The sequence below is a fragment of the Amborella trichopoda genome, chromosome 1 (assembly GCF_054954075.1).
Source record: "Amborella trichopoda isolate Santa Cruz 75 chromosome 1, AtrichopodaSantaCruz75HAP2 v2.0, whole genome shotgun sequence".
NCBI classification, from domain to species: Eukaryota; Viridiplantae; Streptophyta; class Magnoliopsida; order Amborellales; family Amborellaceae; genus Amborella; species Amborella trichopoda.
Window position 1 is genome coordinate 39,186,098 of NC_142336.1, and position 72,089 is coordinate 39,258,186.

At 34.9% G+C, this 72,089-nt stretch overlaps 2 protein-coding genes and 1 long non-coding RNA gene across 6 annotated transcripts; 1 reads left to right on the plus strand and 2 right to left on the minus strand.

The window, feature by feature from the left end:
- Positions 1 to 6,557: 6,557 nt before the first annotated feature.
- Positions 6,558 to 33,012, minus strand: LACS4 (AMP-dependent synthetase and ligase family protein). 3 transcript variants are annotated; one of them, XM_088864673.1, is made up of 20 exons: positions 32,899 to 33,012; positions 32,383 to 32,503; positions 30,804 to 30,867; positions 30,610 to 30,699; positions 29,476 to 29,532; positions 29,235 to 29,283; positions 26,243 to 26,319; positions 19,245 to 19,284; positions 19,031 to 19,125; positions 15,743 to 15,910; positions 15,474 to 15,584; positions 15,300 to 15,387; positions 14,686 to 14,752; positions 13,968 to 14,043; positions 13,746 to 13,863; positions 11,320 to 11,565; positions 10,813 to 10,952; positions 8,345 to 8,527; positions 8,102 to 8,221; positions 6,558 to 6,810 (listed from the first exon to the last, which is right to left on the minus strand). In XM_088864673.1, the coding sequence occupies exons 3-20, from the start codon at positions 30,834 to 30,836 to the stop codon at positions 6,775 to 6,777; spliced, it is 1,794 nt and encodes a 597-aa protein (XP_088720799.1). In that variant the 5' UTR covers positions 30,837 to 30,867; positions 32,383 to 32,503; positions 32,899 to 33,012; the 3' UTR covers positions 6,558 to 6,774. The 3 variants fall into 3 exon arrangements, with proteins under 3 accessions (XP_088720799.1, XP_006850521.1, XP_088720802.1); XM_006850458.4 differs by lacking the exon at positions 32,899 to 33,012 and having other exon boundaries at positions 32,383 to 32,581; XM_088864676.1 differs by lacking the exon at positions 32,899 to 33,012 and having other exon boundaries at positions 30,804 to 30,922; positions 32,383 to 32,581.
- A 24,090-nt stretch (positions 33,013 to 57,102) lies between these two features.
- LOC148783825 (non-specific lipid-transfer protein 1-like) lies at positions 57,103 to 59,970 on the plus strand. Its single transcript, XM_088864694.1, has 2 exons — positions 57,103 to 57,466; positions 59,819 to 59,970. The coding sequence occupies exons 1-2, from the start codon at positions 57,117 to 57,119 to the stop codon at positions 59,826 to 59,828; spliced, it is 360 nt and encodes a 119-aa protein (XP_088720820.1). The 5' UTR covers positions 57,103 to 57,116; the 3' UTR covers positions 59,829 to 59,970.
- A 2,934-nt stretch (positions 59,971 to 62,904) lies between these two features.
- LOC110006490 (uncharacterized) lies at positions 62,905 to 66,723 on the minus strand. Of its 2 annotated transcripts, XR_016054013.1 has the most exons (5): positions 66,605 to 66,723; positions 64,778 to 64,836; positions 64,244 to 64,362; positions 63,960 to 64,012; positions 62,905 to 63,872 (listed from the first exon to the last, which is right to left on the minus strand). It is a non-coding gene; the product is annotated as an uncharacterized LOC110006490 (long non-coding RNA). The 2 variants fall into 2 exon arrangements; XR_002279495.2 differs by lacking the exons at positions 64,778 to 64,836; positions 66,605 to 66,723 and having other exon boundaries at positions 64,244 to 64,385.
- Between the last annotated feature and the right edge of the window lie 5,366 nt (positions 66,724 to 72,089).

The following is a 72,089-nucleotide window of genomic DNA, read 5'->3' on the forward strand; positions in this document are numbered from 1 at the left end:
GCCCACCTAAGGCCCCTATAGTATTCATACCCTCAAATTTAACTGCCCCATGACCCCAAATATCCTTAACCAAAGCAAAATTTGAAACAACAGACTTAGTTTCTTGCAAGATTACAATATCAAGTTTATATTTCCTTACTAACAATTTAATATCACTTTTTCGACTGGTATCTCTCAGACCTCTAACATTCCATGAAAGAACTATCAATAAGAGTGAGAAGTAGAACCTGACCCTTCTTCGAAGGGACCGGAGTCGTCACCAGCAACATGATGAGGAAATTCATCCTGGTCGTCGTTTAAAGACTCGTTGTTAACTTTGATCACATGGTCCTCCTGAATTCTGATTCCTTGCACATGCTTGGTCCTTAGGCCCCTAGCAGCTAGACGTGTTGAGAACCTTACAACACGGTTCTCCTTTTTGGTGCAAACATTCTTGATAGGCGTCGTTGGCTGAGCTTTCCTTACCTCTAGTTTGGCCTCCTTCTCCAACTTCATTCTCTCCTTAAGAGTTTTCAGCACAGCAACAAGAGGGGCTTCAAAGGAGAGCCCGCAATCATCAATTAAGGCTGCCAAAAGATCATCCTCAACACCATCATTAACCAAACCAACAGATGGAATAGGGACCTCTTGTGGATCTTCAGCTACTAGGACCGGGATTTCGACAGCAATGGCCGTAGAAGAGTCCCTTACTCCGCCAGTCATCATCTCCAAGCCTACAGATTCCCCAGCACTAACAAAGTGGAGGAGCAAGGGCTTGGGCTGAGGGAGCATCCCAATCAGCTTCTCCCAACCTACTTCAACCATTGCCAAGCTATCCCCTTCCTGCAAACTATCTTCAACATTCGCAACAACATTCGTAGCATTGAAATGATCATCCGTGGCTATCTCTTGCTCCTGATTCACATAAGTCACATCCTCGAACATAATCACAGCCAATGGATCTACAGGCGCCCTATCCCTTGCATGTTGTGATATGTTCTTCTTGGCAGCCAAATGGAACAGGAGATACCTCATGTTTAAGGCACAACTCCACTAAATCAGCAACACAACAGCGAAGAGGTTTTCCTGAGGCTTTGCCGGCTTTAGCGACGAGGCAGTGGAGCTTTTCAGAGACCAACCTGTCAGTAGAGCTTCCCCATGAAGTAGCCTTTTAATGGAAGGTCCTGAGGGGCGGTCTTCCAGCACCGCCACTGGGTCACATGGATGAGGGAAGAGGCCCAAACTGAAGAAGATAGGAGACACCGGCATAATCTTTGATGTCTCTTTCGCACCACCAGGCGCTTCCTATTCCCGAGGGACGAAGATAACTCCCCTCTTTCAACCCTCAACAACTTCGGTGAATCCTTAGGAAGAAATGCACATGTAGATGATTGCTTTCCTTCCATCAAGATAGAAGATGAATAGAGATAGTTAAAAAAATTGCTAGGAAAGCGCCCTACCGGAATCCATCTCGTTTTGAATTTCAAACGCTTGGCTCCTAAAAGCCTCTACGTACGTTCTTCAACCGTGGAACCGGGTACTGACTCTGGTTCTGAATAGACGGGCCATCACCAATGATCGCCTCCTTTTTCTTTTTATGATCAACCACCGTCCACCCCTCATAGTATAAGCTAGGGGTTGGGGTTATCTTTTCAGAGGTTGGGCATTTTTCTTTTATCACAGAGTCGTTCAAAAAAATGTCAGTGTCAATCATCAGGTGAATCCTAGAATGAAAGGGATTCTTCACCACACGCCACACCTTGACACGAACAAAATCCATTGGGCCCACCTTCAACAAATTCCAATCAACCTCCCAGTAAACCCCACACATATTAGCCAGTTTTTGGATGATACAAGTTTCTAGGCATGTAGTGGGATACCCCAAAACCGTACCCAAACACATTCCTTTTCAGCAAACGAGCCATGAATTGATGGCCTCCAAACATCTAGAGACAGAAGTTTACCTTGGATCCTAGTGAATCTAGAGAGAGAGAGGACAAAATTAACTTCATCCACAGATTTAAGAAAGAATAACACTTTGTTGTCTCCCAGCGATTGAACTTCACACTGATAAGAGAGATCCCATGCCCTTTTTGCCCAATCTCCCAAAGTAAAAACATCATTTGATGGTGGAGAGAATGAGCCCACCACCACTGCACCAATTCTACACCTAGTATCTTCCACAAAGTTACTGTCTACAAACAACGATGGCACAAGAACTACCATATCTCACGATCGTCTCCTATCTCCCGCAAATAGCTATCTCTCTCCCTGTATTTAGATTTTTTTAGAGAGAATAATACAAGAGAAATGAATGGGAAATTAATAACATGGAAAGTGAGAGCGTAAATCCATTAAACTCTTTCTCTCCATCAAAAAACCCCTCCATTAAAGAACCTTGAGCTTATCTCTGAATCTCCCCTCTTCTCCCTTTTCACCTAAACTCCCATGCAACTCTCTCTCCCTCTATCAAAATGGAACCTTAGATCTACTGCTGCAAGTGAACCAAGAAACAACTCATCTATCTACAATAAAAAAGCACATACCCTACCGTTGTCCTAGTGGCAGACCCCTTTCAATCTAGAGGCTACCATGTTTACTTTCCAAATTTGAAGGTTTATACGCTGAAGGCTCGTTGCAGTGCTCCGGAGGCCGTGCATCAATCACTGTTGCTGAGAGATATGAGCCAAGATGCTCTAAGGTTTTTTCTTTTTCTCAAAGATGCTCTAGGCCTTATTTATGACTCTCTTTCAAGAAAGCCATGTGCAATCTCTCACGGTCAAAATATTTTTCAATCTTTACCAAAATGATAGAAAAAAAAAGAAAAAATACTACAAATAGATTTCTTATTTTTTGTGATTTTTATATTTTTAAAATTTTGTTTAATGTCCTTGAGTAGCTTCTCGATCACATGAACAAAAAAAAGGTCACTTCTTTGCTCTCTAAAGAAATGAGCCAGCAGTAGTCATAAAATAATGAAATAAAATTTGTTTTTTTTCATTGTTTGCCATAATATTTAATAAAACTGTGGATAAAACCCACTGACCAAGTACTTAATTTATAATTGGCCCCATGCATACATACTAGTTTTTTCTTTTTCTGTTGTTATAATGCATGTTGTGCTTTCATGAAATCAAACAAAATATGTTCATTTTTATGTCGTATAATATTTATCGACATCAATGGAATTTGCCCATGAATGCATGCTTTTTTTAAAAAAATTATTATTGTCACACATGTTGCACTTCCATGAAATCGAATAACGTATGTTCATTGTTATGTAGTGCAATATTATTTGTGATAATAACTGTTTTGATCTATAGTCCAAAAATCTTAAAAGATTGTATTAATGTAGAAAATCACTATTATGAGAACTATGTTTATATTCATGTAAATACCTGGCAAAATTATGTTAAGCTTCAAGCATACTTGTTGCGTACATTCAACATATGTTCAAAATTTGTGATGATTTATGTAATAGGAAATAGATCATAACTCTACAAGTCACTCATATCTTATTTGTTGTATGATTTACTGAAATAGTGTTTGATACAATTCAAAATTTGTGGGGACTATGTAATAACATGAAATGGGTTAACAAAGCTCAACATAGTGATGCACATTAACACTACGTATTTATATAAATAATAGTCATTATGTTCTACGTGCAACACATGTAATCCAACTAGTATATATATACCCATGATTTTCTCCCCGTTCTAGCCCATTTACTTAGATACCCCACGCATGCAAGGCCTCATATGGACTGTCCAAACACATTTAGGTTACGTTTGGTACAAGTGAAATAGTTTTCTTGTAGTAAATTAATTTCTTAGGAAATAGATTTGTTAGAATTAGATTTCATATTTATTTTTTTTCTCATGTTTGGTGATAATGTCATATTTCATATGAAATTGTTTTCTTTCGTTTGGTAAACTATTTGGAAATCTACCATCCTGGAATTTGGAATATAAGCTATTTTTAACTTTTAATTGTTATTATATATATAATTGAGAAGGCACTGATAATTAACTAATGAATACGATCTATTAAAAAGGGTGTGGTTTTCATAAGGTTGCAATCCATTTAAGGCGCACCTTCAAATTTTATCATAACATATCATTTTGATGTAAAATATTCTTAAGATTATCTCAAAATCTATTTTCAATTCTAATTATAAAATTTTAAACTCAAAAAATGATTAAAATCAAGTAGATTTATAAACGTGTCAAAATCTTGAAATGGATGGTACAGATAATGTGTTATAAGATGCACTATTTCTAGGACTCAAAATCCTTTTTTTTCATAATCATATATCTGATGTCAAGACGATCAATTAGAGGGCTTTTCAAAATTTAAAGAACTTTTACAGATGGATTTTTGGGGTGCATCCATAATTCTACATTTTAAGGTTGCAGCCTTATATACACTTTTCCCTATTAAAAATTACCCATTATAAGATGACTACTAGAAATCCAATCATGCAAAGAATCCAATCACTCTCTCTCTAAAACTCATTGTCTCTTTTTCTCTATCTAAAAACTTATTCATTATCTTTTTTTCTTTTTAAAAACCCATTCCCTCTCTAAAAATCCAATATCTCTTTCTCTTTCTAAAAACTTATTATCTTATTATCTCTCTAAAAACCTATTCTCTATCTCTCTATCTACAAATCCAATATCTCTTTCTCTCTCTCTAAAAACTCATTCTCTCTCTAGAAATCCAATATATCTTTCTCTCTATAGAAACCCAGTATCTCTTTCTCTCTTTGAATACTCATTCTCTCTCTAAAAATCCAACATCTCTCTCTGAAAACCAATTCTCTCTTTCCCTCTCTAAAACCAAGTCTCTTTCTAGAAACCCAATATCTCTTCCTCTTTCTAAAAAAGCCATTCTCTTTTTCTTTCTAAAAACCTATTCTCTATAAAATCCCAATCTCTTTCTCTCTTTAAAACCCGGTTGTCTGTCACTCTAGAAACTCAATCACTTTCTCTAAAAACCTATTCTCTTGCTCTAAAAATCCAGTCTCTCATTCTCTCTCTAAGAATCCATTATCCTTCTAAAAATACAATATCTTTTTTTCTATCTAAAAACCTATTTTCTCCCTAGAAACTCGATCTCTCTCTTTAAAAACTCATTCTCTCTCTAGAAACCCAATATCTATTTCTTTTACTAAGAACCCATTATCTCTTTCTCTCTAAAAATCCACTCTCTCTAATTACCCAATTTCTCTTTCTATCTCTCAAAACCCATCCTCTCTATCTAGAAACCCAATCTCTCTCTTTATAAACTCATTCTCTCTAAAAACCCAATCTAACTTTTTCTCTCTTAAAAACGTATATCTCTTTCTCTCTGAAGACACATTCACTCACTCTCTAAAAACCCAATTTCTCTTTCTAAAAATCCATTCTCTTTCTCTCGAAAAACCCATTTTCTTTCTCTAAACCCAATCTCTCTCTCTAAAAAACCCATTTTTCTCTAAAAATTCAATTTCTCTCTCTCTAAAAACTCATATTGTCTATTTAAAAACCCGATCTCTCTCTCTAAAAATTCAATCTCTCTCGAAAAACCCACTTTCCCTAGAAACCCACTCTCTCTTTTTTAAAAAAACTCATTCTCTAAAAACCCGATCTCTCTTTCTCTCTTAAAAACCCATTGTCTCTAAAACTCCAATCTCTTTCTCTTTCTAAAAACATTCTCTCTAAAAATCTGACCTCTCTAAAAGTCCACCATCTAGAAATCCAATTTCTCTTGCTCTCTCTTAACTTATTCTCTGTGGAAACCCAATCTCTCTCTCCCTAAAAATTCATTCTCTAAAAACTTTACCTTTCGCCTTCTAAAAACACATTCTTTCTAGAAACCTAATCTCTCTTACTCTATCTAAAACCTATTCTCTCTCTAAAAATCTAATTTCTTTTACTCTCTCTAAAAATCTAATCTATTTTTCTTTCTAAAAACCCAATCACTCTCTCTTTAGAAACTTAATCTTTCTTTCTCGCTCTAAAAATCCAAACTCTATTTATCTATAGAAACGCAAGCTCTCTCTCTAAAAATCAATCTTTTTTTGTCTAAAAATACATTCTCCCTAGAAATCCAACTCTCTCTCTCTCTAAAAATCCAATCTCTCTTTCTCTATAGGCCCAATATTTTTTAAATTTTCTAAAATAAAATTTACTATCTTATATTTTCTTAATGGGCCACAGGCCAGGCTTTAATATTATATATTCGGATGGGGCAGACTTTTCGGGTACATTTTTTGGCCGGGCCTTATAGGGCCAAGCCAAAGTAATTTTAGGCTTTACTGGGCTTTGGTCCAGCCCGGTCGGATTGCAGCCCCCCACCCCCCATTATTTTCATAGAAATTGGAATCATACATACATAAGTATGATTCCAATTTCTTAGATTTTCGATATTTTTTATGGAAATTAATTTCCAAGGTAAAAATATTTCTACTTCTATTACAAACCAAATGTGAGAAATTAGTTATTTTCTAATAAAATCATTTCTAAGAAATCATTTTCATGCAAACCAAACGTGCCCTTAAATAAGCCTCTCATGGAAAAGGAATACATGCATCCTTCAAATCCAAGCTCATTTCAGTTGCATTGCAAGCACGTCAAAAGAATCGGAATTATACACAGTCCAGCATTCAATGTAAACCTTATATACAGTCTAAATCAATCAAAATGATATTTTTGTGATATTTAAATAAAAGGTCAAGCTAATTCCGGAATTAATACACGTTCATATTTTTATAAATCAAATATTCACAGGCCACAAGAAACTCAACGCTTCTCATTTTGCATTCTTGTACATCTCATCGATAACACCCTGAGGAAAGGAAGAAACATTCAATACTCGATAAGTGCAAACAAAAAATACCTAGAATTTTCATACATGAAAAAAAAAAAAAAAAGATTAACTACAATAATAACTACTACGAATTTCAGCTTGGAGTTGGTTTAAGTTGTTGGCAAGTGCAATACTATATGGCAAGTTCACCACTGAACTACCAGGATAAAAGAAATGATTAGAAGATGAAGCTAATTTGAAGGTTCAAGGCACCATTTCATAAATGGTTCACGGATAAATCACAAAACATAAAATGACATTGAGAGCTAGTAGTTCTAGAAAGTCAGAATCTCTGATTTCACAAAAGTGAGTGTTCACAAAGAGAAATTCAGGACGACTTTTTTTTCTTATTGCTCTTACAGCATTGTCAGAATATCAGAGAGAACCCACAAATTGGGCCTGATAAATGAGTGTTCCTTGGTTTTGATCTAAAAGGTAAACATCTATTCACAATTTAATAATACTAAATGAGATAGGAAATAAAATTATTATAAAATGTAGAGATCAATGGCAATAGTGTTATACAATAGGAAGCATTTGGCTTTAGCAAGGTGAAGAAAAATAACTAAGGATCAGTCTGTAATTTGCAGGATTTAACTAGCATATATACACCCATACTGATTTTTTCAACCTTTTTTTTATTTTTAGGGGTAGTTGCCCCTATTATAAGAGATTGTCTATACACCCATATCGATTTTTCAACTTTTGTTTTTTTAGGGGTCGTTGCCCCTGTTATAAGGGATTGCATACTATGAGACAATTTACCATTCTTACAAAGAGGTCACAATTACTCCTAGCCATTAGATATCAAATTGGATGGATTGGAGTGTGTCACAAACTTTGAGAATTTATTTTTGGGGAACTGAATCTAGTCAACGATACGTTCAGAATCACTTAATTTGAAATTTGACGGACAAGAGTGATTGTGACCTCCTTCTGCTAAAAGTAAATGGTCTCTTTATATACTTATCCATATTAAAATGGGTTAGATATTTTCTTTTGAATGTTCATTCTATTTTAAAACAATGGCATATCTATATCGCATGTATAGGAAAAATGTTTTTTAATATAATGCATACAACATGATTTTTAGAGGTGTAGAAGTGTTGCTTGTAATTTTGAAACCCAAAAATCTGCCTCTACACCATCAGCTCAAAATATTTTAGAACAATTACGAATAATTGACAAACACATGTATGCTGATCAACACCCACGTGAACACAGATCTTATCACCAAATTGCCAATGAAAAAGTAAGGAGCATGTCTAACCTGGTAGTACTTGAGCAACTGAGGTCGCTTCTTCTTGTATGTTGGGGTAAGCAAGTCCCGTTCCATGTCAAAAGGAACAGGATCAAGGTGAATTGCTTTCAGATACTCAAAACCTTTCAACTGCCAACAAAAGTAAAGGAAGAGCTCATTCCAGGTACAGAGGACCTTGGTCATAGAAGCCATGAGAAGTAAATAAAGGAAAACACACATATATTTGCAGCATGGTGTACTTCTTTATAATACCTTTTTAGCTTTAGCTATCTGATATAGCTGCTCAAGTATGTGCTCTTTTGCTTTTGGGTTCTGACAAAGAGCTGTAAAATCTCCACTTTGGCCATTAGCTTCGGCCCACTGCTCAAGTGCAACTTGGTTGGGATTCACTATGGCCACGAGAAACGACTCAAAGCTATTTCCATAAACCCAGATCTGAGAAAAAATGTGTAAATGCCTTGTGATGAACATGTTCATGGTTTATTTTGTAATTAATATAGTTTAAATAATGCATATTAAAGAAATGCATAAAGAAACTTACAGTAATATGATAATTACAAAGGTCTAAATTATCAATGCAGGTGCACAGCTTGAGAAAATATGTGATTATTTTTGTATTTTGCTATTCATGCTTTGTAAATATATAACACATGCAAGCTTATTGCTGTTATCTTCATCCATATGGGATATTTAACTACCCAAAAAGATAAGGTATATTGTCCTCTTTTTACCCAATAATGTATTATAAACATATTGAGAGAAAAAAAGAGTGCATATTGATCAGACAAGCACCAAGGATCTTTGGGATGTTTCCATGCAATAAGCGGCCAAACGAATAAACAGCGACATTAAGATTCTCATATGCATCCGCTTGGTTTTCCTGGGACCAAGTATAGAAAATAACCTATTCACTTCTTAAGTTTAACCCAAATTCAAAGTGACCTAGTGATCAAGGTGTCCCAGCCCTATGAGTAAAAAGTTTGTTCTCAATGGTGGGCACTAACCTTATCACATGCAAATCTGAGACACCTCAACCACCAAGTCACTCCAGGCAGGTTTGCGTTAAACTTAAAAAAGAGATAGAGAAGGGGTATACCTATATTGGATCTGCCTCGTGAACAAGGAATTTTGGGGAATTAGAGAAGCAGGGACAAGCAAAACTAGGTTTTAGAGCACATATATAATTACCTCCCCTTTAAACCTAGAAGCTAGGCCCTGATCTCAATTTTAAATCCATATGCAACTGCCTATAAAACTAGAAAGATACACTATATGAATCAAAATGTGAGATTTCTATTAATATGATGTTTCAAACAAAGAAAGCAAGCAAAGATAGCAAGGAAGCAAACTGATGCTAAGAACCAAGGAGGGAAGAAAGTGCATAGCTGGGAAGTTAGGTGCCTCGCAGCAATGCAGAACCGAATCAGACTCTGAAGCAAATTGTTAAGGCTCACTTACTATGCTAAAAGTAAGCCTCAGATCTCGGCAACTGAGTGTAAAGGGCTTGAGCTCAGATTGGTTTAGACCAGCATACATTCTATTGACCCAGTATCTAGAGGCTGTGGAGAGTTTCTAGAAGAAACTTAGGGTTTCTTGAAGATGATTTAGGGAATTTGGAAAGGCTTTGGCATGTTGGAGTGCTTCGGAATTCATTGAATCTTCATGAGCAAAGAGGATGTTTCCTTATAAATTTTGGTAGTTTCTTAATGTAAGGGTGCAAAGTTTCCCTTAAAATGCAACAAATGTGGGGAAGAAGTTTTGAAGATGCTTTGTTGGGTTTCTAGAAGATTTGGGTGGAGTTTGGTGATCTAGGGGTATGGTGAGAGCCATTCCATGATGTTCCTGCTCCACATGGAGTAGTGCTCTAGGGACTGCAAAGTCATTTTGTAGGTCGTTTAGTAACTTTGGCATATCTTTCCAACCATGAGTCAGCCTGGCTTCTTCTTCGACTGTTGAAGGCAAAGAGGATTTCCTTTACTGCAGATACTTTTGGGTCAAGTTTAAACGTGCAGTAGAGTCGATCAAAATGTGGGTGTCTGCATCTTCCTTATCGCAAGTGTCTTGGATTCTTATTATCAACTGTGGATCTTTTTTATTTAATTTATTGTTGGGTGACGGATCTTCAAATCAAGGAGATTGCTAGAAGGCATCAATTTGGATACATCTACAATGAGGATGGAACATACTTTGCTATGATCAACTTCTGTTTAGCAGAAGAAAAATGATGAAGCAATAGCTTGGCATCATCACAATGGCGACCACATAATTTTTTCTCTTAAACTGCTGTATAGCTTGCAGTGTTTATGGCAAAGTTGACAGTGTCTAACAACTTTCTTTCAAGTCATCTCCCCTCTGGGGCTTCCAGTATTGGAGTATAGGACAGCCAGCAAGTCCAAGGAAAACACATTTCCACCAAGGTTTCATCTAAACCGAGATCATTCCATAGGCAAAGACAGCTACACATATAGGTTTAAAATTGTCAAAAGAGAAGTTGCCCCAGGGCATGCACATAACCATCTAATATAAAAAAACTCAAAACCAAGCATTAAGCGATTTTTCCTTTCATCTTTATTTTTTATTTTTTTTCATATTACACAAAGTTATACACCAAGGAGTAAACCAATTTTTCGTTTCACATTTACATCAGTCATTGACAAATTAGACAACACAACAGGATGTATTAGTGCACCTATGATCCAGATATAAGAGCAGCAACATACCGAGTCAATGTCTGAGCAAAGACCATAGATATTTTCCAGGTTTTCAACTGCAACATATTCACCTTGGGATAGTTTGAAAATGTTCTTTTTCCTGTCAATGATTTTCAAGCACCCATCTGGCTGCCATTCACCAATATCTCCTGTATGCAATATAACTTCCAATTCAATGAATTCTATGTTGAAACATGAAACACCTTTTTCTTCAGAAAATGACCATGACAGCATTAATTTTGAAGTACTACAAACAAGATACCAGTTGCAAACGTGTAAGGCATGTCAGTGGTCTAATAAAATTATAGAATTGCTGGGGTAAAAGACTAAAATAAACTTCGCTGTTGAAAATCAGTCCTCTGTGAGGAGAGGGTGGTGTCAGGTTTTAGTTGCTCCAACCAAAAATATTGCTGGATTTTAAAAGGTTATTATGGTTGCTTCTGGATTTTACTTGCCAAATTTTCCACCAGTGATATCAAATGGTAAACTTCGATATGAACACTTGCATGGACAAACCTGTGTGAAACCATCCATCAATCATAACCTCCCTAGTCAGATCTTCACGTTTGTAGTATCCAGAAAACAGGGTTTTCCCCCTTACACAGACTTCCCCACGAGGTGTGCTTGCAAGAGCATCATAATTCATTTCAGGAACAGACTCCAAGCACACGTCCACATTTGGTACTGGTGGTCCAACTGTCCCAAGCATAGAGAGCTCATTTGGTAGCGAGACAAAAGTACCGGCACAAGTTTCAGTCAGACCTGGGACAACAGTAAATTGTATTAGCGCTAGCTCCTAAAACTCAGATGGAATCTTATTCTAGATAAAATCAGTTACAACGAGCCCTCCGGAAGAAATTATAGTTGCATTGCATATTTTATAACAAAGGAAGAAATCTTTTAAAAACCTGCAAACTAAAGTCAACCACCAGAGGATTATCTCATTACACTGTCAGACTTTTCTTATTAACCAATAGAAGCCATCAACAATCTGAAGAAGTTGCAGTTGAAAAAGAAAAATCTGATGGGGTTGAAAAAAATCTCATTACACTGTCAAACTTTGCTTGTGGTAAAGTTTCTTCACATATGTGACGTGTGATCGTATTTGGGCTGGAACTTTTAAGCCATTTACTCAGCATTTGAGTACAAGTGTAATGAAATCATAAAACTGTAAATTTTTTTTCTTTTTCTTTTTTTAACTTTTTCTTTTGATAATTGAGTCAAATCTGGTATTTGTATTGGAATATATTGAAATTTAGGTTTGCAGATAATCAGGGCTCCATATTTGTCAACAATCATATAGATATGGATCATCTGGTATTTATAAACCTCTACTAGTTTTTGAGAGAGCATGCATAAGCTTTGAAAGACAGCTTTTGATCTATATGCAAAGGCTTTTGTTGTTTCAGACCCACCGATAGTTCTAATGGATTTTTATTCATTAGCACATAAAATATTTTTAAATGCATGATCCAATATTGAGATTTATCAGATTAGTCCTGTTCTAAGTTCCATTCAGTATAAGAATTTCAGGGATTTCTTTAATTTTTTTGGCAAACTGTGAGTAGGCAGGTCAGATTCTCTTGGTACTTCCAGGCCATTTTTTGAGAATTCAGAATCAGCCCTTCTTAGTGCGATGGGCAACCAGAAGTTGTTTGAAATTCTTGATATGCTGTATCTTCATATTGGCAGCTTTTTTGTGAAGCTATGAAATAAAATTAATGCCTAAAGCTCCAGAAATCTTCATTTTTATCTCTCTCAATTCTCATCAAATTTTAAGGCAATTGTACTCATGTTTCATTATACCTCCTTTACCTTCAACTCAATAGGTGCTGTTTGCAGATCAAAATTGTTCCTTAAAAAAAAAAGCACTGAAACATATTCCTCTCATAACCCAGATTGGAGCCATATAGTTACTTCCAATGAAGAATCTCCCAAGGTTGAATGTGTTTCATCACTGCCACAGGCATTCAGTGTTTAGAATCTTTTTCGCTCTGCACTCCCCTAACAGACACTAGCTACAACTTTCTACTTCAACAAAAGCCAGTGCCCTCCTAGGGAAGAGGGCAGCTAAGTTTGTTAGGATGCCATACCCAGCTCAGTAAGCCCCTGCTACATCATTAAGAACTCATTTGCAGTATATATCCGCTTACAAATATATCTAACATTTATCAAAGATTTGTGTCTAGCAGGTTTTTAATTATTCACAAGAGATACTTATGGGTTCTGTGTTTACGTTAATCAAGCCTAGAGCCCTGTTTAGTAAAAGGGATATATTTGTCCTAATGGAACATCCACAGATGTTATTTAAGTGCACTATGATTCATCATAGGGTATGTCACACGTTAGTGAGATAACATCTACCCGAGCAGCCATCACATCCATCTACCATATAGGCTGGATTTCACACATTAATATGAGGGTGCATTGGCCTTACGTGGGGTTCTTAGATTAGGAAGTGATTGTAAGACGCATGAGGATACATTTCCACTTGATCATTCCGCTTTGATATAAAATATAAACGAAGCTTCAATAAATAAAATTTCTGCACATTGAGAAAGAGAAGTTGAGCACAGAACCTGGTTGGATTTAGAGCAGTTATCATGTTGCACGCATTACCATGCCAATGGGATTGATCAATTTGAGAGTTTTTTCCTGCATGATGAGAGGACTATGTCCCAGTTTTTCTTTCCTTAGAAATCTTTCAAGTATGTTTGCACCCAATCCAATGTTAATACATGACACGATTTCTTAGAAGTACTTTCTGAGTCTTTTCCTTGGTATCATAATAGTTTTAGCTTCATTGGAAGACACTTTATATTAATATAATAGCACTCTGCTGTCGCTATGGTAAAAGGAGAAGCCAGTATGACTCTACAATTACATCATTTCAGAAATTCAAGCAAAGATATCACAAATAGAAATCTCAAAGCGATAAATACCATAGCCTTGTAGAACATGAGCGCAAGTCACCACTCGTAGAAAAGCTTCCACATGGGAGGCAAGGGGAGCTGCTCCAGATAGAATTAGTCGTACACGCCCTCCTAATCCTTGCTTCACCTGCAAGCATTAGAATAATCAAGACAGAGAAAGTATAAATTATCCTAAAAAAAAGGAACAAGCATAAACAAAATAAGAGTAATTTGATACTGCCATCACACCACCTTGTTGAAAACTATCTTATCAAAAATTGGCGCTGCCTGATCATGATTGTATCCCTTCTTCATGTAATTAAATTTGCTGTGATTATTCATAGTAAACATCAGAAACTATGATTAGAAGAACAATAACAGTAACAGAATCTCTAGGCATTGCATACATAATGTACATGCCAAGTTTTCTGAGGCAACACAAGAAAGCAAATCAATTGTGGCAAAAACATGAAAAGCAGAACATGACACTAAGATATGTGTTAGCAACAGAAATAAAAAATTACGACCATGAGAGTTTCCTTATCAGAAAAGGTTTATATCTAACCCCATAAAAGATCAAGGGAAAAGAATCACTGATAAAAAAAGTCCAATATAAAGGAACATTTAACAGATGCCAACAAGAAAATTATGACGAGAAGGAAAAACTCTCGGCAAGAAAAGAATCACTAAGAAAAAAACTCCAATATAAAGGAACATTCAACAGATGCCAACAAGAAAATCATGACGAGAAGGATATACGCCAACTCTTCATAGCAATACAAAAGTTACCTTTCTCTCAAAAAAAAAATCATGACACGAAGGAAAAACCCTAATGCTGAGCAATATGGTACTCATATTTTCCTTGCATATCATTCTCTAAAGCAAAGCTGATTAAATTACAAGCTCAAAAATAATATCTTCAGTGGAGAACTCATCAAAAAAAATAAGAAATTTTCAGTTGGGATCTTACTATGTATGTGCAACATCAAACAAAATCTTCTTGAATCTACCCCCGGCAGAAATCTTCTGATTCAAACCTGAAACCCATGCAGAATATCCATAAGCCCAAAGCCCTGAAGATTGAACTATACATATAAAACAGATTTCCAAGCCACAACTGTCCTCTGAAACATGATGTTTTCTACTTAATAAAGTCTGCCTATATATCATCATCACAATAATAATTAGAATTTGCCTATGCTCTTTTTTTACCCGGATGTTAACTGTTTTCATTCAATTAAAAAAATGTGTTTACAAGTATAATGTTCATATACAATGAATTCTATGCATATGAGACTCAGCTGAAAAAAAAAAGTAATTTAGACACAAAGGACTATGATATATGAACTTGACTCCCTAATTCATCACTACATACTCAGCCAAAATATGCTACCAAATGTGAAGGTTTTAATTCAATGGACTCAAAATTTCATAAGGAAATGAACTTTAAGGACTACTATATAATATGCCTATATATTTGTGAATGTGGATGTTTTACCATGTAGACCCAATATTTATACAGTTAAATAAGGTCACAAATACTTTATATCTAAAATACATCTACATCTTTGTTTCACACCTCACCTGTATATATGCGATCCAAGACACGTGGAACAGCACAGAAAATGGTTGGTTTTAGTTCTGCAATGTCCTCGGTCAATAGTTTGACATCCTGCAGATTGTATAACAAGGTCAACTCATTGAAATGATAATTTTGTTAGATGTGAGGAAATGACAGAACAAGCTCTGAGTGCTCACCCCACGCCAAAATCCTATTGAGGCACCTGTTTGAATGAACAGTTCCTCTATAACTCGATCGAATATATGGGCCAGAGGGAGGAAGGACAAATACACGTCTTTGTTACTCAACTGTTACATTTTTCATGAACAATAATCCAGATATATTAAAGACAAAATCCAAGTGCAATATGATTTATATAAACAAAATCCTTAGTTTAGAAGCAAAAGCATAGAATGAAAAATGGAAAATGGTACAAATACTTCAAGTTGCAGCTGAACAACATTACATCTTCATTCATAAAGCGAAGTAGCTGTTCTACACCAGCAATAAGAGTAACAATGCTTTCATTGCTAATCATCACACCCTTGGGATCTCCAGTCGTTCCACTGGTATACATAATTGTACAGATGTCACCTTTCTTTGGTGGACACACATCAAATTGTTTGTCATTTCCCTGCAGGGAAAGGGAATATGTGCAACACAAACCAGAAACATAAGCAAGACCCAAACAAAGAGCCAATAACAATTGGAACATAATGAAACAGTAAGAAATTTCAACTGACATATTATGCACTGTCCATGAGCAACTTTATGTACTATATCACTACAGTTTATGTAGTACATCACAACAGCAGGAAGTAAGATATAAGGAAAGATAATAAGTACCTCAAAACCATATTCAGCTACAAAGTAAAAGCTATCGTAAATTCATGGGGAAATTTGCAAAATGCACCTAAGAGATTAACGATTTAGTATTTTGCCTGCATATTTTCATTTTATTTCAAAGAGCCCATCAAAATATGCATGATCATGAGTTGGAATAGTTGAAAATGGGGAACATAGTAAAAAAAAAAAAAAATTGAAACTGTTAACAATATTTGTTAAGTTAGGAGTATTTTGACAAATTTCCCTAAATTCATTTTCATAGTCTTTCAAAGTGTCTAACCATAAAACTAGGGTAGAGGAAAATTCTAGGGAGCGATTGAGTCGAGGGGAGTCCATAGACATCAAAGGCACAACCTCTGGACCTCCAGGAATTTGGAGCATAAAGGTTAAGTAGAGGGAATAGCAGATCGAATTGGGTAAGAGCTTGCATAAACCTAAACAAGACACTTTTCTGGTGAAGGATGTCGATAGGATTTCAATTTTTCCATTTAAAATTGACTTATTTCAATGTGAAAGGAAGATCACAAGAATTTAATGGTTAAAATTAAACATAAGAAATTCTTCTGATATCTGACTCTCCAGTGTTGAGCTCCCCAATCTGTGTATGCAGTGAAATTTGATTCACCGAATTGGTGATGGATGGAGGGATTTCATCTCAACTCCTACACCCCTTCAAGGAAACAATGTTGGAGCCATATCCGTACTTCTAATGATCTGTTCCTTGACATGACACAACAATGCACATCATGGTGGCCTATAATATTATTGAGGTCGACAATTTTATGGGGCCCTCAGTCTTCGGTACATCTCACCATCGAGCAGATTGTAGACTTCTTTACATAGGCTTTGACAAAGAAAAATGGGGCAGAAGCTATTGGCAGACAAACTCTCTCATTTTTATAGATGACCTTGTCTGAGGCAGGTTGCTCACTATTGTGCACGTGTAGCTGATAATGCAATGTAATTAGGAAATTTATTTTAACCACTGTGACAATAGCTATTCAAAATGTCCTGGATGGGATTGTTTTTTCCTCTTACGCGAAATAATAACAACAACAACAACTAAAACAATAGCAATAATAGTAATTTTTGTACAAAAAAAACTTTTTGAATGATAATAATAGTAATACTATACAAGCATTCAAGTCCTAGTTCTTGATTAACAATAACCGGTTTCATCAAAATCCTTACAGTTCGATAATGATCATAATAGAAAATAAAAGTACCATGTTCCTACAAAACTTGTATATTGGATGAGCTGTGGCTCAGATTTTTTGCTAGCAAAACCTCGTTCTTTGGTTGAGTACTACCCACACTGCTTAACTAAATCTCTCATGGTGCTCCATAAGTTATTAGAAACTCCTTGCTTCTCCCACAACAACCACACACACACACACACCCGGGCTTCTTTTTCCCCTGGGGGTTGCCACCCTTCTCCTATAGATGATCCAAGGCCTTTTTATATTGTTTTTCTTTTTGATAATTATATGCCCTTGAGGAACTTAGGGGTGGCCCCAGTAGGAGATAAGATGAGGGAAAGTAGATAGGTGGCTTAAACATGTGCAGCATAGACCTAATCCATAACCGGTTAGGAACTAAAAGGGCGAGGGGAAAGCCCAAAAGAACATGAATGGAAGTAGTGAGAAGAGATATGGTTACTTATAGTCTGACTGAGGGTATAGCCCTTGATAGAGTAGAATGACAAAACATGATTCATGTAGCCGACCCCGAATAGTTGGGATAAGGCTCGAATGAGGATGAGGCTGAGGATGATGTCTTTAAGGAACTATGAACCAACAACCAAAGAACTACACTAAATTTCTTAGTTATTCAAATGAAAAGCCATCCATTGTATTAGCATTAATGCTTGCTTCATGGACACCATAGATTAGAATATAAAAGAAAAAAGTATGTAGGGGCATCACCACAAAATGTATAAAAGTAGCGCCATCTGAACAACAAATGGGTCACCATCCACAGTAAGTGATAAGCTAAATGAAAGAAAATGTTATATTAGAAAACCCTTATGGGTGGCTAGTTATGTAACAATGACACACTCATCATGCATGTTTCAGAGAATCTAGTACGCCAATGCACTAGACATATTTGTTGACTGTAAAACATGCATAGAGACCCAGGAAATCCGTGTCAACATGTGTGTCTAGAGATTTCCATTTTTTGGATTCGCATACATGGGTGTATCTGCCATGTGGACACACAAGGCCATAAGATTGGACAAACAAGACAAGTGTGTCATTTCACAAGACGTGTGTCCATTATGTAAGACATGCAGGGACCCACATGCCATAGACGCATCTTTATTTGGATCACTTTTGTTTTTTTTATCAATTTCATTAGTAGAAAGTCACAAATTAATTTTAAAATAAATATATATAGACACGTATGCATTGTACAGACTTGTAAAACATGTAGTGGACTTGGCAAAATATAGAGGGATGTGCTATATTCTTCACATCCGAGTCAGACATGGATTCCTCTATTTGTGTCCTGTAATACAAGTGGCTAGACTCCACCAACATGTAAGAGGTGTTTCTACACTGCAACTTATAAAACTTCCCACAGACCTTTGGGGAAAGCATTTTCTGATAAATAACTTAAATAGAGGTCAAGAAAGATTTCTTTCAACCTCCAACAGAATGATACACAGATATGAATAAGGTCATGAATACAAATTCCACCCACCACAATGACCAGCTAATCAATCCAAAACAAAAGAAAATAAACAAGATTTTCCCTGCAAGAATCATGTATAATTGTTGGATCAACTCATGGATCAGTTAGCTTCTCACAAGATCTCTAACAAGGATCAAAACTAGCATAAAAAAAACCTCTCTTAGATATAAGAAAGTTATTGTCCAATCAATTGATATGGGAGGGACTGACTTACCAGCTGGATAAATTCATCCCATGAATAGAATCCCACCCCAAAATTTTCAGCTTCCTCTCTTTGTTCAGGCGTAACCTTGCCAAAGCTTACAAGTTCTGTAGTAAAAAGTCAACAATATCACTTTTTGAGAATACTTGCTCAATGAAAAACAGAATTGGATATATCCTCATCAAAAAAAAAAAAAAGAATTGGATATAGCATTGAAAACACTTACTCTTCAAGAATTCATTCGTATTTGGAAGAGTTTTCAGTACCTGGAACAGAAAACAGACTTTGGTAGTATATAGATCAAAGCCACAGTTAAATTAATAACAGATTCTTGAAGTCTATAATATTCCACAACAGATGTTAAATAAATATCACCATTTCTAACCCTAGTCCATCATTAGAATACAAATTACTACCACGAGATATTCCATATCCGGTACAGATGTTGCCTATGAGTTTAGGTGCTGGATAAACCTGTTCAATGGGACATCTACATGTACTGTTTCCCTTAAGAGTCCCTCTGTTACCTCATTATGTAAATGCACATCAGGAATGCTAGCTCAAGGTTTACTCAGTGATGGACAAGCAGAGAAGTGAAATGGAAATAGAATTTTGTATATTCTCTAAAATTTTGACAACCATCTAAGTAAAACATGCATATTTACTTTCATTTTTGCCACTCTTATCAGAAAACAAAGTTCAATGATTAAAGAGCAACTGAATTCAAAGATTAACAACTCAGAAACGAAATGGACAGGTGAGATTTGATGCAATAAATCTAAAACACAAGAGACAATACGAACATAAGAAACCAAAGGATATGTAATATGAATATAGCACCCCAAAAGGTTCAGCCCGACACACTCCTAGGACAACACGAAAAGAAGACAGTGCTTAAATTGGACATCATTATATTAAATTTATTGTCGTTTGTTGAAGAGTTAAATTTTGGATTCTTAATTTTATAACAACTAAGTACTCAGTTCTTGGAAAAGCAGACAACCTTCATTGTCAAATATAAAACTAGAAGCAAGGAGGACCTATTTGTTAACTGTCCCATGTTCCTTGTGCTATAGAACTGGAAACTAATGAATAAGGTCAGATTTTTTCAAATTTCTTTTTTTGTGAATAGTAAGAGAGGTCATGCCTGCAATCATGTGCACCCAGTCCCCTTCAACTTCCCAAACCAAATTACCTCCATTAAAATGAACAATGAGACAAGCTCTCATGTCAGATTTTTTTCAAATTTCTTTTTTGGTGAATAATAAGAGAGGTCATAGCCCGCAATCATGTGCACCCTGTCCCATTCAACTTCCCAAACCAAATTACCTCCATTAAAATGAACAATGAGACAAGCTCTCATGATCTAATCATTTGATCCTGCCAAACAAGATCCCCACCACTACTCAGACATTACGTTCCTTCGCAATTCCAAAATATTTCCGGAGCTCAAAATACCAAAAGAGAATACCACTGTGAGCACTGACTTAAACACACAACATAGACAGCACAATGACCCACGAACAAATCCTCTGGTCAAAAACGGATCAGTGGATATGGTCACCAATTGTTCTACTTTTGCCTGCGTCCCCGTATAAGAAAGAATAGTTAGGAAACTGAGGGCAGAGAAAAATCGTAATTACCAAAACCAGGCCACAGCCTATGCCTGCCTTGAGATAACGGGTCATATATGCAAGGGAATATAAATTTCTATAAGAATTACGAAAGCCCTCAAGTGCATCATTCAGGCTTCACAATTCAGCAAATTATCAGTTTATCACCTGTTTGATAGCTCCTCGTGAGCTCAATATGACAACATCGCTAGATATTCACCAGTGCCCAACTGCCTACTGCACCAATCAAAAGCTAGCCGGAAAAATCCCATACAATACACTCTTATTACCTTCAGTAGTCCTGCACGGCTAAACTGTGGCCTTGAGTGCTGTCCCGCATCATCCAGATCCAATTTGTGATCATGACAGGTAACCCAGCTATGATGCATGGATATTTGTAAATGATTAAAGTGCTGTGTGTCATACCTCCTCGACAGTGATACTTATACGAAATACTGCTAGGACACTTCTATGCAGAGAGAGATTACACGGAATTTGCATCCTGGGCAAGTAGAGTGACTGGGGGAGTCCAATTTGATTCGCTGAAGTCTGAGTCGAGCAGTACAAAGGCACCAAAAATGGGAAAAAACAGTAAAAATTATGAAAATCCGAAAATGGGAAAACAAAAAATACCGTATAAACTAAAAAAGTATATAAAATATGGAATAGGAAAACCAAATGATGTTATCAGCTTAAAAGAAAAGGAAAACCCAAAGAAAATATAAAAATTATAATTAGTTCTTACAAAATTAATTATAAATCAATTGGAATTAATTAAGTCAACAATAAATCAACTTTAAGGATTTAAATTAAAGAAAAATAACATCCCCAAAATTTCAAGACCAATCCTTCGATCATCACATTCGGTATGAATTGATGCCTCAAATCCTTGTAAAAGCTTCCCATAGAGCCCAATCAAAACCCCCAAACTGCATTTGGATTTCGAGTTTCAGTATAGGAGATCCAAGTTCTTGAAAAATTCAAATGAATAGCAAATCCAAATCTGAAACTTCAAATCCTAATTTTATTGTGTTCTTTGTGAAAAACCAGCCTATGGTTAGATGAAGATCCCTATTATAATTACATGTTTGTGTTTTTTTCTGGAAAGAAAACCTATTGTCAGATGAAGAACCCAAAAATACGCTTTAAGCACAATTTTCGTCTAAAATCAACCAGCAGTTGCAAAGAAATCACAAATTCTCAAAATTGGGGAAAACCTTAGCCAAATCTTAGATTTTTCAAATCTGTCAAATTTATTTATTTTTCTCAAATCTGATCTACGAAGTGGATAAGGCAAAAATCAGTCTACAAACCAACTTTGGACTGGTTTATGAGGTTGAGAATCTACTAAATAAAGAAAATTGGTTTTTTTTTTTTTTGTGGGTGGCGGGAAGAGGTTTCCACCTCCCCCCTTTTAAACTGGTTCGTGCATAATACTTGGGTAAGTACTGTAAAAAGTAGTCAAGTACTATAAAACTCGGGCTAGTCAACTCAAGTTTCACAACACCAGGGCAAGTCTCTATAGTACTCACTCGAGTACTTTATCGGGCGTACATGCACCCTGTTCCAGGCTCGGGAAGCCATCCACCTCCGAGTGACTCTAGAGTCTGAGTCGACTCTGTAAAATTTCTTACCCTGCTTGTATGTATAAAATGATACTATTGTAAAATATATCTTATAAATAAAGTATAAAAATATGCACAATATTGGGGTGTGCGTGTTGTGTCTAGTAATCTCTCGAGTACTTTACCGCGTATATATGTGTATCTGGGCTTGGCAAGCTAACAAGCCCGAGTGACTCTCCAGAGTCCATGTCAACTCAGCCAAATTTTCTTAAACTAATATAGTATGAATAAAGTATTACGATATGGTTGTGTGCAGTGTTTTAAAATGCAGTCGCATAGCGCTTCATGTGGCAGCATCATGCACCATGGGCCAGAGGTGCATTGCCTCTAGCTGCATATGCACTTTTTAGGATGCTCCCACATATGCAGCCCATGGCACTATGGGCCTGCATATGCAGCCCATGGCACTATGCGCCTGCATACACTGCCCAGGCTCGTGAGCAAAAATAATGGCCATGAGCATGGGCAGGAAGTTACAAAATAAAGGTTGAGAATCTAAAAAATAAAGAAAATTGGGGTTTTTTTTTTTTTTTTTTTTGTGGGTGGGGGGAAGACGTTTCCACCTCCCCCCTTTTAATCTGGTTCGTGCATAATACTTGGGTGAGTACTGTAAAAAGTAGTCAAGTACTATAAAACTCGGGCTAGTCAACTCAAGTTTCACAACACCAGGGCAAGTCTCTATAGTACTCACTCGACTACTTTATCGGGCGTACATGCACCCTGTTCCAGGCTCGGGAAGCCATCCACCTCCGAGTGACTCTCTAGAGTCTGAGTCGACTCCGTCAAATTTTCTTACCCTGCTTGTATGTATGAAATGATACTATTGTAAAATATATCTTATAAATAAAGTATAAAAATATGCACAATATTGGGGTGTGTGTGTTGTGTATAGTAATCTCTCGAGTACTTTACCGCGTATATATGTGTATCTGGGCTTGGCAAGCTAACAAGCCCGAGTGACTCTCCAGAGTCCGTGTCAACTCAGCCAAATTTTCTTAAACTATTTGTATGCATATAAAAAATATAGTATGAATAAAGTATTACGATATGGTTGTGTGCAGTGTTTTAAAATGCAGCCGCATAGCGCTATATGTGGCAGCATCATGCACCATGGGCCAGAGGTGCAATGCCTCTAGCTGCATATGCACTTTTTAGGATGCTCCCACATATGCAGCCCATGTCACTATGGGCCTGCATATGCAGCCCATGGCACTATGCGCCTGCATACACTGCCCAGGCTCGTGAGCAAAAATAATGGCCATGAGCATGGGCAGGAAGTTAACCCCCTACAAAGTAAAAAACGGCCATGGTAGTGGCTGTTTCAACATCAAAAAAAGTAAAAAAGGAATTTGGAGACGCCCTAGATCCTCGCATTCAGATGTTAGAGATGCACATGCTCATGGAGACTCCCTAGATGACTTGTCAAATTGAGATTTGAGATTGGGACTTGAGAGCTGATTAGATTATCTTTTGATTTCTATTGTCTTCTATGTTTTGTCTTGACTCTTGAACTCTTTATCGACTTCTAGTGGTTGTATGTATAGTTTGAGTTTGTAACATTAAAGTTTGCAATTGCAATAATGGTTTTTAGATGTTTATGATAATATTATGTCTTTTATAAAGAAGTAACTTTCAAGTTTTTAGTTTCTATTTTCTAATGTCTTCTATTAGGGGTCCAACAGCTGATAATATTGGAGCTAATGAATAAATTAATACACTATTACATAAATGACCTCGAAATTTGTTTCCATGCATTAACCTATTTTTTAAGATATTTTTAGAATTTTTTATATTTATTGGTCACATCGGGGTGATGCGCCCGCATCTAGACCACATTAAGCCGCATCGCCGCGTCAGGGCCCCAACCACATCGGGTCCACATCCTGCATTTTAAAAAACTGGTTGTGTGTGTGTGTATAAATGTGTTGGATGCATGTATTTTTTATATTATATAAGCTATAATAGGTATTTATAGATGCATAAGTTAGGACTTTACTGTATCCTAGATTTTGAGAAATGCCGAGTCCTATAATCATTTTCCATATCCATCTCTACATCCCTATATCTGGTCATCTTAGCATCCAAGATTTTTTTCTATTGCTGACCCATGACCACCTCACTCTCAATGCGGTAACATTCAACAACAAATCATGCCACCACCTGCCCTGACAACTTTTATGAAGTTGATTGCTTTTATACTTGTACTTGACATTTCAAGACCGCAATCCAATATTGAAACTTTAACAATTAAAAGAAGAATGCTAGAGCTCCTCACCTCTAGCAGGGGAAATACCAGTAAACTTGTTGAACATACATTTCAAACCAACAACTATGATTTAAACAAATATCATGGCTTAGATATGCCATACAAAGAGAAGATGAGCATCAAGCCACCTTATCAAGTTCTGCATGTCAGGCACTTTTTGATTATTTTGTAGTACTAAAACAACTCAGTAAAAAAAAAAAGACATAACACCAACATATATAATTAAAACTCTAGTAAGGAATAATTCATTAGGAAAAGCAATTGCCAACATCGTTACCAGGAGCACCCCAACAGGGTGGCGCTCCAGCTCCGGAATCCAACTCCAACGTTCCATAACTGGGATCTTGCTAGGAATGCAATTTTTTTATTCCGGGATCTCGCTCCCATTTTATAGGGTACTCACTCCGATGAACAAAAGGATTTCGACCCCATGGTGCACGTTCATGAAGATTGTAGATCCCGTTCCCACATAAATAAGGTCCTCGAACCTGGAAATTTGGGAACACGATCCCTGTGTATACGGAACTCCATCCTTATCCAGCACGAGATCCCATTTATATGGGAAGGGGTGCAGTGCTTAGTGGGAACATGAATCCACGTGTAATGGGGTTGAGTTCTTAATACAAGTGGAGTTATGTGATGGGATCACAGACCAATCATGCAGGGAATGCGATCCGTCCTTGAATGGAGTTCGATCCTTTCAAAATAGGAACGCGATTCAACTCCAAATGGGTCTCATTCCTATTCCAGATGGGAGCGTGATCCTATTGCATATGGGAACACGATCCCATTGTATATTGATCGCGTCCCCATTTAATAAGGATCTAGATCTTGTTGCATTGGAACTCACTCCGCCTTCATATGGATCTCATTCCGCTACTTTTACCCTCACCGGAACTTGCTCCCCGAAAGCCATAGCTTTGGGCAGCCATCGATCCAACGCTCCCGTTACCGACCCCAGAGCCGTCCCCGCTCCGGCTCCCGGTAACTAAGGTTGCCAACATATAAGAAATATGTAGTTGCTACCACGTAGCCCATAAGTAACTGCAACGTAAGCCCAATCAGAAATTGAACTGACTTGTTCGAAAGTGGAGAAGAAATATTTCTCAAAGAAATAATATACACACTAGAAATCATTAGTATTTCTCGAAGAAACTAAATATATACCAGAAATCATTAAAATAGTCCAAATATTGATCTTCCCATAGCTTGAAGCCATTCAAGATTTGCATGACATGCTTACCGATAAAACACAAGAGCCAGTTTAGTAATGAAAATTCCTTTCTTTTGTTCATACGAATAGCTTGAAGAAGTTCAAGATTTGCATGCAATCATTACCGATAAAATTAAAAGTCAGCTTAGCAATGAAAATCCTGAATCCTTTGTTTTGTTCATATGATATAAGTATGATGAGAAAGTCAGAGATAGAAAATAAGATACACTAGTTCTAACACTTGAAATGAAGTGTTTTGCTCTTCCTCTAAGCTTCATACCCAATATTTACAATGAAGCAGCTTATCCAAATAATAATTTTAACTTTAATATCACCAATAAAAAACAACTTATCCTTGTAATAATGTAATTAGCACATAGACTTCAAGGTAATAGGTGTAACTCATTTATGTAGAGTGAGCATTGTGAGGAGTAATGTTTCAGGCAAAACCTCCCAAAGAAATAAAGATCACATGTATTTTTCTATATGCAAGTGAAAGGCAGATACCTCCACAATCTTTTTCTCTTCGACAAATGCAATCGAAATTTCCGCATGACGAAGAACAAATTCTACTGCATCAGCACCTACAAATGAAAATATTACAAAGTAAATGGAAAGTTTAATAAAATATCTACCAAAAGAAAGCATCATGCAATGGCAGGTATCAATAAAATTCATGTTGGGGTTTGTAGTCTTTAAAGGTTGTGAGAGCATATAAATATGATAAATAATTGTGGATTGTGCACTTCAATGGGAGTGTATGATGGTTGACTGACCTAGGGTTAAGGATGTCACGCCCCAAACCCTTTCCCTTTGGGCATAGGCACTACAGTTGAGGGTTTTTTGGAAGGTCATCCCTTGTTGAGATCAGAGAGATGTCCACGGACGTTGTTAGTCAGCCAGGAGAGCTTTGGTATCTCCTGTGTGCGGATATAAGCTTGTGAGAGCAAGGATGAAGTCCTCAACAAACTAATGTACAATATGTACATATGACAACCACATTCTAGCAAGCAACCCTATAGAGGGATATGTGTACATGTGCATAGAGAGAGTCCCCCTTGTATGCATGTGACTTGCTCTTAGGGGAACTTGTAATCCACATACTAGGATTGTAGTTCCACTATTTATTAGCCAGCATTGATAGGTCAATTATGAGCCCCCTGCCTATGACTGTAGATCATAGGCCTTGTTGGAGTAGTTCGAGAAGATAGTTGTGGATCATGAATAGTGGCACAAGTAGAGTGCCCTAATAGTCACTTTTCTTGACCTATTGGTACCAATCTACTTCCATAGGTATTTCTAAGTTTTTTAGAATTTTTAAGAACTTAAAAAATATCGTTTTCAACTTTATTTATGCTGCTGTGGTTTTTGAGTTTTTTCAAAAAATTTAATGAACAAAAAACCCTACAAGGTTATTTCTTTAGGTTTCTAGTTGGGGGTATCTTTGAAATTTATTCCATATGTAGTGGGACCCGTGCCGGGGGGACTGGTTCGTTGGTTAAAGGCCCAGCCCCCACAAGTGTGGAACCCACAAGGGCCATAGGCCCCACATAGTGGGATGCCCAATGTTTTCCTAGTATTTTAGGAAACTTTAAGAGGAGTCCATGTGTTTTGAAAAAAGATATAGTTAGCTCCAAAAAATCTTGGAAAACCTTTGGGGTAATATTTTGTGAGATATTTTAGGGATCTAGAGTATTTTGACCAAGACTACTTTTGACTTTGAACTCCTACAACCCCTTTGTGAAAGAAAAAGGAATGCTAGATAAATTAGGAGATAATTTTTTAATGGTCAAAACCTAGATATACTAAAAGTGGATATGGCTCAAAGATTCAATTGATGAGGTTCCTAGATTCCTCCCTAAATCATGATAATTTATTTCAAGGATAAATGGCTGTGATATATTTCTCTCTCACCTCATAGATTACCTGGGAATTCTAAGGCCATATTGAATCCTAATTTGATTGGATTAACCTTTGAGGCCTCTATAAGGAGGGGAACCCCACCCCTGCCCCCCCCAAACAAAAAAATTATCTACAAGGCTTTTTTTTCAGACCTCTCTCTCTCTCTCTCTCTCTCTCTCTAGGTGGCACACCACCGCCATGGGGATCTAGGGAAGGCACACACCACCCAATATACAGAGAGAAAGGGTGCACACCCAACCCTAGTCCAGGTTAGACGAGGTGCTACACAGTAGCATGCCCCAAAGTTTAAATGGGTCTTAAGAAACCCTAATAGTAGCTCATGCTCTCAACCCCATAGATTTGTGATGGAGCATTCCAAAAGTGCTTCCCAGTTCAATGGATTCAGTATGACCTAAGGATTAGGTGCATCATCGGTTAGGCGATAGGATATATGGGATGTGCTAAGTCCTAGGGGGTAACCCTATTCAGTAATTCTTCCCAGTTTGTTTATTTATTTTATTTATTGTTCTTTGATATTGTAGCTCATGCTCTCAACCCCATAGATTTGTGATAGGGTATTCCAAAGGTGCTTCCCAATTCAGTGGATTCAGCATGACTAAGGATTAAGTGCATCATCGGTTAGGTGATAGGATATATGGGATGTGCTAAGTCCTAGGGGGTAACCCTAAGCAAAACATTCAATAAGTCTTCCCAGTTTGTTTATTTATTTTATTTATTGTTTTTTGATATTGTAGCTCATGCTCTCAACCGCATAGATTTGTGATAGGGTATTCCAGAGGTGGTTCCCAATTCAGTGGATTCAGCATGACCTAAGGATTAAGTGCATCATCGGTTAGGTGATAGGATATATGGGATGTGCTAAGTCCTAGGGGGTAACCCTAGGCAAAACATTCAGTAAGTCTTCCCATTTTGTTTATTTATTTTCTTTACTGTTCTTTGATTCATTTTTCTTCAAAATTCACAATTTTAAGTTTGAATTTAGTTCTTGAATAAAGTTCTATTTTAACAATAAGATAAAGATTCTAACTTGTAGTAGGTTTATTTATGCACTATAATGTGGCAATTATAAGTAAAAATTTCAGTTATTAATAAAAAAAAAAATAATAATAATAATTTGTACTTTGGAATTATTCATAGCCACACCTTTCATTTCATACTACAACAATTTAACAAAATTGAAACATGGTGACTCCTAGCCATTTTCCTATAAGATGTATCATACTCCCTCAAAGACGATATCATAAAAGTATTCAAGAGAATCCATAACCACCCACAGGGCGGCAGGTTAATACACATTCAGATTACACTGAGTACACATATGGGACTCATATTACATAATATTATGATTTTTACAGAAAAAACCAGCAAATGACACCTCACATAATTTACTATGCAGGCCCATCAGTCGCTCTTATATATGAGCAACTTCATCAATTATTCATAATCATCAACTATTCATAATCATCAATTATTCAAAATTGCTTCATTCTTTTAGAAGAAGAAAATGAAGTGCCTTATTTACAGGCATTGCAAATCCTAATGCTTAGAACAAGATATAAAAGTTTGGGAGATCTACCAAGTGTGTCATATAGAGGAACGCAGTAAATCCCATGAGCATTGCAGGCCTGCAGAAGCCAATGATGATGAACAAATCATGCAAGAAACCAAAGTCTAGGGAGACAGAAATCTCAGATGGGATTAATCTAGAACAAGAAAATTTAAGCTTTCAGTAACTTCATCTTTCAGATAAACAGTTAAACCTCACAAAACATGGGCATATTTTAATAATGGAAGTTTTCATGGAAGAACAGCAATACCTCCATACTTATAATCCACTCTGGACAGTTGATACCATAGATGCCACATCTGCCTCCCTGAAAATCAACAATACAAATTCCATTATAACAGATAAACACGTTACACAAAGATGATAGTGGAAACCAAGAAACTTCCCATTTTAACCTAGACAACTACGGGATGTATGGGTATGGCACCAAAACACATTTGGGGGCACCGTTGGGTCGATTATTTAGGTGGCGGCCCTTGGTGGCTTTGGGCTCCTTTGGATGCCACTTTAGATCCCATTTAGGTGTGGACAAAAAGATGGTAGTCAAAACCAAGAAACTTCCCATTTTAACCTAGACAACTAAGTAATGTATATGTAGGGCACCAAAAAAACATTTTGGGGCACTGTTGGGGCGGTTATTTAGGTGGGGGCCAGTTGTGGCTTTGGGCTCCTTTGGATACCACTTTAGATCCCATTTAGGTGTGGGCCCATTCATAAAACGCGGCCCTTTTGTGAGTTAGATGGTAACATGTCAGTTTTCATCCAACTTGCAAAACACACAAATCATAGGAATGCTAAACACATGTGAAGATGAAAAAAGAAAAAAATAATGTGAATGAAATCATAACTAACTCAACATGAAGAATAAACCCAAAAAAAGTAGCCATATGCAAAGGAAGAGCGGTAAAAAGAGCAAAACACCAAAAATACTAATTTCAATCTAGATGACGAGGATTATAGTGGAAATCTTGAGAAGCACCATACGTAAGCGTGCACAAAGTACATCAGGTGAACCAGGCATCAAACACAAAGAAATGTGACGAGACCTTTAATTTCTTGTGAATCATCCATATGCCACATTTTTCTCTGGATGGCATGGAACTTGGGGAAATCACATAAAATTATCAAAAATAAAAGGAAAAACCACAATACAAGTACATGATTTGCATTCCAATTATTTTCCTTTTATTTTCCAATAGAATCATTAATAAACCCATGGACATGAATATACAAGAGAAAATATAGGCTTCAAAGAAATGTGGTATGTGTTAGTGCTACTATTTTCCTCATAAAAGAAAATAACTTCGATAGTATTTGTACAGAATATGTATCATGCTCATCTAGACTCTATGCATCATGCTCAAAAGAAGAAAGTACAACTTACCTGTTCAATACTACAGCTTCTAATGGAATTCCCAAGTTTCATCACTATGTCATATACTTCTTTATAAGTCATCCACACATATTCACCAGCCTGTAATATAAAAACAAAACAAAAAAAAAAGGAGTGAATATTTCAGTGCAGCTACCAAGGCCTAAACACATTACGACAAGGACCTAATGAAAGAGAGATTGCACCTTTCCATCCTTTATTTTACGCCGACCAAGCATTGGATTGTTAGGGTTCTTCTCAACTGATAAACTGTCAACAAGGTACAGATATCCCACATGAAACAACTGATATCAAAACACCATCACTGAAATATTGAAAGTAGATAATCCAATCAATAAAACCAAAAATGACAATGATAAGCACGTAAGAGGACATACAAACCACAAATATTGAAGTGACATCACTTCTATTGCAAAAGAAGACTTGATGTCACATTTATTTATTAACTCACCAAATTTAATAGTTTACATAGAGGAAGGCCATTCAGATGGCCATATGCTCCATAATTAAGGTCTCTCAGATACCTTTAGTATCTTTTCCATAAGAAGAATAAAAAAAGAATAAATGAATAACGAAATTGGAAGGTCCAAAGACAGATGTACTAAGAAAAGACCAAAGTATAATATCACTGCTACCCAAATCCTAAAGCAGATATAAATGAAGTTAGAACAATCTTTTGCATGTGTGTAAAGTGTAAACAATCTGTGCTGACATGGGAAAAGATCAGAGATCTACGGTAACATAGTCCATTAACGATTTTACCAGGGGGAGAGAGATAAATCAGCACAACTGAATATCAGTACAATTTCAACTACAAACACGAAAAACAAACATATATAATTTAAACCAAAAATAAATAAAATTTATGGGCTAAAGACACTAATAAATAAATCAATAAAAAAGGAAACCTGAAGTGAAAGCATGAAATGAAACTCAGAAAAGCTTAAAGAACTGACTAATATTGTTAACACAGATAGACTGAGGTTAAAAAGTTTCTCCTTTTCTCAAGGCATGAACTTTGAAAATTCAAGAACAGAAATTTAGACAAAATTCAAAAATCAGAAAAGAGAAGAACAAAGTTTAGGCCTCATACGAAAGAACTTTGAAAGAGCCATGTATGTAGACAATGAAAAACTCTTATATCAACTTGAGACAATTGAGACATTAAGCAAAACTACCCCCAACCTCACGAAATTAATAAGGGGAGAGAGAGAGAGATAGAGAGAGAGAGAGAGAGAGAGAGAGGAAGAAAGAGTAGAAGAAAAAAACATGGACACTACAGCATGAGAGTCTAGCAAATCATGATTTATAACATATGAAAAAAAAAAAATTTAAAAAAACCCAAAAAAAGAAATTAAAAATGAAAGAAAGTAATAAATAGAAGAAGCCCAAACAAGGTACACATACCATGGAGCTGAGTTACAGAAAGAAAAGCTAATAGAAAAAAACCAAGCATGACCCCCAAAAAAACAAAACATCTTAAAACGAATGAATAAGAAAGCTGTCCAAGCAGAGAAACCACGAAAACGAAAAAAAACTAAAATTTGTACAATTCAAGGCAAGCAGGAAACAAAGTAATCCCCCAATTTTCGATTTTATCAAAAAAATATAGAATCATCACTGTGAAGAGAGAGAAAACAACGTATCAGGATCAGGAATTCAAACGATCAATATTCAATAAAATTTCATGAAAAACAAATATACATCTAGAAACAGAACTTCAGAAGGAATGACAAAAGATAAAGAAAAGAAAGAATTAAGTACCGAAAAATGTCCCAACAACTCTCCAATCCTTGAGGCGGCTCAGGAAACCCATCCTTAGCAAAGATGCTCCTATAAACAGGCCCAGCCGAAGGCCTCCCTTCTCTCCCCTCCTTCGCACGCTCTACCTCCACAAGGAACTTCTTAGCTACAGACATCTCTCTCTACTCTCTCTCTCTCTAGAACTCAACCACAAAACAAATACAAGATAATGGAGCAGAGGAAGCTTAAATACGCAAAGAAACGAGCTTTCAAAATCAAAGGCTCTCTCTCGGGTTTTCAAAAAGCAGATCACCAAGAGTGGAGATTATTCAACGACCGTTCAACAACGGTTCGAGAAACTCATTAATCGCGAAGCAGAATCAGCAGGCATTGACTTCGTATCAAATCTCCTCTCTCTCTCTTCTTCTTGAGAAAAAAAAAGAACCGAGAGAAGAGAGAGAAAGGTGAAAATCCATTAAAGGATATGCATTGATCTGGAAAAACCTTAATTGCCTCCTGAAAACAGGATTCACCTACCCAGCGCTCGAATCTTTCCCCCTCTCTACTCTCTCTCTACTTTCTCTCTCTACGGCGTGCCACCCACTTGCTCTACTTTCTCTCTCTACACTCTCTCTCTCTTAGGTATGCCGCAAGGGTGACCAATGGGAACGACTGGATACTTAACCTGGAATAATGACCACGTCTTTTGATTATTTGACGATAATGTCCTTACGCGTTTGCCTTTTTCTTGGGAACTCTTGTTCTCGAGCGTGGAACCAATGGGAACTGGTTAGTTATTTCGTTATTTAATTCTGGAGAAGGTGACTTAAATGCCCTTCATGTTTTATGGGATTGACCCATATGTCCTGCCTATTATTTTTTATTTTATTTTTTTTAAGAATAACCGATTTTATTAAATTACTGAGATAACGGAGAAAGAGATACAGATAAAAAGAAAAAGGGTGCGGTTTCTATAGAGCCGAGGCTCTAAACAATCAAAGTAGAGCCTACCTTCAAATAGTATCGAAAAACGTGGTTTCACTACTTGAAATCTTTGGCTAGCCTTAAAATATATTTTTATATTTAATTATAAAATTTAAAACTTTAAAAATAATATAGATCGAGCTGATCTATGTAAACTTGAATAACTTAAAAATTGACCGCTCAAAAATGTTTTACAAGATGCACTATTTTCAAACTTGAAATCCCTTTTTTACTAAAGTCCATGCATCTTGATGTCGATATGATCAATTTGAAGATATTTAGGCATGAAAACAATCTCTTCTAATGAAATTTTTTACGTAGGTTCTAAGTACAAAACATAATTTTATTCCTTAGATCCTCCATACTTATCCCAACACCATCGAAAGTATTCCTATTCCTTTCAAGCCATAATTCCCATGCTAGTGCACCTCTTAAAATATCCCATAAAATACCACCTATCTTCTTATCTTTGGAACCATATTTAACTTCAGACTGCTCATCCAAATTGTGATAGAATGGGGCATAGGTAAGAGAGGTCCAACTTTTTGCAGCCCAACACTATAACTGATAAGTATAGGGAGAATGTAAAAATAAATTATCAACATTCTCCTTATCTTGTTTGCAAAAAAGGCAGATGTTAACAAGAATCTTTCCCCTTTTTTTTAAACTATCAACTGTTAAAACTTTTTTTTGAGATAAAACCCAGACAAACACTTGCACCTTATGAGGGATTTCCATTTCTATATATCTTTAAAATTTGATTGGTTTCATGTAGTGCGATCATGAAATACAATATGATATGCTTGTTTCTAACTCCCATACGCCATCATCATTGGCATAAGTTGAAACATGATAATTCTCCACCATTTTGAGTAAATCCACATATTGTTCATCTGCAATTTGAGGTATAAGCTGATATATACAATTAATGTTTCATACCACAAAAGACTCATTAACAACGTCCACCTCATTAATTTTTACCATTGGATTTGCACTTCTACAAAAAAAAAAAAAAAAATCTCGATAAAGGCCTTTAAAAGATAAATCTGAAACCCACTTAGAGTGTCAAAATAGTGCTCTATCCCCTTTGCCAACTGCCCATCTTGAGTTACCCAAAAAGAAATGCCGCATTGAGGATATACCCTTCCAAACAAAAGAGTGATGGCCACTATTTCCCTGTGCAACAATCGAGTTAAACTCATCCAACCCATATTTAGACTCAATAACCTCCTTCCAAAGTACAGATTACAATGCACGCCACCACCATTTTGCTAACAATGCTTGTTTAACATATCTCAATGTCATTATACTGTCTTCTTTCATTCTTTGGTTTGCAAACTTTGTCCCAATTAACTAAATGATATTTCTTAACATCCTTGTTTGTTCCCCATAGGAAATTTCTCATTAACTGATCCACTTGTTTGATAACAACACCAGGCATATTCAATAAAAACATATGATAAATAGGCAAATTAGATAGAGATGACTTAATTAAAGTAACTCTACCACCAAGGGATATGTGTTTTGATTTCCGGATATCTAATTTTTTATTAGCCCCTTTTTCCATTGGATCCCAAACTGATTTTGGTAATCTATGATATGAAAGAGGCATACTCAGATAAGTAAAAAAAGAAATCTATCTTTTACATTACATAATTTGTACAAGATACTAAACATTCCCTTCTTGAGATCCCACACCAACGACTGAAGTCTTTGAAAAATTAACTTTGAAACCGAGTGCAAACTCACAACACCTGAGAAACCTTTTTAACATTAATAATCTCCTCCACATTTGTGCCACAGAATAATAAGGTATAATTCCTGCCCATTTTCCTACGATGGTTTTAAATCATATTTCTACGGAAAATTAATGGTGTAGATGATATGTTATAAGATCTACTACTTTTTGGGGTGCAAATTCAAGTTTGATTTCAATATACAAATGCATGAGCTTGAGTGATTTGCGGTTGATGTAATGTGTCAAGATCGATTCCTTCAACTGATTTGCTCAAAAAAAAGTGAATTTTCTTTACATCTATTATTATCGAAGTCGAAATTATTAATTTGAGGATATTTGAATGTCTAGATCGATTCTTCCAACTAAATTGCCCAAAAATAAGTGAATTTTATTTACATCTATTATTGTCGAAGTCGAAATTATCAATTTAAGGATATTTCAATGAAAAAACTCCATTTCATAGACAGGTCCTCTGGTAAAGCTTTGCTTTTTGTCACATATCATGAGTCTTATATGGATTTTTTTTCTTCCATTATTTGAAAGGACACGGTTTATATGAGTCTATGTAGAAATGAGTCACCTCTTAAAAATGTATTTTTGAGATGGATTTTTTGACCTAATTTTTAAAGACATGTAATCTCTAACATGGAGATCATGAATATGAATAAATAAATAAATAAAATTTGAAAATTAAAAATAATGATTCTATTAAAAAAGGAGAAAGTTTATTTAGAGCTAAAGCTCTAAACAATCAAATTAGAGCCCACTTCAAAAATTTCATAGAAGAGGTTGTTTTGATGCTCAAAGATCTTCAAATTAATCATCTCGATATCAAGATGCATGGACATGAGAAAAAAATGGATTTCAAGCTTTGAATATAGTGTATCTTATAACGTATTTTTGGACTATTAATTTTCATGATTTTCAAGTTTTCATAGATCTATACTATTTTTTAAGCTTTAAATTTTATAATTAAAGATAAAAACATATTTTGAGGCTATCACATGTAGTTCCAATATTGAAGCCACATGTCTCGACACTATTTAAAGGTACGATTTACTTTGATTGTTTAGAGCCTCGACTCTATACAAACTGCACCCATTAAAAAAACATTTGGACTATTAGCTTCAATTATTTTTAAAGAGTGCGGTTTGTATAGGTCTGAGGCTCTAAATAATCAAAGTAAAGCGCACCTTCAAAGAGTGTCGAGAAATGTGGTTTCAAATTTGAAAATCTTTGTGATAGCCTTAAAATATATTTTCATCTTTAATTATAAAATTTAAAGCTTAAAAAATAATGCAGTTTGTGCAATCTATGAAAACTTGAAATCTTGAAAATTGAGTATTCAAAAATGCGTTACAAGATGCACTATTTCCAAAACTTGAAACCTTTTTTTTTTTTTTTTCATGTCCATGCATCTTGATGTTGAGGTTATCAATTTGAGGATATTTGGGATCAAAACGACCTCCTCTAGTGAAATTTTTGAAGTGAGCTTTGATTGTTTAGAGCCTCGGCTCTATATAAATTGTTTCCATTTTTAAATAGACCACCTAAAGATGGATGCTTTATACCTCGGGGGCTGCAAATGTAGAAATGCGGTCCTCGCCACATGAAACAATTTTCCTATTTGAAAAATACTCTTTGATATTTAAAAGGGGTGAGGTTTGTATAAAGTGTCAACCTTAAACAATCACGGTAAGGTGCACCTCAAAATCTCGTTAAAAGATGTCATTTCGTTGTCGAAAGTCTAAATATGGTCTAAGAGTCTATTTTTCACCTCTATTATGCAATTGAAAGTTGCAAAATGAGCATATCTATACGCATTTGAAAATCTTAAAAATAGACAGTCACAGATAATATGTTACAAGATATATTATTTTTAATACTTGAAATTTATTTTTCCTTTTATATCCATATCGAGATCAAGATGATGAATGAGAGAATTTCTCTAGTTACCAAACAACATTCTTGGATGGTTTTTGAGGCGCACCTTACTTTCATAGTATAAGGTTGACACCTTATGTGAACTTCTCTCATTTAAAAGAAGGGTCGGGTTTGAAGAACGTGTCCAGTTGCAGTAGTCAAGTAGGGCACACTTCTAAATCTTGCACCAAAAGACCGTACAACGGCGTTGAAAATCTATTTTGAATATTTAAAACTTAAAAAACAATACTGCTACTACAACTATAAGGGTGTAGTTTCTATAAGGTTGCAACCTTAAACAATCTAATTAAGGTGCACCTCCAAACTTTATCATAACATGTATTTTTTTATGCTAAAAACTCATAAGATTGTCTAAAAGTTTATTTTCATATTTAATTATAAAATTTTAAACTTTAAAAATAGTTAAAATCAAGTAGATCTATGAACATATGAGAACATTGAAAATAGACGGTCTAGATAATGCGTTGCAAGATGTACTATTTTTGTGACTCAAAATATATATATTTTTTTCATATTCATACATCTCTATATCGAGATGATCAATTAGAGGATTTTTCAACATTAAAACAACAGTTTCCAATAGATTTTATATGTGCATCTTTAGTTTTTTGAAGGTTGCAACCATTATAAACTTTTGCCAAACTCTATAAATACCTCAAAGTTCTTTAAAATACAAGATACACTAATTATTTAGGGGTGTGGTTTCTATAAGGTATGCAACCTTAAACAATCCAATTATAGCACACCTTCAAATTTTATCATAACATGTAATTTTAGTGAAAAAGATTCTTAAGATGATCTCAAAATCTATTTTCATATATAATTATAAAATTTTAAACTCCAAAAATGGTTAAAATCAAGCAAATCTATAAATATATGAAAATATTGAAAATAGACGGTCTAGATAATGTATTGCAAGATGCACTATTTTTTAAACTAATTTTTTTTTTCTTTTTTTTCATATTCATACATCTTGATGTTTTGATGATCAATTAGAGGTTTTTTCAACATTAAAACTACATTTTCCGATGGAGTTTTGTAGTGCAACTGTAATTCTACATTTTACAGTTGCAACCTTATATAAACTTTTTCCATTATTTAGTATTATGAAATCTTAAAGCCATTTCTAACTCTCTTTTTTCCCCATAAAAAAGGGTCCGTGATCCCCCGTACACGTTGACTAATGAAGATCGGTTTACTTCTTAGGCCCTCTTGGAAACGTTTAGGGGCATTTCCTTCTTTTCTTAAAAGGGTGCAGTTTGTACAGGGCCGAGGCTCTAAACAATCAAAGTAAAGTATATTTTCAAATAGTATCAAAAAATATATTTTCATGATCGAAAATTTTTGTGATAGCCTTCAAATATATTTTTATCTTTAATTATAAAATTTAAAGCTTAAAAAATAGTGTAGAACAAGCAGAAAACTTGAAAATCTTAAAAATTGACAGTCTAAAAATAAATTACAAGATGCATTATTTTAAAACTTAAAATCTATTTTTTCCTCGTGTCCATCGAGATGATCAATTTAAAGATATTTGCGCATCAAAACAACCTCTTAAAGTGAAATTTTCGAAGTAGGCTCTAATTTGATTGTTTAGAGCTTCGGCTCTATGTAAACGTTTTCCTTTTTAAAATCATTTATAAGCCCATAGTACACGTATTTCACTCCGTTTACTATTTCTATCCAGAATTAATTATAGGAATTCAAATTTTGGCGGATGTAACCTCTCCAACCTTTAAATTACCTTCAAGAAAAAACATTTCCTTAATGCACCCTATATGCACTTGATGATGATGATGACGACGATTAGGGGTGGCAATGGACCCAACCGGACCCCGGCCTCGACGGGTAGACTCAACCTCGGGTCCAGATATGAGGCCAAATTTTGAACCCAAAAGGTCGGGTTCGAGTCCAAATCCTGGACTCAAATAGTTTTCGGGTCCAGTCTGGGTCCAGCCATACCCAACCCAAATAATATGGGTATATGTTATATGGGTATTCATAAATGGTGCCAATATGTTTGTTTCTTAGGAATTTCCAAGTGGGTATATGTGGGTATTCATAAATGTCGTGCAATATTGTAGATATACAATATTGCCAATAATATAAGTATGAGATTGTATACAATGAGACCAAGGTGGTCACAATTATTTAAAACCCTCCGATGTAAAATTTGATAGCTTGGATGTGTCACAAAGTCCGAGAAAACTTGTTTTGAAGTTTGAGCTTAGTCAATGGAATAATTGCAGCCACCCAATTTCACATCTAATGGTCAAGATGAATGTGACCACTTTGTATCAAAAGTAAATAGTCTCATTTTATACTTTCCTTATAAGTATATAATAATAAAAAAAATGTAAAAAAAAGAAGAAACAAAGCTCATAGTCATAGGGTGGTAATGGACCCAACGGTCTAGGTATGGGTCCAAATTTTGGACCCAAAAAGTTGGGTTTGGGTCCAAAACCAGGACCCAAATTCTATTTAGGTCCGGGTCCAATTAGACTCGACCCATTGCCACCCCAAATGACGACCCTATATGCACTAGAGAAAAATGATTTGTCTCAAGATTGAATAGAGATAGTACAAGTTTTTACAGCCTGAGATCTAAGCAATAGAAAACTCAAAAATCATTTTTTTTTTAAGAATAATAATCTAGTGATTCATAAGGGGTCCCAAAATTTTAGATTGAAAGAATTTATCTCCAGTAAGTCTTCAGACTGAGGGAGTTTATATACATTATGCTCCAAAAGGAGCATAATATATGCCACTCAATTGCAAAAAATAAAATAGTTTGGAACTTTGGGCGCATTTGTTTTTTAAAAGATATATTATGGAAAGTTGAATGTTTTTAAATTTTTTGGAAAGTTCAATGTTTTGTTATGAAATGTTTAAATAAGTTCTGGATATTGTGTTTGATGACTGCTGAAATGTTAAGAAAGTTTTGGGTAATGTGTTTGATAACATAGACATATTAACCATATAAATATATAACATAATATAAGTATATAATATAATATAATAAATATATATTATATAAAATGTTCAGTATAATATTAAATATTAATATATATTTAGTATAATAAATATATATATAAATTAATATTTATTATATATAACATATAATATAAATATAATATATATTATAATATAAATATTACATTTAATATTAATATATTACATAATATATAATAATATTATATATTACATATAATATATAATCAATATATTCTATATAATATAAATTATATGAATAAAATAAAAATAAAAATAAAATATAATATTATATTATGTTATAGTAATATTATATTATATTATATCATTTTAATAATATTAATATTGTGTATTTATATTATACATAGTGAATAGTGATCAACAAAAAAATTATGGAAGATTAAATTCCTACCCCTTTAGGAACTTAATCTTCCAATTTTTAACAAATGAAAGAAAACTTTTATTGAAAAATTAATTTCTGAATTTTTATGAAAAGTGTTAAACAAAAGTGGAACGCTTTCAAAATCTGAAAGAATATTTTACGAAAGAATACTTTAAAAAAAAACAACCACAAAGAGATGGACGTCACCAGAATTGCTAAAATGAGATTAAAATATCCATCCATCGCAATCGCGTGAGAAATGGTTACAAGTTTGGCACCCCCAAGTTGTTAATGGTGAATGCTTGCATTCGAGAAAGTGATAGTTTCCCTCACGGGACCAGTTGAGGAAGGTATTCGGCAAATGTCCCTATTTATGATATTTTTTTTAAAAAATTGTCTAATATTTTTAGGTTTTTTTTAATCTCTATCTTATAAACCCCTATTTTTATTTTATTTTATTTATTTTTTGATATTTTTCATATCATCTATTTGGACCGATCCAAATTGTCAATCCTAGGATCTAACACGAATCTATGGGTTAACGATTGGCTCACCGATCTGAGTTTTTTAAATCATTCAATGCTTATATGGGTGTAGATAAGAAGGAAGAACATGATGGTCACAATTTAATAATTTTAAGTTTTTATTCTAGTTAGATTGACATGAAATTGGATATTGGTCGCAAAATCGATGCACACCTAAATAGAACTACAAGAAATTTTTTTGGGCAAATAAAATTATAAGAGGTAATTTATGAAAAACAATTAGATCAAAATATCCAGGAAACGATAAGAGATATTTTGGTCAAATTATTTTCTAAAAATTATTATTTTTTATATTTTTTAGATGTACTTAATAGATACCCAAAATTTCAACTTAATCCCAAAAAATAATTAAATAGTGAGGTTTGTATAAGGTGTTGTTTTTGCACTATAAAAGTAAGGCATACCCCTCGATCTTGCCTCGAGATGGAGTTTTGGTATAAAAAATATTATGATGGTTTGAAAATCTAGTTTCATCTCTCCTTATGAGATTTAGAACACCAAAAGGAAGAAGTTTATATAAAGGTTAAAGCCTTAAAGAATCAAATTAAGGCACACCTCAAAAATTTATTAGAAGAGACTGTTTCGATGTCGAGAAACCCTCAAAGCTATCATCTCAACCTTGAGACATATAGATGTAGAAAAAAGTAGATTTCAAGTCTAGCAAATAGTGCATTTTGTAATGTATTGTATGGGATGTCGATTTTTAATATCTTCAAGTGTTTATAGATTAGCTTGATCTACACTATTTTTTTAAGCTTTAAATTTTATAATTAGATATAAAAATAAATTTTTAAGCCATCACAAAGATTTTTGCTACTAAAAAATCATATTTTTGACACTATTTAGAAGTATGCCTTACTTTGATTGTTTAGAGCCTCAAGCTTATACAAACAAAAAGTGGCAAGGATCGAGCATATGTATAACGACTTGAAATTTTGAAAATAGACGTTCCAGATTATTTATTACAAGACAAGCTATTTTCAGGAGCAGATTTTTTTTATTTTTTATATCTATGCATCTTCGAGATATTTAGATTGGAGAGTTTTTCAAAAGCCGAACATTTTGTTCTAGGTGTACCTTACTTCAATAGTATAAGGTTAACCTTTTTTCATAATTAAAAATATGTTACGAACATTCATGATTATCTTTTTATTAGTTTTTTAGATCCGAAACTCGGTAGACCTATAGTTTTTACCTCTATCAAATATACACATGAAATATCTACTAGTACTTTGATATCTTTCTTAAAGGATGTGCATTTGTTGCATTACTGCTTATTTGATGAAAAATATGGTTATTTGTGTAGAGAATAAAACTGAAGGTTTGAGAAAAATTATGGGAAAGAAAAATAGTGCAAAAAAATAAAAGAAGATATACAAAGATTTATGTGGTTCGACAAGTTGCTTTATGTCCACGACGTAGCAAAATTCTCTTTCATTCATAAAAAAACATTATGCAAGCATGGAAAATACAAGAGATTATGTCTCTTTAGAACACTACTCAAGGACTTAAAAAACTAACCCTTTTTAAGAATGAGAAAGCTTATCTCTCCATGAGATCACATGCCATATAAATCCCTAAGGATTGAGATATAAGAATAGGTAGCTATCAATTATAGGAAGTCAATAATTTGAACACTCAAATAAGAGTCCTTACTCCCTCTTTGTTGGTTATTTCATTTATGTAATCTTGTGTCTTTGCATGACCATCTTGTATTTTACATTTGAATTAATGATAAGTCGTACATTACCGTTCAAAAAAAAAGAAGAAAAAAAGTGTAAAGAGAAAACCCAATCCAAAATAGAAAGAGAGATAGGGAGAGAGGGAAAAATGAAATCAAATATCCCTTCTTCTTTTTTTTGTTATATTCGTTTTTATTTAATTTTACTTGTAACAAATTTTTCTAGTACATTTGAGAAATAATTACTAGGTTCTCATATAGTGAAATTTTTTTGAAGTTTTTGATGGTATACACTATTATTTGGTTGATTAATTTATTAATCTTTTTGTCACATACCCTTTACCAGTTTGTTTTTCCTTTGCTTTTTTTTTCTTTTATCTTATACGAATTATGAAATTCACACTTGAATTTTTTTGCATTTTCCTTACTATCATTTTTTTTTTTTTTTTTACAATTCCATTTATCAAAGGAGTTGGATGTGATGAGGCGAACTTAAAAAGCTAAAGCAAAATTTCGGGCTCTTTTTTTACTCTTTTCTATCTCTCTCTAAAATTATAATATTTTTTATGTTAGTGAGGGACAAAATTCCACATCGGTTATATTAAGAGATTCACGGGAAGGCAACCACTATGGAGCATGGGGTGTTGGTTTGTTAGGGGAAATTTGGGGAAGCAAATGCTATGATTGAAATCGCATGGCATGCTATAGGTAATGTCATGGCATGGGTCCATTGAATTAAAAATATCTAAAAATTTTAAAAACATAATAAGGGGAAATGGAGGGTGTGCCCGGCCCGGATTGGAAATCAATTGTGTATCACCTATACATGTCATAGCACTTTATGTTGTTCCTTTTATTTGAGCTTGTTGTAATTCTCTTTTGAGCAATAATATTGTGTATTCTTGTAAAAAAAAAATGAAAAAAAAGAGAGTGTGTTTGGCCTGGATCGTTTGGTACATAACTGGAGAACGGGCAGTCTCATGGGAATCGGCTAGTTTTGGATATTTAGTAGGAAGTAGTTCCGGATCAGGCGATTTCTATCCGGATCAATATTTTTTAAAACTTTAATACAACCAATTAGAGGGTTTTCCTAGCTTGGAACAAACTTTTCCAAGTAGGTTATTGAGGTAGGTCTCCTGGAGTATAAGGTTGATGCCTTATATAAACTTTTCTCAAATTTACATATGGAGCAGAAAATTTTTTGAAATTACCGCATGATCCTAAACTTTCAAAATTTTATGCCCATATTATATATTTTCATGGGAGTGTTTATTCAAAATTTCCCCCAATTACTCTTTCTTTTCTTCTTTTTATTTATTTATTTATTTATTTGTGAATCTAAACCAAAGATATTGGCTTGCCATTTATTTTTTTTCTTTTTTTTTTACATCGCCATGATGGTTAATAATAAACCATACCACAACATGGGGGGTGATCATACCCACATGGGCTGACTGCTATAGTGTCAACCAACGGTCCAGATTGAATCTAGGCCGACTTGATGGTTACGACCTCATTTTGTATTTGAATTTTTATTTTTTTTCTACAAATCCAAATCATTTGAAATTTTAGGTGTTCTTTCTTCTCATTAATGCGTACCCAATAAAAATATAAAAAAATAATTCATAAAATAAAAATTGACCAAAATACCTCCAAAAACTTTTGGGATATTTTGGCCAATTTGTATTTTATGATTTATTATTTTTATATATTTTTATTATATTCTTCCATATTTTAAAAATAGACGCTCAAAATTTCAAGTGCTTTGGGTTTGTAAAAAATAAAAATAAAAATTCAAATATGAAATGAGGTCATGACTATTGGATTGGGCCTAGATTCAATCTGGACCATTGGCTGACACTATAGTTGTCAACCTGTGGGCTGATAGGATCATATATATATATATATATATATATATATCAATCATTTGAAATGATGATGTTAGCTAGTCTTTTTCATTTAAAGTTCACTTGTTTTGGGGTCAATCAGTGGGGATGGGTCCCCTACCCATGTTAAAAGTGGAACTCAATAAAAACGGGTCCCCTACCCATATTAGGAGTGGAACTCAACGAGAACAACCACTCCTTGCTCTTAAATGAGAGTGGGTGATTGACTTTGTATCTCTACATAATATCTAGTTCCTCTTAAGAAAAAGAAAGCACTCCATCATTCCTACAAATATGAAATAGAGTACAAGTACTTTATCTCATCAATACCATTCACATCTAAATTTTTATTTTCACTTTTTTGGTAAAAGAACATGTGGCTAGTGAATGTTGATGTGCTTGTCCTCCAAATTTAATTTGGATGGCCCTAGCGCCACTTTCGGGTGTCACTGAATTAAGATATTTTCACATGTAACACATGAAGTTTTCAATTCAATGCATCAACTGCAGCTGTTTAAGTGCAATCTCCTTCCACAAATCCGTTTTGAAGATTAATTTTAGATCTAAAATTTGCAGATTGTTAATGCTAACTACCATGACCATGATGAATATGATTAAAAAAAGGGTTTATAAAAAGGGTTTATTTTAAAAATCTATCGGAAAAATTTGTTTTAATGTTAAAAAAAACCATCTAATTGATCATCTCAACATTGAGATGTATGAGTATAAAAGAAAAAGGATTTTGAGTCCCAGAAATAGTGCATCTTGCAGCATATTATCTAGACCGTCCATTTTCAAGTTTTTCATATGTCTATAGATCTACTTGATTTTAACTATTTTTGGAGTTTAAATTTTATAATTAGGTATGAAAATAGATTTATAATCCTGAAAATTATTTACTCCCAAATTATATGTCATGATAAAATTTGGAGATGCGCCTAAATTGGATTGTTTAAGGTTGCAACCTTATAAAAACCACACACTTTAGGTATTAAAGTAATTAAGATGAACATTTATCTTTTTCATAGTAAAGATTTTCCCCAAGAGTTCTTTCTTTCCAATTGCTTTACTGGGTTTTAAAATCTTGGGACCCTACTTTATAAATAAGGTCGAGACTTTTTGTTATAAATATGGTGAGTTAGTGAGCCTTATCTTGCAAGATTGACCCGACTTAAATTTCGTTTTTTTTTTCTCTGAGTTTTGAATATACATTTATTGTTAATGTCGGCATTGGCAAAATCAAAACCTCAGTGTAGACAACAAAAGAAAAAGAGAAAAATAGAGAGAAAAAGAGAAAAATAGAGAAGTGGAGAAGGGTAGCCCAAGAGGTGAGAGTTTTTTTTAATATATTATAACAATATACAATATATGTATGTATGCATGTATGGGGAATGAATTCATGCAATATTTGTATAGTAATATAATGAAACAATCTAAAAAAAACAATGTCAAGGCTATTTGTTTATTGCCAATTTTTAAATATACAGTCTTTTCATTTCAATGAACAATCACAAAAAACAAATTTTGAAAGCAAACCCTAGAAAGTAGTGTTTTAGACCAATTAATGTAGGCCGCCTATTTTGGTAAGATGCTTCGGTCTAGGGCTTATAAGGATTGTTTTCCCTTTCTCAAATTTTTAGATGACTTTATTACCATTATATAAATAATAATAAAAATAAATAAATTGATTTTGAGTTCATGAAGGACTAGATATTGAAATTCACGAAATGGATGATCTAAATTAATTGTTGAAGGGGACTCATTTTGATCACATCTATATGCAAATTGAATTTTATTTTTTTTAGGCCCAAATATCTTCAAATTGATCACCTTGACATCAAGATATATGAGCATGAAAAAAAAATGGATTTCAAATTTTGGAAATAATGTATTTTGCAATACATTTTTAGACAGTCAATTTTCAAGATTTTCAAGTTTTTCATAGATATGTTGATTTACCCTATTTTTGAAGCTGTAAACTTTATAAATAAATATAGAAATGTATTTTAAGGCAATCGCAAAGATTTCCAGTAGTAAAACCACATTTCTCGATACTATTTGAAGGTAGGCTCTAATTTGATTGTTAAGAGCGTAGGCTCTATACAAACCGCATTATATATATATATATATATATATATATATATATATATATATATGGAAAAAGTTCTTGTACTCCCTATGCGTATCGCTACAGTATATGCCCAACGGCCTAGATCGAATATGGGTCGATCAGATGGTCACAGTCGTCCGATAGTGTTTGAATTTTAATTTTTTTTTTATGAATTGGAATGATCCAAAATTTGGAGCATGTTTACATATTAGTGAGGCGCATCTAATAAAAATATAAAAGAAATAATTCTTTAAAAAATTGACCAAAATACCCCTGAAACTTTTTGGGGGTATTTTGATCAATTTTTTCATGTAACATATTTTTCGTAGATTCACCTATTTTTAATGAATGCACGTTCCAAATTTCAGATCATTCTAATTTGTAAAAAAAAATAAAAAATAAAACACGTCCGGATATCCGTGATTGTCAGATCGGCCCAGATTCGATCTAGGTCGTTCGGCGTACCGTAGTATATATATATATATATATATATATGGGTGCGATTTCTATAAGGTTGCAATCTTAAACAATCCAAAGGAGGTGCAACTCCAAATTTTATCATAATATGTAATTTTGGTGTAAGAAATTATTAAGATTACCTGAAGATCTATTTTTATATTTAATTATAAAAATTTAAACTCCAAAAATGAGTTAAAATCAAGTAAATATGTAAACATATGAAAACCTTGAAAATAGACGGTCTAGATAATGTGTTGCGAGATGCACTATTTATGGGACTCAAAATCTTTTTTTCCCTCATATTCCTACATCTTGATGTCGAGATGACCAATTAGACAACATTTTTTTATGGAGTTTTGAGGTGTATATGTAATTCTACATTTTAAACTTTTTCCTATATATATATATATATATATATATATATATATATATATATATATATATGTAGGAAAATACTGATATTAGCCCACTGGCTCATATGAGCCCAACGACCCAAATTGAATCTGGGCCGATCTGATGGTCACGACTTTATTTCGTATTTAAATTTTTTTTTTTTATAAATCCAAATAACTTAAAATTTTAGGTATATATTCTTCAAAAATAGGAGAATCTAATAAAAATATCAAAAAAATAAATTGTAAAAAATAAATTGACTAAAATACCCCTGAAATGTTTTGAGCGTATTTTGATCAATTTATTTTTTGTGAATTATTTTTTAAATATTTTTATTAGGTGCGCTTTGATGAGAATAATAAACTTCTAAAATTTCAAGTTATTTGAATTTGTAAAAAAATCTTAAAATTCAAATACGAAATGAGGTCATGATCGTCAGATCGGCCCAGATTCAATCTGAGCTGTTGGGCTCACATGTTCTTAGGAGCTAGTAGGTTAATCTCAGTATTTTCCTTATATATATATATATATATATATATATATATATATATATATATATATATATATATATATATATATATATATATATATATATATATATTTCATCTCCAATAATACATTTGCTTTCTATATTTTAATCTCTAGAATGTTTGCTTGCTTAAACTGCCGTACATGCCACATATTTGCACACGTACACGAGGGTTCTGTTTTCCACACTTCTGCCCCTAACACCAAAAACCATTTCAAAATTTTTAAAACCCCCCAAAAACTAGCAATAAAGATTTGAGGTACACCTAAATCATTACAGTCAGGTCGGTTGGGAGTTAACACAACCTTAAGGTGAGCACCCCTCCACAATTCTTACCTCTAAGAGCACCCCACACATGGTAGGATAACATAGCATTCCCATAAGGACAGGCTCGGGATCTATGTGCTGTATCCAACTCGAACTGCATTTGACCTTTTTCCTAGTTAGGCCCACCTTAATTTTGTCAACATAGGATAAAAATTTTCAAATCACTTTGTGTGTTGGTAGCATAAATTAGATTATAATATAAAAATCTCAGCTCCAAAAAGTTTTGATTTGCATATTCTCATAAAGAAAAGTTTTTGGAGCTTGCACAATAAATGAGAGCTAATAGCTTGAAAGGTTGTTGTATTGATGTCCCAACAAGTTAGAATTCTATCACCTCATGCTTGAAAGGGCATTGGAAATTGAACAAGTCTTCTCTTGTTTTGGATCATGTGATTTATGCACCTTCCCCCCACAGTGAATGACATAAAAATGCAAACTTTTGAAATAATTTTATGTTGGATCATGTGATTCATGCACCTTCCCCACAATGCATGACATAAAAATGCAAACTTTTGAAATAATACTTTTGGTCTTGGTGGTGGGTTCCTTCTCACTTCCTTTCAATGATACTTTTGGTCTTGAAGACTGGGCTCGGAGAGGTTGGGGACTTTCCTATACTTCTAAAGTTGGTATTCTAAGAGTAAACAAGGAGGTTTTCTTTCTTCGCTCTAAGTAGGATGTCGCTCTCTTATTACAAAAGCGTTTTGTGAGGATTAGAGGCAAGCTGTTATCTCTTGATCTTTGGAAACCGTCTTCCCATGATTCTTATCTGGTGAAGGAAAGTCAGTGGATTAGACTTTTTGGTGTCCCTTTTCATGCATGGTTGGTCAGTAGCTTCCGTAGCTTGGCGAAGCAGTGTGGAGAATTATGTGACGTCGACAAAATTCCTTTACGGGTCCTGATCTTCGGGAGGTAAGGATCCATATCTGGTCGCTTAAAGGTGCAGCCATTCCTAAGAGACTTTGGCTACAGGTGGGTCAAGAAACCTTTTCTATTCAGGTGTGTGTTGAATCCAAGGTGAGTATTGTGGGCCCTCAGGGGGGACATGGATAAAAAGCTAGACCTGTGGTGGATAAAGAGGGGTGGCAAACGGTATGGAACATGCAACTGCGCAATGGTGTGGGCCATTTCTTTCAGGCAATACAAACTTTTGTAGCAAAAAATCTACCAGGTCAACTAAGGGCGTGTAGGGGGGAATTTCAAATTTTGAAAATCTCAAAACGCTGGGTTTCGATTGGGCGGTTCCCAGATACTTGGGTGAGGTCCTCAGGGAGCATTATGCATGTGGATCGTCCACAACCATCTTGTGATCGTTTGGGCTCACCTGCTACAGGTCCATCGTCTTTCGACATTGCAAAATAGGATGGCGTATCTCTGTCAACAGGATCCTTGGTGAACTTTTCGGAAGCTGCTTTATGAAATACGGAAACATGGCAACTGCTTTGTATGGGCCTGTGTGCCTTCCCCTCCCAAAACGGTTCGTTTCCTCCAAACTTCCTTTTTCCCCTGGTAAGACGGTGGACGCCTGTGAAAAAACTTTATCTTGGCTTTGGCTTCTATTAGCTTTCCTTCATCTTCGATCCTCGGCTGCCCTGCAAGTGGTGCTCGTGATACTCGGCAAGATGTTTCCCCTCCTTCACAGGCATGGGGCAAGGAAGGGTAGATCTTTGAAATGTTCTAGCTTTGACCTAGCTTCAATCGATCCATTAACGTTAGTTGTTATCGATGATGATTTGGAGTAGGGGTTGCTTGAGGACGATCCCCTGGGGGAGAACGAGGTTTCTAAGGAGTCTACCCCTTTGGAGCCTCTTTCTCCAGGTTCTAATTTTGAGATGGTGGAGATGAAGGACTCTTACCCTTTACACATTCTTCCTGATGAGGATCCTCATTTGCGTTTGGAGAAGGAGCAGCCGAAGGGGATGAACCCTTCAATGGTGACTCCAACTAAAGGTGAAGAGTCTTGAGAACATGAAGTTTCTGAAATGGCTGCCCCCGTTGTAGCTTATAGTGTAATGGACTTTGAGGTCCCCATCGGTGTGGTGTTCAAGCAGATTCTTGAGGAGAAGAAGGCTACAAAGGGGTTGGCAAGGGAGGTCTTGAATGTGTGTCAGACCCCAATTTAGAATGAAGATAAGAAGGGTAAAAGGAAAGGAAAGGGACCAGTGAAAGGGACAAGGCACTCTGTGAGGCTGGAGGCTCGAGGAGTTCTTAGTGGTGCAAATAGAAGATGGCTTCTCTTCATCAACATCGAGGGACGATGACTCAGAAGATGCTCTAGAGATGGATAAGTGCTGGGCGGACTCCATTTGTGGTAAGAGCTGGGATGGCTCTTCATCCTCTAAACCTTTCTGATGTTAATTCTCACTTGGAATGTACAAGGTCTAGGTGACCTCAAAAGAAAGAAAGATGTTCTTTTCTTAGTTTCTAAATTCAAACCCTCTATCGTTATTCTCTAGAGACCAAACTCCCTGCTCCCAGTTTACCGGTGGTCAGGGAGGTTTGGGGGAGTGGTGCAGTGGATTTTGCTGGATTAGATTCAGTTGGGGCTTCTGGGGGGTTGTGGGTTTTGTGGGATCCAACGGTGTTGAGATCCTTTTGCCATCTTTTGAAGGATAATTTTGTTATGGTTGGGTTTGTTGGGCCTTTAGTTGATTTTAAGTGGGGTTTAGTGAATGTTTATAGCCCTCAAACTTTTGCATTGAAAGAAGTTTTTGTTGTGCAGTTGTTAGATTTTATTTGTAGCTTTGATTTTCCTGTTTGCTTGGAGGGGACTTTCATCTTGTTAGATGGCCGAATGAGAGCAGTTCTGGGGGCTCTATTAATTCGGCAATGCGACTTTTTAATCGATTTATTGAGTCTTTTGCTTTGCTTGATTTTCCTATTGCTGAAGCGTCTTTTACTTGGTCCAATGGGAGTACTTCAAACCTATCTATGTCTAAAATTGATAGGTTTTTGGTGTCTGGTGAGTGATCTGAGACATTCCCCTTGGCCGCTGTTAAAGCACTACTAAGATTGTCTTTGGATCATACTCCATTGCTGCTGAGCACCAAACACTTCATGGGGGGTCCTAGGCCTTTCCGGATGGAAATTGGATGGTTTCAAGAGAATGACGTTTGTGATCTCGTTAAGAGAACTTGGGAAAATACGATTTCTCTTGGCTCTTTAGATTTTCAACTCCATAAAAAGTTACTCAATATTAAGCATAGGCTGATAGACTGGAAAATATCTAACGGATTCTCTATTTCTAAGAGAATCGAGAATGTCTTTTGGGATATCCAGGAGATTGATTGTGCCATGCATAATCTTGGAGTTTGGTCTGAGGGGATGGGAAGGGAGAGAAGTGCTAAATTGAATGGCCTTAAGAACCTTAGAAGGTTTGAAAAGATTTATTGGAAAAAAGGTATAGGGTAAGATGGTTGAAGGAAGGGGATCTTAATACGAAGTTCTTTCATTCCACTGCGAATGCTAGAAGGAGGCAAAATGACGTGTCTGGTTTGGTTATTCAGGGAATTAATGTTGAGGATAGTTGCGATGTCGGGTACAGTTGTCAGTCATTTCCTCAATGCTTTACTTCTGAGGTGAAGAATATCTCGAGGATGTCTAGAGTATGGTTTAAGGTTCTTTCTACTGATGATTGTCTCTCTTTGGAAAAAGATGTGACTATAGAGGAACTTAAAAATGCAGTGTTTGCTTTATTAAGGGATAAGGCTCCAGGCCCGGATGGTTTTCTTTTAATTTTCTTCCATAAGTTTTGGGACTTAATTTGTGGTGAGCTTTTGAAAATGGTGAGAGGGTTTCTTAAGAGAGGAGAGTTATTCAAAGGGGTCAACTCAACCTTTATTGCGTTGATTCAAAAAAATCGGTTATTACCTCTCTTGGTGATATTTGACCAATTAATATTTTGACGAGCATTTATAAAACAGTGGCCAAGGTACTGGCAGAACTGTTAAAGACTATTTTACCGGCAATTATTTTTGGGCCTCAGTTTGCTTTTGTCAAAGATAGGCTGATTTTTTATGGTGTACTGGTCGCCCAGGAGTTTATTCATTCAAGGATTATGCTCGGACATGCTGGGGTGGTTATAAAACTTGATATGGAGAAGGCTTACGATCAGGTGGAGTGGGGTATCTTGTTGGAAATTTTGAAAAATATGGGTTTTGGTGAGGATTGGAGAAAGTGGATTTTTGGGTGTCTGTACTTGGCCCATTTCTCTATTTTGTATAAAGGGAGTCCTACTGGTTTCTTTAAGGCTTCTAGAGGGCTGTGGCAAGGGGACCTTTTGTCACCCTTTCTCTTTACCATTTATGCAGAGTGTTTCAACCTTCTAATCAAGAGTATTGAGAGAAGTGAGCATTTTTATGGTTTTCAGTTGCCAAATGGTGGGCCGTGCATTTCTCATTTGCAATACGCGGATGATACATTGCTCTTCTGGGAGGCGGAGGCTGACCAGATCAGTAACATTGCGACCTTCTTGAAGTGTTGTGAGATAGCTCTGAGTCTAAAAGTTAACTTCACAAAATCTGCAATTGTGGGGATTAACTGTTCGAATTCTTTAACCCAAGAGTTGGCTAATTTAATGGGGTGTAGGGTGGAGCACTTCCCTATTGTTTATTTAGGAATGCCAATCTCAGATGGTCGCCTCCCTTTGGCTGTTTGGGACAAAATTATTGAAAGAATCCAGGTTAAGCTTGACCTTTGGAAGTTTAAGTACTTGTCGTTGGGGGGGGGAGGCTTACCTTGATTAAAGCTTGTCTTTCTAATTTGCCAATTTATCAAATATCCATCCTTCAAATTCCGACGTCAGTTGCTAAGAAAATTGGGCTGTTGATGAGAAATTTCCTATGGTGGTCCTTTCAAGATGATAGGAAATACCATCTAATAAGGAGGGACAAAGTGTGCACCCAAGATGAAGGAGGTTTAGACCTTCGCAGAATTAAATTAGCCAATCAAGCTTTGCTATGTAAATGGTGGTGGAGAAGTTTGAAATTCAAAGATCAGTTATGGTATCACGTAATTGCTGCTAAGTATGGGGTAGATAACTTTGGAATGTGGGTGGGCTCTAGGAGTGGAGTACGGAGTATGTCGTTTACTTGGAGAGCCATACATTATTATAGACCACTAAATCATAGAGATATTCTGTGGTGTCTGGGTATTGACTCCAATTTCTCGTTCTGGCACCATAAGTGGTTGGGATCTTCTCCCTTAAAATATTTGTTTCCTCTGGTTTTCCAAAGTGTAAGCAATCCCAATGCCTCAATTTCATATTATTGTAAAATAACGGACAACAAAACTACTTAGAATTTAATTCTACCTTATAACAGAATATCTCATGCTCTTTTTGATGAATTCTCTGCTCTTTTATCTCTCTTGAATTCTATCTATGTCACAAGTAATGGCTCTGATGAGGTAGTGTGGGAGATTGATAAGAATGGGGAATATTCAGTCAAGTCTATGTATCGTTTTTTATTTCAAGATCGCTAGCGGTGGTCCATGCCTGAACTTGCAGTGATTTGGATATGACCGTTACCTCTGAAAATTCAGGCTTTTATTTGGCTAGCATCTCAGAACAAAATTTTAACGGCAGATAATCTTATTAAAAGGGGTAAGATCTTGCCAAATATTTGCTTGATGTGTAAGGGAGATAATGAAACTGTCGATCATCCCGTCCTCTATTGCGCTTTTGTCTTTAGAGTTTGGAATTGGTTCTTTGGTCAGCTTGGTATGGCTATGGTTTTACCGCATAAGATTGAAGGAGTTCTGGGCAATTTGTCACTTCATTTCCTTCCAATGGTTGGAGCAGTTATTTGCCAAATTACCAAGGGGTGATATTATGGGAAATTTGGAAGGAGAGAAGTATAAGAATTTTCGAAGGGAGCTCTTTACCTTGGGGATTTGTTCGTGATAAAATTCTATTTGGTTATATCTTTCTGTCTCTAAGGTTGGTCGTGATATTTTGGAAGTGGATGTTAGAAGAAATCTTTTGAATCTTTTCTTTATCTTTTCTTTATGAATTTCCTTATATGTAAACCCCGTAGTAGATGAATGGCTCATCTCTTGGGGACATTTAAGTTGAACTTTGATGGGAGGTCTCAGGGAAATCTAGGGCCAACAGGCTTCGGTGGGGTAGCTTCTGACTAGAATGGTTCGGTTATCTTCTCTTATGCTGGTCCACTTGGTAATAGTACAGCTAATTTTACAGAAATGCAGGCTTTACTTCATGGAATCCAGCTTCTGGTAGCTAGGAATTTTGGTAATCATTTTATTATTGAAGAGGAGTCCCTTAATGTCATAAAAAGACCAAATGCCATTGGGAGCTACGGTCTTTGCTCTTAGAAATCTGGGATACTGCTTCCTCTTTAGTTGCCTCTTTTGAGCATGTCTTTAGGGATGTCAATGGGATGGCGGATTCTTTTTCTAAATGGGGCACTTTTTTATCTGAGACTTCTGTCTATGACTCTGTAATTTCCTTTTGATCTAATAATTTTTTTTATCTCTATCAAAAAACAAAAGAAATAATTTTATGTTGTATATATGTATATATATATATATATATATATATATATATATATATATATATATATTGATGTAGAGAGATAAAATAAAAATTTGAGAGAATATATCGTCTCTCAAGATTTGCAAGGGAATCCATCTAAAAAAGATAAGATCAACTTTACTCAATTCAAATCTCTTCCCTTCTACAATGAGGGACATCTTCCCTTCAAATATATTTAGAAATAAATAAATGAAACAACTCACAAAAAATAAACTCTCTCTTATCTCTTCCTCTCTAACTCCCACGTAAATCTCTATCTCCTTATATTTTTATCTTCTCTTTCAAAAAGATTATAAAATATAATTTATACTTATCCTAAAAGATAAGCTATTTCTTAAACCAAAAAATAGGAATTTATGTGTGACAATGAACGCCACTACAAAAACTCAAGCACAAAAATCCTCCCACCTAATTTATCCTAGCGTAATTGTTACTCCAAAAAAAAAAGAAAATTAATAACACTAAATTTTAACAAATCTCTCTACACAAATATCCTACTGCCAATTTGTATTTTCAGAGGATTTCAAAGATTTAAATACTTTTAATTGATGCTATGAAGAGCTATGACTCCAATCCTTGTGAGATGACTAAGAAAATGTCAAATTTGATATATATTGGATGGAATACTATGTATTGTAATAGTACTGGATCTTATTATAAGTTAAAGTAAGTTAAATATTGTTTTAAAAGGATTTATAAGATGGGCAAGCTTTCTATGTTTCCCCTACAGTATAAAACATGTATACTTCCCCTTATATAACCGTCTATTTTGAATGGAGGGTTAAGATTGCCCCAATCACAGTCATGTCTCAACACTATTTTATTTTTAATTTTTTTCTATAAACTATTTTAACATCAAATTTTGGACGTCCAATCCTATTAAACTTGCACTAGCGAAAGATGTAAAAACAATATTTTTAATAAAATAAAATGACCAAAATACCTCTAAAAATTTCAAAGGGGTATTTTGATAATTATATTTATCAAAAAATTATTTTTAATATTTTTTATAGGTGCGCCCCAATGAGAAGATGGCACATACCAAATTTCATATTCATAAAATTTATATAAAAAAACTAAAAATAAAATACTTTGAGATGTCGGATCTAAGATCAAATGGTGAGTGGCTCTCTTGATCAAAATTGAACGGCTGGATGGTAGGGGAAGCATAGATCTTCTATGTTGTAGAGGAACTATAAAAATCTTTCCCTTATAAGATTGGTCTTGAGCGGTTGGCTGCGGACACTTAAAAAAACCACTAGTAAATAGAGAACAAGACATTGAAATATTAGATTTTTAAAAATTTTATGTAGTTTGGTATCCGAGAAAAAAGCTAAAATGATGATGATATAATATGAGACCTTATTCTCTCTTGTATAGCGCATGAGTTTTTTAAAATCAAAGCACGTCGAGGATTTGGTTTGTACTCAAGACCGTTTGTGTACATCCACATATAACTTATTTTTTATTTGAAGCTCATTAATTATTGCTTAGATTATCATGGCCACTTTAATTTTTGATAAGTGTATGAGAGAGAGAGTGTATGAGAGAGAGAGAGAGGATGGGCCAGCTGGGTCGGGTTAGACCGGCCAGGAGCAAAGACACACAGGGCCGGGCTAGACCGGCCAGGAGCAAAAACACACAGGGTCGGGCCAGGCCAGCATGGGCCACAAGAAAGACCCACAGAGCAAGGCCAAGGCAAAGGCTTCTTGAGCCTAGACTGGGTCAAGCGGGCCCCGCCAACCTTAGCCTGGCCCGTTTCCTGGCCTATAGTGCCATGGCCCCAAAAGACCAAGTGTCAATCGAAATGAATTAATGTAGCAAAACGTCTCTTATTCAACATTGTTAAAGGGATTGGTGCTCCTATTCCTATAAGCAAAGTACTTAAATTTAGTTGTCCTCGAACATTTGTGATTCTATTTGTTCCTTTTTCGCTCATAAGCGTTGTGCAGTCTCTTTTTTGAAAAAATTCCTCCCAAATAAGTCGAGTGAATAGAAATATGCTCGGAAGTATAGTATACATGCTCTAAAAAAAGTCGAAAAAAAGGGAAGAAGCAAGCATGAACTCCATGCTCTGGTGTAGCAGTCCTAAAACACGCAGCACGAAAGTTTCACTGCACCTCCTAACACACCCTCTCCTAATTCCATTTTACACCACCTGGCCTCAAATCTATATAACAATATGCTATGAACCCCCAAACCTGCAATTATCAGCTTGATTGATTAAGATAATATGGCGAAAAATGTTGTTCTCTTCTTTACTCTCATTGTTCTTGGTTCTAGCATTGCTCAACAAACTCCTCAATGCCAAGAGATGAAAAGGGAGGAAATGGTTAGAGATCTCACGCCATGTCTCAGCTATCTGACTGCTGATGTGAACAGCCCGGACACGCCGTGTTGCAGCGGTGTGCAGAATGTGAATGCGGGTGCTAACAGCCGGGATATGAGGCAGTCCATCTGTGTATGCCTCAAGGAAGTCGCCAATGGCATCCTGAATCTCAAAGACGATCGCGCCGCGGCACTCCCGGGGCTGTGCGGGGTGAAGCTGAACGTCCCCATCTCTAAGAGCACTGACTGCACCAAGTGACTCTCTTTCTCATGAACACTAGCATACACACACTTGCTCACAAACACCCTTAACCGTAGAGTGATGGCCTCCGGACTGGCCAAGGCAAGGCCCAAAAAAGCCCAAAATGTTCATTTTTTGGGCCTGGCCTGAACCAGTGGGAAAACGTGCTTCCATACCAGGCCCATGCCCGGCTCAAAAAGAGAGTAAAAAAATCGAGTTTTTTTAACGGAAATCATATAAATCTGTATTTTATATTTTTTTAAAAAAAACTTTTTCAAAAAAAAAAAATCGTCTTCTCTATAACTTTTTTTCTTTATTAACTTAATATTATTGAATTTTGGTTTAAAGATAAACAAATTAACAATAACAGTACATTAAAAATCTTAATTTAACAAAAAATTCCATCAAAGATTTCACCAATAAGTTCCTTTAAAAATATTGTACAAACTCCAAAATAATAAGATATCAAAGTGATTCTATATTTCAAAATAATACGTAATGTTAAAAGAAGAGTATCCCAATGGAAAATCTTATATTTTCTGTGAACCGAGAGCATCTTTATAAAAAGAAAGAGGGAGATTCAATACAGAAAATAAATGTTTACTGATTCCCAATTTTTGCTGGTTAACATATGTGGAAAGTATTTGGTGAGTGGTCCATGGTCCTTACGATCCTATATCTCAAAAATAATAGGTAATGTTAAAAGAAGAGTATCCTAATGGAAAATTATTTTCTGTAAACCCAAAGTATCTTTATAAAAAGAAAGAGAGATTTTCAGTGATGTAAATATTTAGGTAGGGCGATTTTTAGAGAAAATAAATGTTTACTGCTTCCCAATTTTTGCCGGTTCACATGATGCGGAAAGCATTTCGTGAGTGGTCCGTGGCCGCCCTAGGTTTTAAAGGATAATCCTTGAAAAATTGAAATGCATGGTCTAAAAAATAATACAAAATAGATCATCTTCAAAGGTTAATACTTATTTAGTTTTTTCAAATTCAAGATCTTAGTGGTTGAGATATTCAACCTACCAAATTTTAGGTACATATAATTTTTTAACATGTAGAACATGCAATAAATAAATAGATTTTTAAATTAAAAATATAAGTTTTATTTTTTTTCCAAACAATTAATTTTACCTTATTGGTGGAAAGACCATAACTCCACATCCATCTTAATCCATCTTTAAGGTGGATGTGGGATGCCCTAAAAATGGTGTAGCTCAAGAAAAGTCGATAAACACTAAAAATCTGAAAATGAACAGTCTTGATAATATATTACAATATACACTATTTTTTGGTCTTTAAATCATTTTTTTCTTTTATGTTCATACATCTCGAGATCGAGACGACCAATTTTGATATTTTTTAACGTCGTAGAAATCATTTGTGTAGATCTTTGAGGTGCACTTTACTTCCATACTATAGTTGACACGTTATACAGACTTTTTTTGGACCGGTTTGGATGGGTTGCTTGGAAAATAGCGACAAATCCAATTATCCAATGTAATCCAAGCCATTTGGACATGTTTGGATCACCCCTCTTTTGGATATGGCACCTACAGACAGCTCTTTTGCTGTCTGATTTGACTTTGGCTGGACCGCTTGCAAGCAAACAGCTTGTTGTGTAACACGTTTTTGTGGAATTATCGATGGCCTAAATTTTGTGGAATTAAGGGGCCGTTATTTGGTATAACGGTAAAAAGGCTCAGGTAGGGTTCGAATTTTAAGAGCGGTCACTTTGTTCATATGCCAAAGGTTAAGACCGTTTTCAGCCCACCCATCCTGAGAACCTGTTTAGGCGGGACCAACACCAAGTTAGGGCCTTTTATTTATGGAAAAGGTTTATATAAGGTTGCCACCTTAAAATGTAGAATCACAGATGCACCTGAAAAATCTATCGAAAATGTTGTTTTAATATTGAAAAAGCCCTTTAATGAATCATCTTGACATCGAGATCTATGAAGATGAAAAAAAAAAAGTTTTTGAATCTCAAAAATAGTGCATCTTGCAATACATTATCTAGACCGTCCATTTTCAAGATTTTCATATATTTATAGATCTTCTTGATTTTTACCATTTTTGGAATTTAAAATTTTCTAATTAGGTATGAAAATAAATTTAAAGATAATACTAAGAATTTTTTACAACAAAATTATATGTTATGATAAAATTTTAAAGTGAGCCTTAATTGGATTGTTTAAGGTTGCAACCTTATAAAAATCGCACCCTTTATTTATTTATTTATTTATGAATGGCCCAAATATTTCAAGCAACCAACCCCTTGGTTTTTAAAAAGCTCCCTGTGTCTCTCTCTCTCTCAATCTTGATTCAGATAACTTATTACTTTTATTGTTATCATTTGTGCAGAATCACTTGAGGAAGATTGTCGTCTTACCTCCACAAATAACCCAAGATCACTTTGAATAAACAATACATTGTAATCTAAGTGATATTGAAGATGCTCTGTCATGTGAACTCTTTCTTCGATGCAAGCTTCTATCATGTTGTTTTGCTTTCTAGTTTCTCTGTCTGTCACAATTTCTCCCTATCATATCATAGTTTGATATTTTAAAAGCCGGGACTATGAGGCCAAATCAGGCATTGCACCAATCCGAACGGCCGCTTCAAGCCGATTTTTCTAGAGCAAGAATTGGTTAGAGGAAAGGTTAGATAATAATTTTAAATTTGAAAGTTGGGTAATTGAAAAAATAATAAAAAAGGGTTGGAATTGGGGGATTCAGCTTGTCCGGATCACCTAATTCCCAGATATACTCACTTGTTTCTTTGATAGAACCAAGTCGATCAAAACTAGACCGATTCTCTATTCGGACTAAAAATTGGGCTGGTACCATCAATTCAATTTGAATCTCCCAATCCCGATCGGATTGAGAATTTTTAGAATATTAATTTCATGGGATGAGCACAATTTAATGTGTCTTTGGCCCTATTGTGTTACAAACAAAAATGTTTACAAACAGTGGGGAAGGGAAAAATGGGAGGCTTGTGCGCTCTGGTGATGGAATTCAGAATCAAGGAAAGGCACCCTTGATGCTTTTCGGATCTTAAAAGTTGGGGATTTAACATGTAGAACCTAGCAAGCAACATCAAAGAGCAAATAAATATATAAGTCGCTCTATGTGCCTCAAAGAAATTAATATCCCAAGATTGAACAAGACCATTTAATTTTAAAGGGAAAGATCTAGGTGTTCAAGAATTTAAAATTTAATTTTTTTTCTTCAAAATGATCATCTGATGTAGGGGTGGCAACGGGTCGGGTCCGGCTGGACCTGGACCCAGACCCGAATAGATTCGGGTCCAGGTTTTGGACCCGGACCTGACCCGTCGGGTCCAAAATTGGACCCATACCCGTACTTGTCGGGTCTCAGGTCCATTGTCATCCTCACTATGGGATGCTTTTTTTTTTTTTTTTTTGCCCTTTTTTTTAGCATCATATACTTGTATTATTGGCAACAAGGTCACAATCATCCGCTATTAGATTTCAAGCCATGTGATTTGTCATTTAATAATTAAAGATGACTATTAGTTTTAATTATATACGTTCCTTAATACACTGAAATGAATAGGACTTAAAGTAAACTATTTTATCTCTAACATTTTACAAGTACAGGTTGGGTCTAGTTGGATCCAGACTCGGACCTGGACCCTAGATAGTGTTCGGGTCCAAATGCTAGACCCATACCCGACCCGTGTCGAGTATACACGACGGGTACTGTGTCAAGTATACACGACGGGTCCCGTGTCTAGCCCGGGTCCATTCCCACCCCTAATCTGATGACACTTGGATCCTAAAAATTCAGAAAAAGAAAAATTCATAGAGTTACCATTTTCTCGAGAGAGTTGTTATATACTATGTCCCTCATGAGCATGAGATGCACACTCAATGAATATTTTCCAGCTTTTGCTTGTGGTAAAGTCTCCTCTCCGATTGCCTTGGGTCCTAAGGCCCAGTTTGGACGTCAAATAAAAAATCCTACATCATTTTTTTTTTTAATTATTTCAATGAGAAACATGTTCATCTTATTTTATATTTTTGATAGAGTATTTGAATTTTGTTAAAATATTAAAAGTAAATTTTATTAGTCAGATATGTTTATTTGAATGCTTTGCAAGTAAATTATGACTTCATATTTTTTTTCTTTATGTTTTTCATTATATCATGTTTAACCAACCTTGATCTTTAACTCTCTTTTCTCATGGGTTTGATAAACAAATAATGTGGAAAAAATTAAAGTGTTTCATGGCTATTGAGAGGATAATGAACAAAAGTAATAGTAAATAAGAGACTTTAATACCAGTTCCATAACCCATAAACCATGACTAATTTCGCCCATTTTAAAGATTATGATCTCAGTTTTATAATATCATGGGGCAAGCTTAACCTTATATCTATATATTGACCAAAACAAAATCCACAAAATATTATTATCCAAAACAAAATAGAAGCATGGAATTCACAATTACAACCAATCATATATTTTTATGCTAATTTGTACTCAATGTTAAACAAAATAGTCATCCCAAAGTGCATTAGCAATACAATCTCCCAATTCATCGCCATCATTTTTATGAGCAAGGGTTTACATTGTTATGCAATTTGAGATTATTTGTTTCTTCAATTGGTTCAAAGTTCAAGATCCCTATCATACTCCTTGTAGAGCCAATCATCACCACCAGCTATAGATCAAATATGATTGTGCAAAGTGCAAGCAATATTTCATAAATATATGATGTTGCTACTTTCAAGAGAGGCAACCATTTCTTCAACACAACAAATGCACATTCACATTAGGCTGAAATTTCCCATGTGGTTTCCTAGGGTATATGATGCAATGTATTAGGGCAAGAACAAGCTCACCCTGCTTGAATGAGCAATTTTTCGTAGGCATTACCCATTTGTGCTTGATATATTTCTCTATTTTGCTTGGCACAGAGTCGCCTTTCATGTAATGCTTCAAGTTCTTCCAAGCGAATCATAGTCCTGTCATCTTCCCACGTGTTATTATATACTATCACGCGTAAAGACGGTATTTTGAAATATAGGGGTAAAACCGATTCTCCAACATAAATAAAGGCATGTGTAGTAATCACAATTGGTCCTCTCGTTGTGGTCTTGTAAACGTACAATACTTTCGGTAATCTTTCATGCCAGTCTCTTTTTACATTAGAGACTACTGCCTTATGAAGTGCATTGCATAAAGCTTCATCGAATACAACTTTACCATTAGGTTGGGGTTGGTAGATTGTAAAGTACTTTCTGTTGGGATTAGCAAGGATTTATAACATTCACAATTATTGTGCATTCATATCAATATAAACAAGCAATGGAAACTACATAATATCAAAGCAATAACATGAAATGAAAAATCTAGCAATATTCAATCCACAGAGCATAAAGATTTAACGTGGTTTGATCACAAATCGTGACCTACATCCACAGGAGAATGACGCGAGACTTTACTTACTGATTTGGAAATATTACAAAGTGAAATCGAGCTCAAAATATCAATTTCTAGCAACCCTTTCTCACTCTAAATAGAGCCCCAAAATAAGGCACTAAGAGCACCAAAAAATTCTTTTTAACGTTTTCTCTTACTAAAACAGGACATACAGCAAACCCACAATAGAGTTCAAGCTTTTTGCTCACTCTATCTCTAAAACAAAGTATACTAAGCTCCCAAGAGAAAACCCAATTGCCACCCAATCTTTCTATCTTTTTCTCACTCTTTCTCTCTCTAAACAAAAGGGTTTTAGTCCCTTTAAAAGCGTAAAGTTCTAACAACACCACAACTATTGGATTAGATGTAATCCAATGGCCCAAAATAAAAAAGAGAAAAGTTAAATAAAACTCCCACAAGTACTATTTGTTTTTACACATGTAACAATCTCCCACTTGAAGACAAATCACAAAGTCTTTGAAATAATCGCCAATGCACCACTCTCCATCCACCCGAGGTTACGTCTCCTCCAACCCCGAAAGCCTTCTACACGTCGTATTATTTTTAGTTCAGACAACCTTTGTTAACATATCAGCAAGGTTCTTCTCAATATGAATCTTGTCCATTTGTAAATCTACGCTCGAGGGCCAACCGAATAAAATGATATCCAACCTCTATATGCTTTATCTTGGAATGATACGATGTATTCTTAGCCAGATGAATATCACTCTAGTTATCACAATGCACAATATATTTTTCTTGTTTCACCCCAAACTGGCTAAGTGACATTCACAACCAAATCATTTGCTTCGCTGCCTCAGTCAATGACACATACTCATCTTCAGTTGATGACAAGGGAACGATATCCTGCAACCTTGACATCTACCTAACTACACCACCATCAACATTGAAAATATATCAAGTGGTAAACCTTCTAGTATCACGGCATCCTGCATAAACTTCATCTACAAAACCAACAACTTCCAATTATGAATTTATAAAACACAAGCATACATTTCGTGTCCACTTCAATACCGAAGAATCCACTTAACTGTTTGTCAATGGTCCCAACTTGGATTAGACATAAATCTGGAAACAACTCCCACTGCATGGGTAATGTCAGGTTTAGTACAAACCATTGCATACATTAAACTACCCACTACAGAAATATATGAAACATTCTTTATCTTATTTTTATCTACCTCATTCATTGGAGACTCCCTTTTAGACAACTTGAAATATGCAGTTAATGGCATAGAAACAGGTTTATAGTCAACCATATTGAAGCACTCAAGAACTATAGAAATATATTTAGATTAACTTAACCAAAGCTTACCTTGCTTTCTGTCTCTATGAATGTACATGCCCAAAATCTTTTTGACTGGTCCAAGATCCTTGGTGGCAAAATTCTTGGACATATCAAGCTTTAAACGCTTGGTTTAACACAAATCATTGCTAGCAACATGCATATCATCAACATAAAACAACAAAACAGTAAAAGAATCATATGTTGAACCCTTGAAGTACACACAATGATAAAAAACGTATTTAGAATAACCTTCACGCAACATAAAGCTATTACATTTCTTATACCATTTTTTAGATGCTTTTTTCAAACCATACAATCCCTTTTTCAACTTGCAAACTAAGTTATGATTGGTTTTGTTCTCAAAACATTCAGGTTGACATTATTGGAGAGTCCCTATATAGAACATTATTCATCTTACTTCTATCTACCTCATTCATTGGAGACTCCCTTTTAGACAACTTGAAATGTGCAGCTAATGGTGTAGAAACATATTTACAATCAATCATATTGAAGCACTCAAGAACTTTAGAATATATTCAGATTGACTTAACCAAAGCTTACCTTGCTTTCTGTCTCTATGGATGTGCTTGCCCAAAATCTTCTTGGCTAATCCAAGATCCCTGGTGGCAAAATGCTTGAACATATCAAGCTTTAAATGCTTGGTTTCACACAGATCATTGTTAGCAACAAATATATCACAATATAAAACAACAAAACAATAAAAGAATCATATGTTGAACCCTTGAAATACATACAATGATCCAAATCGCATTTAGAATAACCTTCACGCAGCATAAAACTGTCAAATTTCTTATACCATTGCCTAGATGCTTGTTTCAAACCATACAATCCCTTTTTCAACTTGCAAACTAAGTTATGATTGGTTTTGTTCTCAAAACCTTCAGGTTTACACATAGAAATTTCTTTATCAAGATTACCATGCAAGAAGACAGTTTTAATATCAAGTTGTTCTAGCTCCAAATTCAAGTTAACAACCAAAGATAAAACAACTTTAATAGACCTATGCTTAACAACTTAAGCAAAAATTTCATTAAAATTAACACTTGGTTCTTGTCCATAATCTTTCACCACAAGTCTGGCTTTATATCACAGAAGACCATTTGCCTCCCACTTAATAACATATACCCACCTATTCTTCAATGCTTTATTCCCATGTGGAAGTTCCACCAACTCCCACGTGTCATTCTTATGCAAAGCATCAATCTCCTCCTCCATTGCTTTATGCCACATTTCAACATTAGGGCAATAAATAGCATTCTGAAAAGGCTCAAGTTCACCACTATCAGTATACAAAACATAATAAAAGGAAGGAGAAGACCTTTGTGTGGGTTTGTGAGGGCATGTGGATCTTCTCAATTCTGGCTCAGGTGTAACAAGTATGCCTTCTTCATCTTGAACTAATTCAGTGTCATCCACTTAACTAGCATCACCTACATCAAAATTGTCTTGAGTTTGAGCTTGACTCTCTTTCAGTTGCCGAGATAAAACAATGGGATTTGGTTCTTGTATATCCAAAACAAGTCTTTCTTGTTTCGGCTTTTCTTGCTTCTTTTCAAAAGCCATCATATTCTCATTAAAGAGAACATTCCGACTTTTGATAGTTTTATTTGCAATAAGATCCCAAATCCTATAACCTCTATCATCACCACCATACGCAAGAAAAATACAACTTCTTGACTTGACATTCAGCTTGATTCTACTTTTGCTGGGCACTTGAACATAAGCTTCATACCCAAATGTTCTCAAGTGTTCATATGACACACTCTTACCTCTCCATAGAATTTCAAATATTTCACCATTCAAAGAGGCACTGGGAGATCTATTAATCATACATATAGTTGTATTAGCAATTTCTGCCTAAAATTGCTTACCAAGACCAGATTGTGATAGTATGCTTCTTTCTCTTTCAATGATGGTCCTATTCATCATCTTGGAGACACCATGTTGTTGTAGTGTCCCAAGAACATTCGTTACTATGCGAATGCCATTATCTTTACAAAAAGTATCGAAAGTATTCGAGCAATATTCACCACCATTATCAGTTTGCAAGCATTTTATAAATCTCTCTGTTTCTTTTTCAACCTTGGCTTTAAAATCTTTGAAAACTTCAAAAACTTGATCCTTAGATGCCAATGGATAAATAATAATCTAAAAACGTGACAAAATAAAACGCTCCATCAAAAGATTTAACATTAACAGAGCCACAAACATCAGAATAAATCAATTCTAATGCTTTACTTTTTTTATGAGATTCATTTCTTTTAAAACTAACTCTATGCTGCTTACCCATGGCGCAATGATCACAAAAATCAAGAAAGAAATGCTTAGAAATAGAAATAAGATTTTGAGTTTGCAATACGTTCATACCATGCTCACTGAGATGACCCAAACCGCTATGCCAAATCTGCATATCCTCATGCCTACTAGCTACAACAACGATCTTCTTTGTAGCATCATTCTTTTTTGAGTTGTGCCATGAAGAGTGTAGAGACTCTCATCTTTTTGCCTTTTCAATATTGTCATACAACCTCGTGAAATTTTCCATGACCCATTTCCAAAGCTAGAGTCATCTAATTGCCCGACTGAAATGAAATTTTTCTTCAACGCAAGAATATGCATCACATTTCTCAATGTGTGCTTCTTTCCATCTGATTGCTTCATAATAACATTTTCAATGCCCAGCATTTTGAAAGCTCGATCATCACCAAGATAAACCAAGCCACCATCCAAGCCACCATCCACATCAATGTAAGATGAAAAATATGACCTTTTTGGGTAAACACGAATGAAGCACCAAAGTCTAAAACCCAAATATCTGCAATAGACAATATTGTGCATGCAACAGTAAAAGTGACCTCATCTTCAATATCTGAAACTGTACTTGTTTCGGCATGGTTTATCCTTACCCTTGGCATTTTGCTTATTCTTTAAATAATAATAATCTTTCCTTGTGCGACCAGGTTCTTGCAATACCAGCAAGTAACATTCTTGCCTTGTGACTTGGACCTGCCTCTGCTATGAGATTTGCCCCTATTAAATCCATAGGGTTGGTCTTTATATTGTGTTCTTCCTCTATCTCTTGCTGCCAATGCTTGATTTGATTCGGCAAGTATTTTGGTGGATGCCTTTCTAGTCTCTTCATTTAAGAAAGAAGCTACAACATCTTTTAAATAAAACTTGTTACCCATTGTATTAGTCACAGTAGTAACCAAGGTATCCCAACTAGCAGGCAAAGAACTCAGCAAAAGCAAAGATAATACTTATTCATCCAAATTCACTTTCAAAGACCTCAATTGTGTAAAAATTGAATTAAATTCACTCACATGCGACCTAATTGGACCGCCTTCTTTCATTTTCAAAAGAAATAATTGTTTCATCGCATTTATTTTATTTGCACCAGAGGGTTGCTTAAAAGATTGCCAAAGCTCTGTAAATGTTTTATATTGACAAACATTAAATAAAATTGACGGTGAAATACATGGTCTAATAGCTGCCAAACATTTTCAATCAAGAACATCCCATTCCCAATCTTCCATTCCAACAGGCATGGCCTCCCTACTTCGAAGTGGCCGATCTAATTATTTTTCGACAAAATAATCTTCTATCATCATTTTCTATATTGGCCAATTACTTTGATTTAATTTTTTAAATTCCATTACCCTTTCCATTTTCAAGAAAAAATACAACAAATAACCACAATAGCAAAAATATCATTTCTTCACAGACACAATGAAGAAAAAACCTAAGCTCTGATACCAGTTGTTGGGATCGATTGGTGAAAATCGGCAAAGGTAATATAAACAATAAATGGAAACTATACAATATCAAAGCATGAACATGGAATGAAAAATCCAGCAACATTAAATCCACATAGCACAATATTTAACGTGATTTGATCACAAATCATGACCTACATCCATGAGAGAATGACACGAGACTTTATTTACTGATTTGGGAAGATTACAAAGTGAAATCAAACTCAAAATATCAATTTCCAGCAGCCCTTTCTCACTCTAAACAAAACCCCAAAACAAAGCACTTAAAACATCCAAAAATGACGTTTTTTTAACACTTTCTGCCACTAAAACATGGTATACAGCAAACCCACAATGTATAGTTCAAGCCTTTTGCTCAATTTTTCCCTCTAAAACAAAGCATACGAAGCCCTCAAGACAAAACCTAATTGCGGCCCAATTTCTTTATCTTTTTCTCATTCTTTCTCTCTCTAAACAAAAGGGTTTTAATCATTTCAAAAGTGTAAAGTTCTTACAATACCACAACCATTGGAATATAAAATAGTTTTAATCTTTTCAAAAGAGTAAAGTTCCTACAACACCACAACCATTGGATTAGATGCAATCCAATGGCCCAAAAAAAAAAAAAAAGGTCAAATAAAACTCCCTTATGTGTGATTTGTTTTCACACATATAACACTTTTCTCATCAGATGGAATTCTTACTGAAGTTTGGTGATATTCTAATTTTTGAATTTTGGTGATATTCTAATTTTTAAACAGATAGCCATTATCTTGGGCCGTAGTGGGAAGATGTAGTCCTAGGTATTGTATGTAATCTACCAAATGCTATCACCACTCACCTTCCTCTACCTGTGTGCAAGCAATGCATTGCGCAAGCAGAGTTTGTGGAGTAGCTGAGGCAGTAGTGGGGATTAATAAGAGTGTGGTTTACACTCCATCTTCTAATTTTTGAAGTGGACACAAAGACGATTATCTCAACCGGAATGTCCGAAATTTCATCATCCTCTTGTGCCTCACGGCCAGACGTCATGCGAACTTGGGGCTGATGACTTTTCTCCTCAACTTCTAGATTTTTTTTTTTTTTTCACCAAAATTACCTGGTTTTGCAGCATTTTCAATCGTGGACAACTAGGAAATCCCACAAGTTTTCAACCATTTCTCTTGGTTAAGGCCTATCCCTTACTAACAAAACGGGACATGCGTGTTGTTGGGTGTTTATAATGTTGGAAAGCTCAACTTCCTAAGCTATCTGACATTAAAAATAGACATTAAAAATATCATACTTATTATAAGTAGTTGCTATTAATTATATTCTACTATAGTAGAATTAAATTAGTATGATAGAATATATTTTATTATATGAAATGTTTAATAGATAGAAACATTAAACTATTAGAATATTTCCTCCAATATAAGAATAAGAATTTCAATTCTATCATTTTAGATAGTTAATTTATTTTTAATAGATTTTTATTTATGTTTTATTCATTTTTAATTTTCTAAATTTAGAAGTAAAATATATATATATATATATATATTGAAAACTCTTCCCAACACATATAGGCGAAAATGAACAGTGATTTCGCCTAGCCGCATCACCATCCAAACTTCATCGAACGATCATAATTGTCTGATAGTGTTTCAATTTTTATTTATTTTTCTACAAATCCAAATTACTTGAAATTTGGAGCGTGTGTACATCTTAGTGAGATGCATCTAATAAAAATATGAAAAAAATAATTCATAAAATATAAATTAACTAAAATGCCCCTGTAAATTTATATTTTTATGGAAAAAGTCTTCCCAACTCCTATAGGCAGAAATGAACAGTGATTTCGCCTACCCTCATCATCGTCTGAAATTCATCGTACAGTCACGATTGTCCGATAATGTTTTATTTTTTATTTTTTATTACAAATTGGAATGACCTACAATATGGAGGGTATGTACATCTTAGTGAGGCACAGCTAATAAAAATATAAAAAAATAATTCGTAAAAAACAAATTGATCAAAATACCCCCAAAACGTTTTGGGGGTATTTTGGTCAATTGTTTTCATATAAAATATTTATTTGATATTTTTCATAGATTCAGCTTTTTTTGATGAACAAATATTCCAAATTTTAAAACATTCCAATTTGTATAAATAAAATGAAAAATAGAAAATAAAATACTACCGGACAATCGTGACCGTGCGATAAACGTTGGACGGTGAAAAAGGTAGGCGAAATCATTGTTCATTTTCGCCTATAGGTGTTTTGTAGTATCTTCCATATATATGTTGTTTTCTATGCCAAAAGGTAGGCGAAATCATTGTTTTCTATATGTTGTTTTCTTTTTCAATAAAACTTTTAAGATGTTGTATTTTTTGTATTAGTTCAGGAGATTGGAGTTTTTCGCTTATAAGCTTATGTTTGATTTCCAATTGTAAGGATCCTAGGAAGTTTTCTTTATTTTTCATATTCTGTTTAACATTATTTATTTCTTTAATTCTTGGTTTATCAAGAAATTCAAATCTAATGGGTGTACCATGTATATTTGTTTCAAGGCCTGTATGGGAAACTATAACTGGATATAATAAAGTAAGAAAAGGGACTCCTAAGATTACAGCTTGGCTGAGTCCTTTAACCATGATAAATGGAGTAGGGAAGCAATGTCCTTCCGTACATATTTTTGCATTTGAAAGTTTGTATTTGATAAATAGTCTACTACCATCGGCTGTATTAAGGATTTGGGTAGTTTTATCAAAATATTTGGTAGGAACGAGTCCTTCATTAAGACAATTTAAATCAGCTCCTGAATCTATTAATGCTAAGGATTGAAACTCAAATTCATCATTTATCACAATAGTTATTAATACAAACCATTTTTGGGTTATTACCTTATTTATAATATTAACTGAATGCCTATTGGATGATGATTCACCATAAGTCATTTGGTCTAAATAATCATTGGGATGATATGATTGGAGTAAATGATTGAACTCTACTATGTCTTCCTCAGTATGTACTTCGGAAGTATTATTATGAAGTTCGAGAATTTGAATTCTTGTTTTTAGTTGAGCTAATTCTATTTTGACAGTATTTACTTCAGCTTTGAGGTCAGCAATAGTGGGTTCTTTTTGAGTAGCTTCATGCTGACTGATTCTTTTCATTATATCAGAAAAATTATAATTATCAGGAGGTTTAACCAATGGTATATGTTTTGTTTTTGATTTAGTTAGATTAATAAATTGAGTAATTATTTCTCTTTTTTCATTGGGATCGGATATTTTTTCTATCAAATCTAGAATAAGATTATCTTCTTTTGTTAATGTATGAATATCAGATGACGTAGGGCAGTTGCATATTTCATTATCATTTTCTATATCCGAACTGTTATCTGACCAATAAAAATCATCATTATGTATTGTTCCTAGAAAAGAAGTATTACTACTAGAAGAAGTAGTATCTGTACTTGAACTGTCTGATGAATCGTATAATTGGATAATATCATAGATTTTATTTCTAATGGGCTCATCTAAAGTAATGGAGTCTAATTTTTGTTTAGTTTTACATTGGCTTTTGTAATGTCCTACTTTTCCGCATTTATAACAAACAGGTAATTTTTTCTTATTTTGAAATGATTTAGAAGCAAAGCGTTTTATAAATTTCTTATATTTTTTCTGTTTAGTTGGAAAAGATTTATATGTTTTATCGGGTTTATCTCGATGTTTTTTCTTTTTATATACCTTATGTATTTTATGCGGTTTGGTTCTTTCTATATGTCCTTGGTCCATATGATAACCAAATTGTTGGCAGAAATCGCCTAATTCTTTTTTGCCACTTAAATTTTGTTTATCAAGTTGTTTTTTGAGTTTTAGGTCTGTGCATAGGGCTAAGCCTTCAGCACAAATTTCTGAAGATAATTCTCCTAGAGTGTATTGGGAATAGTTTATGATTCCGCTATTTTTATTTTTGAGCCGTTCTTTTACTTTTTCAGCAAAGAGGTAAGGTAGTCCTGCTACGAATTTTTCTTTCCAGTGATCAAGATGACTATCTTCTCTTATAAGTAATCGGGAGAAAAAGACGTCTTTATACCATTTATAATGTGACA

Coding starts and splice junctions, on each gene's coding strand:
- LOC148783825 (XM_088864694.1), top strand. CDS start 57,117: ATGGCGAAAAATGTTGTTCTCTTCTTTACTCTCATTGTTCTTGGTTCT.
- LACS4 (XM_006850458.4), bottom strand. CDS start 32,537: ATGTCTGTAGCTAAGAAGTTCCTTGTGGAGGTAGAGCGTGCGAAGGAG. Junction 30,700..30,803: donor GTAAAATAAAGGATGGAAAG/GTGCAATCTCTC, acceptor TTTATATTACAG/GCTGGTGAATATGTGTGGAT. Junction 15,585..15,742: donor TTCGCTTTATGAATGAAGAT/GTAATGTTGTTC, acceptor AAAATGTAACAG/TTGAGTAACAAAGACGTGTA.